This window comes from Balaenoptera musculus, chromosome 16 (assembly GCF_009873245.2).
Source record: "Balaenoptera musculus isolate JJ_BM4_2016_0621 chromosome 16, mBalMus1.pri.v3, whole genome shotgun sequence".
Lineage (NCBI taxonomy): Eukaryota > Metazoa > Chordata > Mammalia > Artiodactyla > Balaenopteridae > Balaenoptera > Balaenoptera musculus.
Genome location: NC_045800.1, coordinates 79,293,501 through 79,364,996, shown reverse-complemented (window position 1 = coordinate 79,364,996; position 71,496 = coordinate 79,293,501). Strand labels below are relative to the sequence as shown.

Sequence of the window (71,496 nt, the reverse complement as noted above, 5' to 3'; positions counted from 1 at the left end):
GCTGCACGTGGGCTTTCTCTAGTTGTGGCGAGCGGGGGCTACTCTTCGTTGCGGTGCGCGGGCTTCTCATTGCAGTGGCTTCTCTTGTTACGGAGCACAGGCTCTAGGTGCACAGGCTTCAGTAGTTGTGGCTTACAGGTTCAGTAGTTGTGGCACACGGGCTTAGTTGCTCTGTGGCATGTGGGATCTTCCCGGACCAGGAATCGAACCCGTGTCCCCTGCACTGGCAGGCGGATTCTTAACCACTGGGCCACCAGGGAAGTCCCTAGCTATTTATCTTATAGAATCCTAAATGTGGGTTTGAAAGGGGCCTTGGAGAGCATTATAGATGAGGAAATTGAGGTTCAGGGAGATGGACTGGTGGGACTTCCTTCTCTAAACTGGACATTTTTTTCCTTCCTCTCTTTCCAAATGTGTCTGCAGAGCTTTTGATTTTTAGTCTAAACACATATGCTCTGTAATTAGATTCTCATCTTTAATTATCTTTCTGACTTTTTGATGTATCTACTTACTCTAGCATGGTAGTTTTTCTTTGACTTGTTTCCTTTTTTTTCTTTTTTTAATGTTCAACTGACTGCTTGGTTCCTTTGACTTTTCTCTTTGAAAGACGCCTGAGGTAAATAAGCATTTTAGCCCCATCAGTGGTCTCTTTAATTATATTCTTCTCACATTTGCCTTTTGGTCTCTACCAACTAATTTCCTCAGAAATTTCCAAGGGTGAATCATAATTCCTCAAAGACATCATTCCTGGAGTCAGAACATTTTTTTTTTAAAATCTGATGTAGATTGAAGTAAGAGTCTTTCAGACAGAGTGTACAGTATTCTTTAACACAAAGGCTTTTGCCTTCTGGGCCTCAGTGTTTCCATCTGCCAAATGGATGTTTTCCCACCTCACTTGATGACTATTACTTGTGGGAAACATCTTGGAAAATCTGAAGCCCCTCCAGCCTCAGCAGACTTGACTCCTTAGGTTGCATGTGAGTGAATGGATCTGGGGCCAGAGATTGTGATAGAAGCCAGAGCATCAGAGCCGCCCCCCACAAGACGTGGAGCTTTGGACTGTACAAGGGGAAAGCCCAGCAGGGCAGAGCCAAACGTTAGATCAAGTGAATTTGACTCTTTTTTTTTTTTAATTGAAGTACAGTTGATGTACAATATCGTATAAGTTACAGGTGTACCATATAGTGATTCAGAATTTTAAAAGGTTATACTCCATTTATAGTTATTATAAAATATTGGCTCTATTCCCCGTGTTGTATAATATATCCTTGCAGCCTATTTTGTACCTAACAGTTTGTACTTCCTACTCCCCTACCTCTATATTACCCCTCCCCGCTCCCCACTGATCACCACTAGTTTGCTCTCTATATCTGTGAGTCTTCTGCTTTTTTGTTACATTCACTAGTATGTTGTATTTTTTAGACTCCACATGTAAGTGATGTCATACAGTATTTGTCTTTCTATGATTTATTTCAGTTACCATAATACCCTTCAAGTTCATCCATGTTGATGCAAATGGCAAAATTTCATTATTTTTTTATGGCTGAGTAGTATTAATTTAACTCTTTTTCTAAATGAAGTCCTTTCTGTGACTGATGTCCTACACTCAATTATCCTGCTCAGGACACCTATGGCTACAGTTTGATTGGCCCCTTATCTGTGGCCCCTTAGAGCAGTGCCAATCATGAGGCTTATAACACACACACACACACACACACACACACACACACACACACACACACACACACACACACACACACACACACACACACACACACACACACACACACACACACACACACACACACACACACACACACACACACTGAATTCACATAAGTTTCCACGTTCTCTGAGAGTCCAGAGTAGGCAGTCCAGTAGAAATATAATTCAAGCTGCAAAGTTTCACCCCATATGTAATTTAAAGTTTTTCTGAGCAGCTTCATTTTTAAAAAAGTAAAAAAGAAATGTGGCAATAATTTTAATAATATAGTTTATTTAACCCAATATATCCTAAATACTATCATTTCCATATGTAATCCATAGTCCAACTTACTACTGAGATATTTTACATAAACAAAATTTGCACAGAATGCTATAGTTTTCTGTAAACTGTTTTTTTTAACCTTTTAAAAAATTGTAGTAAAATATACATAACATAAGCTTTACCATTTTAACCATTTTTGGTTTAGTGGCATTCAGTACATTCACATTGTTACGCAACCATCACCACCATCCATCTCCAGAAAGCTTTCATCACCTCCTCTGAAAGCTGGTGAATCCACAGTCTCATAACACATGTTATTACTGGTCAGGTAAGGAAACCAAGGCTTGCTTCCTCTCTCCTCATCTCCCTTCCCTTTTTCTCCGTCACACTTGCAGCCTAGCTTCTGCCCACAACTGCCCTAGAACTGGTCCCATTAGGCTGTCAGCCCTTCCTGGTGGCCGAATCTCACGGGCTGCCTCCTGATCCTGTCTGGCTTCTGCTCTGCATCACTGGGCAATCCTGTTTTCCAGTCCGTCCTGCACATTTCCTCCTCCGGCTATTTCTTTTCTTTTTTCTTTTTTTTTTTTTTTTAGGGAGTATTATTATTATTATTTTATTTATTTATTTATTTATTTATTTGGCTGTGCTTGGTCTTCGTTTCTGTGCGAGGGTTTTCTCTAGTTGTGGCAAGCGGGCGCCACTCTTCATCGCGGTGCGCTGGCCTCTCACTATCGTGGCCTCTCTTGTTGCGGAGCATAGGCTCCAGACGCGCAGGCTCAGTAATCGTGGCTCACGGGCCCAGTTGCTCCGCGGCATGTGGGATGTTCCCAGACCAGGGCTCGAACCCGTGTCCCCTGCATTGGCAGGCAGATTCTCAACCACTGTGCCACCAGGGAAGCCCCCGGCTATTTCTATAACACCCTCTCCCTGGGGTTTCCTCTCACCTTTTGGGTCTTCTGACATCTCCTCCTCCTGGCTCAGGAACTCATCCCTACTCCCTAGGTCATTGCAAGAACAGCCTGGCTGGTTTTGCTGCCTCTGGGCTTGCTGGAGGGGCTCCTCTCCTGCCCCCTGCTGAGTGTCCCAGAGGAGAAGCAGGCGGGGAGGGAGCGGGGGTGTGTCGCTCTGTCCTCCCCAGGCCGAGGGGCTCTGTCCACCTCCTGATGGATCTCAGCCCACAAGAGTTTGCTAATTCATAGCTCACACAAGAAAGGCAGAGCAGCGGAGCTGAAAGAGATCTTGTCTACATCAGGATACTTAGTTCTGTGTTTTTTCTAGATCTGCCACTAACTGGCCATGTGACTCTGTAAGGCCCAGGAGCCTTATTCATGTGTAAAACGAAGGGTATTTAGATCTCTTTCAACTCAAAAATTCAGAAAGAGGAAACATTGCGTTTAAAGGCTGTTCCAGGCTTTTAAGGGTAAGTGGATCCACATTTTCCAAGGTATCAAAGCGATGGCTGAATCCTCTCACTGGGCTAGTAATCACAGCCTCCCTGCACTCACCCGTGACCGTGACCGTGACCTGCCGCCAGATGACTGCTGCTTATATAAATGCCCAAGTCATTTGAGGAGCTTCCCTGGAAGAAAGAACTGTAGTTGAACTCTTGTTTGTCACTATTTTCATGTGTTATGAGTTGAAGTAAATGATATATTTGATTAATCTGTGTGAAAGAGATCTTGCTCAGAGTTCTCTGAAAGATGGCTGTACTGAAGGAGCTACTGCCCAGGAGGAAAGGAGGATGGGGGAAGGGGGGAGAGAGGGAGAGAAGGGGGGAGGAAGAAGATGAAGAGAAGGAGGAAGAGAAAGGAGGGGGAGGGGGAAGAAGGGGAGGGGAAGGGAGGGGGATGGAGGGGGAGAAAGAGAGAGAGAGAGACTGATTTCCCTTTACAAACCCAGATCATGGTTTCCACAAACCCCACCTATCATTGACTCAAGACGGTTAATCAGGGGACACAGATCTGGACTGATGCCTATAGCTCCCAAGCTGATTCTTCACCAGGAGGTTGAGCTGGCGGCTGCAGCAGACAATGGAAATTCACCAAATGCTGCCCGTGGAGAAGGTCCACCTCCAGGTCCTAGATGACTATGAGTCAAGGGCGTTTCACTCTCCAAAGTCCTGCATATATCTTACTTCATTTACAGTACAACCACATAAGGGGTAAAAACCATAAGATTTAGTTTCCAGATTAGGAAACTGAGGGTCAGAGAGAAAAACTAACTTTCCGACGTCACTCAGCTGGCGCATGGAGGATCCGGGATTCAAAGTCTCTCCTGACCCCGGGACCTCATCCTGCCTCTCTGCATAACCAGATCTGCCGCACCTCAATTCCCCACCCCTCAGGCCTTCCCCATGTCTCCATGCACTGAACAAATCACACCCAGTGTGATTTGCTAATTCCCTCATTCTTCCTTCCCCAGTCCTCCCACTCTCTAAACCTCTCTGATTGTTTCACAGATTACTTTCACCTCTGCAGCCAGGTGGTAAGGTTCTTGAGGTCTAGGAGCATGTTTCCTACTTCGTTTTTCCTCCCAAATTACCCGGTGCCAAGCTGAGCACAGTACTACATGTGGGGTAGGTGATGGGCCAGCAGAGCACCCACCAAAGACATTCTGTTCCCTGGCCACCCAGACTCAAGTGTCAGCCCTGGTTATTCTCTCTCTCTCTCTCTCTCTCTCTCTCTTCATTTCTCTATAAATTTATTGTTTTTTGTTGAAGGTGTTATATAAACCAGAGTTCTAAGCCACCTCTTTTTGAGTTATTTTTTCCCATTTACATATATGAGACAAACATGTTAATAAACATGATTTTTTAACTCTATGCACATTTACTATTTTTAATTAATTTTTATTGGAGTATAGTTGATTTACAATGTTGTGTTAGTTTCTGCTGTACAGAAAAGTGAATCAGTTATACATATACAGATATCCACTCTTTTTTAGATTCTTTTCCCATATAGGTCATTACAGACTATTGAGTAGAGTTCCCTGTGCTATACAGCAGGTCCTTGTTATTCATCTATTTTATATACAGTAGTGTGTATATGTCAATCCCAATCTCACAATTTATCCCTCCCCACCAACCCCTTTCCCCCCTGGTAACCATAAGTCTAATAAGCTTGTTTTGCTTTGTCTTGTTAATCTGTGTTTGTATTACACGGCATCATCTGAGGACCTATGAAGGGTAGAAGAAAGGTTTTTTTCCTGCCCTATGGTATGTCCTGATTGTTTTTTCCCTTTGGCTGTTTACCTGACAAGCTCCTGGTTGTCCCAAGTGGCTCATGGGGTCCCCCTGTCGACCTCAGAGGGGCTGGGATCTGTGTCCAGGCGTCAATGGGGGTGACATCCCGTCAGTGACAATCTGGTTTTAAGGAAGGGGCTTTTAGTGTGTCAGTAGACAGTGACACTTAATACACCCGAACACGTTTACTGGGAGAATTTCTTTTCCAGGCAGAAAAAGTCAGTTTTATTTTGTACTTATTAGTAATTTATGAATATTTAACACAGTAGCATTGGACATAGGTATACTCTGTTGTTTTCTTATGGCATTTCTTTACTCTCTTTTAAAAACTTACTATGATGTGTAATTATATGCTCATTTGAGTATCTACTTGTTTTCCACTAGAATGTAAGCCCCCAAAAGTCAGGGACCATGTGCATTTAATTCACCAGAGACTCAAAAACATATTTGTTGAATGATTGATAATAGTAATGTCCACTGTCCTCATTTTCTAAGGACCAACCATGTGTGTAGTGAAGAGGGTCCTAAATTAGGAATCAGAGAACTAGGCCCTGGTTTAGGCTCAGTGACCCTCTGGCTGAGTGGTCATGTCCACACCCTCTCCTGGCCTCATTGGTTTACTTGCAAAACAAGGATAACAAGGTCTAGTCCTACTTATTCTCAGAGGCTGTTCAGTGAAGACAGTGGGATAATTTTAGACTTACTGTGTTGTTAAAGTTAAAGCCTGTGTTGTCAAAGTTAAAGCCTGATTTTTTTTTTTTTTTTTTGGTCACACTCTGCCTGGCTTGTGGGATCTTAGTTCCCTGACCAGGAATTGAACCCAGGCCCCCAGCAGTGAAAGCACTGGACTACCAGGGAATTCCCCGGGCTCATGTTTCACTCTGTCTTTTTTTTTTAAACTTCATTTTTGTGAATAGGCCATACAGATACATGGTTCAAAAAATATCAAAATATACAAAAAGGTATAAAGTGACAATCCGCCTTCACTCCTCTGTCCCCACCCGCCCAGTTCCCCGACTGCTAACACTACCATGCGTCTCTTTTGTCACGTTCCAGAGCTTCTTTATCCACATATGAGTAAACACGGAAAGATTTTCCCCACAGTAACAAGTCTTATACCTACAAATTTCCCAACTACCTTGCTCTGGACCCAATACGGAGTGAATCTGCAATCAATATCTGCTGATGAATTTGACTAACGGGTATCGTAACAAAAAATTGGACAAGAAGGAACGTGACTTCACGATATGCATTAAAGATGGATGGACACACGTGCTGACCCGGACTGTTCCAGGTCACTGCCTGCATCTTTCCTGCTCCTATTCAATACCGACCCTGACATCTGGGCCTTGGTTTTGTTCAGCTTTTTTTGTGTGTGTGTGTGTGTGTAATGGAGGTAAGCAGTTTATTGGGACATCTCAACTCATGGGTTGTTACAAGGACAAAATGTGTGACGTCACGAAAAGGTCTTAGAGTCTAGCACAAAGACAAAACCCAGGGACCACTAGAAATTATTATCACTCTTACCTCCTATCCACAACTCACCTCAGATGACCGGTTAGTTCTGCGTCATCGGCTGAATTCGTCCCCCTGAAATTCAGATGTTGAGGCCCTAACCACCCCCAGTACTTCAGAAAGTGACTAATTTGGTTATATGGTCTTTAGACAGGTAATTATGATAAAGGAAGGTCATTAAATTATCCAGTCTGACTGGTGTCCCTATAAGAAGAGGAGGTTAGGACACCGACACCCAGAGGGAGGACCATGTGAAGACACAGGGAGAAGACGGCCGTCGAAATGCCAGGTAGAGAGGCCTCAGAAGAAACCAACCCCGCCAATACCTTGATCTGGGACTTTCAGCCTCCAGAACTGTGGGACAACGGATTTCTATTGTTTAAGCCACCAACTCTGCGGGACTTTGTGAGGTAGCCTGTGCAAATGAAGACACCTTGTTTAGCCCTTCATTTCCTGAACATATTAAAGTAGAGAAGACTTGTGTTTGGTTTTTAGAGCCAGGCCTCTGCCATCATGAGGACACAAAGGTGCACCAGCCACCTGTGAAGGCGTTTCCACCCGCAAGTGGGGCAGAAGGAGTACGCACCCTGGGGCAGGCCGCTCAGCACCTGCTCCAGGAGCTCTGAGCCATGCCTGGGGGTGGAAGCGCCCTCCTGGCCAGCTCCTTGAAGGGCTATGTACAGAGCTGCATGACAGCCATGGCCTTGCCTGAGAAGCCGAGACCCTGCAGGAGGAGAGACAGAGCAGATGCCTGTCTGGAGTCCTGCCTTCACCCCAGCCCCTCTGAGGCCAGCCCCACCGCTGCCTGCCCTGAGCTTTGACTCCTTGAGCTCACCTCCTTGTGCTTACGTTAACTGAGATGTGTGCAAAGTTTACAGCTCAGAGGGTGCTGGCAAACACAGTCTCTAAAGAATAAGATCCTCGGGACTTTCCCTGGCAGTCCAGGGGTTGACTCCACGCTTCCACTACAGAGGCATGGGTTCGATCCCTAGTTGGGGAACTAAGATCCCACGTGCTGCCTGGCCAGTGGCTGCTGGCCGGGCTCCAGCCTCCCTCTCCCTGCAGCCCTGGTGGTGCAGGGATGCTCCAGGGGCCCCAGACAGGCTTCCCACCAGAACAGCCGCCCTCACTGCGCAGTGCCTGCCGACAGCCAACAAGCCTCCCGCTCCAGTGACACAGCTCAGATTCTCCACCAGAAGCTAAGCCTGCCTCTGCTGGACTCCCAGTGTCACATGGGTGTGCAAGTGTGTCTGTCTTGGGTTCCTCGAGACCTACGCCTGTGTCGTGTTGCATCAGCATCCGTGGGGATGTCTGCGTGCTCTCTTCTGTCCCTGGTGGTTTGTCTCTCACTCCCTGGAGTCCGGTCAAGCTTACAGACAGCAACCCCGGGCCAGCATCGGGTCTCTGTGCAATGGCAGAGTCAGGTGGAATCCAGACCCGGACCAAGCCCGTAAAGAAGCTCGTGGTTACGATGCCTTTGCAGAACAGTCACTGGGCAGCTCGTACTGAAGCGGAACCGAGCTGGCTGCCCGCTGACCTGGGCTCGCTGCCCTTGCTGGGCTGACCAGAGTCCAGCTCCTGGCTGAACATTAAAGAACAGGGGACGTTACAGTTCATAAAATCACCAGCTCCAAAGGTCACTGCCGTGGCCACACATCCTGTGGAATCGGCTGTGGTCTCACCCTGGGTTGGCGGGGGTGAGTCATCTCTGTGCTCTCTGGGCAGCCCTTATGCGGTGGCTCAGAGCTAGACCCGGGGCTTCCCGGGCCGGCTTTGCCCTCTGTGTGCTGTGTGCCTTTAAGGAAGCCCCCTAACCTCTCTGAGCCTTTCATCACTCATTAGCCAGAGAGAACCATGTTATAAATTAATAGGGGCATGCTTAGGAATGCATGAAATACTAGGCGTGAAAGTGTTTCATTCGAACACCTTGAAAGTGTTTGTGCGCATGGACACCGAGGGGGGAGGGGCGGTGGTGGTGGTATGATGAATTGGGAGATTGGGATTGACATATATACACTAATATGTATAAAATAGAGAACTAATAAGAACCTGCTGGATAAAAAAATAAATAAATAAAATTTAGGGAGTAAAAAACCCAAAAGTGTTTGTGGTTGTTTGGTTGGTTTGGTTTTCCTCGAGCCTATTTAATTCCATCCCTAGCCCTCCCCACCCCACCTCCTCATGTTCTGACCTCCTCAGGATAATCCCAGAGCTGCCTGCTGTCCCCTGTCACAGCCATCACGACCTGTGATTACTGACCCCTCTACTCTGCTGTCTACCAAATCTGTCTTTTTCTGTTCACACTCCTAGTTCCCACTTGTTTCCTGAGCTAACTCTAGACACTTCCTTCTTCTTCCATCCTGACCTCGTGACTCTCAGTCCTGGAGCAGGGAGATGACACATCTCCTAAGTGCCTACTCATCTCAGGGCCACCTGCTGCTGAGCCACTTTTGCTACAATGGGGAACCAGACAAGAGGAGGCGGACGGGCCAGCGAACCCCCCCTCACTGCCAAGGTGAAGATGGCTCCCGGTCTACCACCACCATCACTAAACGGTCAGCATCAGCACCTCTCACCACTCCCAATGGGTGGGCTCTTCCAGATCCAGGTCTAAGTGCTCCTATGCGTTATTTTATTTCGTGTTCACAACAGCCCTATGAGGTTGATCACTTAGTCTGGATGGGAAGAGCCATGGTTATCAGCAAGGCTGTGTTTAAATCAATGAGGCACAGCACGTGGCCATCCCAGGCAGAGCCCAGAGTGACCCATTTCTTGCCCCAGCAGCTTGGCACCGGGTGTGCCAGTGGCCTGCCTCCTGCTCAAGGGCCCTACGTCTCCAGCTTGGGCAACTACTCAGCTCACTGTGTGCCCTGGGCTGGTGGGGCCCTCCTGATGGGATTAGTGCCCTTATCAGAAGAGACAGCTGTCTCTCTACCGTGTGAGGACACAGAGAAGACGACCACGTACAAACCAGAAGGAGAGCCTCTCCAGAACCTCACCACACTGGCACCCTGACCTTGGACTTTCCAGCCTCCAGAACTGAGCAATAAATTTCTGTCATTTAAGCCTCCTGTCTGTGGTACCTTGTTATGACAGCCCTCACAAACTAATACCGTTAGTTTCCTTATTCTCAGTCCAAGATGAGATATCAAACGTGACTACTGTTGCAGTTATTATCCCAGGTGCTGTTTTCACATTTGGAGAGCACTATTAGCAAGCACTTTGTGAAGGATTTGCTTCTGGATGCTCTGGGACCAAGTTTAAATTCTCTGTCTACTCTGGAAAGGTTGGCTGAAATGGAGCAGGACATTATGGTCCTTCCCCCCCCGCCCCGTGTTCCCCACCTGCCTTTTGTGTGTGGAAAAACTTCAGCCAAAGAATAAGTTTAATCAGAGAAGTGAGAAAATGCAAAAGCAAAGAAAAGCAGTCAGACAGGACAAAATAAAAATAGTTCAGTCAGTAAGCGAAGTCAAGGACTTTTAGTCCCTCCTCAAGGGCTATAGATAATATTCTGAGCCGTATCCTGTGAGCTGTCTTATAGATACTGAAACCGCCACCAGGTGGAAGAAGTTAACTACATGATGACCAGACTGTAGCCATGACATAAGCTGCCACAATTCCAAGAATTGGCCTCAAGGAAATGGGAACAAACCGACCCTGGAACTGAAGATTAACTGTACCTGAAGCAGCCAAGATGGTGCTGAGCAGACCACCGCAGGACCAATTTCAAGATGACCGTCAGAGCTGACTGTGCCGTTCTGCGTGGAGCCCCTCCCTCTGTCTATACAAGCTCTTGCCCCCCGATTGGCGGGGGTGGGAAGTCGGCCTTCGGGACAAGCGTCCCCCTCCCCCACCCCTCCCCCTGCCAGTTGCCGGCATCCAAAATAAAGCAAACTTTCCTTTCCACCACCCTTGCCTCTTTATTGGCTTTTGACCGGCAAGCAGCCAGACCCAGGACCCCGCTTTCGCCTACAGGTCCATTCCCAGGGATCTCTGAGATCCTACCCGTCCAGACCACCAGGACCCCCAGAGCCTGGCCCTCCCACCTGGTCTGCTTTCCCTGCGTCCTCTTCCTCCCCTTTCCCTGGCCTCCAGACAGAGGACCAGAGGAGGCAGGAGGCTGCTCCCTGGCACCGTGGGCAGGGAACTCATTCTTCCCTTTAGAGAAACACAAAGCAATCTCTATGCACTGCCTCACAGAGGAAAACTGCAAATGAAGCTCTGGGTGTGGCGAGTCCAGGAGGAGCTGGTAGGCATTTTTTCTTAGGGAGGCCTTTGTCTTCCCTTTCAGCAGACTGGCCTGAAATACGGAGGCACCTCAAAACTCTTAATATACCACGACCCGGAATTCACAATAAACTGAGTAAGGAGTGTCACCAACTCAAAGACTCCTTAAGATGAATCACCCCACAAGAAAACTTGAGATACCCTGAAAGCTATGGATCATAAGTGAAAAAAGCTCACTGAGGTTTTCCCAAGCTGACAACAATCCTAAAAATCCCCATGACTAACAATAACGAGTTCTGAGCCTGAAACTCTCCTGAACTTCAATAATAAGTGGGGGTTTTTTTAAAAAAATTATTTATTTATTTGTTTATTTATTTTTGGCTGTGTTGGGTCTTCATTTCTGTGCGAGGGCTTTCTCTAGTTGCGGCAAGCGGGGGCCACTCTTCATCGCGGTGCGCGGGCCTCTCACTATCGCGGTCTCTCTTGTTGCAGAGCACAGACTCCAGACACGCAGGCTCAGTTGTGGCTCACGGGCCTAGTTGCTCCGTGGCATGTGGGATCTTCCCAGACCAGGGCTCGAACCCGTGTCCCCTGCATTGGCAGGCGGATTCTCAACCACTGCGCCACCAGGGAAGCCCCAATAATAAGTGTTTGATCAATCGTGCCGGAGAAAAGATTTCTCTGTCTATTCTCTCTACAGAAAATTAATTGCAGAATCACTCTTACACGAAGAGGAGTATGAAGACCAAAGAAGTGTAGGGAAAAAGGAATTTAGAGATGCCTCAGACAATGAATAAGTAAAAATATTGCACGACTCTTCTGGATTTTGTGGTGTTTGTAGGACTGGCCAGCTTCTTTAAATGTGTGATGTGTTATTCTAAAGAAATGATTCATTTTGGTACCTAGTTTTGCATTTGTAGTTCTGTTTTTCTTTTCCTAAAGAGGATCTCTAACAATGAAGAAGAAGCTTCAGGACTCACAAAATTGGATGTGGTGCGGCCTCTTGAACTGCTTTCTCAGAAGGATTTTCAACACACCTCTCACCTTCATTCTTTTGGTCCTGCTCTGGGGGGTATCAGTCAGCCTACCTTCATAGTTCACTGGACCTGGAAGTTCCGACCACTCTCAGTGGCTGACCACGTGTGTGCCAGTGAGACCAACGGTGCCATCATAATGGCTCATGTCCCTGTGGTGCACACACCCCTGAAAATAAGATGTGGTCATTCTCAGACCTTGAGACACAATGAAGTTCCACGGCTAGAATCAGTGTGCTCTTGGGCTCTAGCTACTTGAAGTACTATTTCTGGAGATGAAAATGGGAACCTATAAGAAGAACACGGAGCAATAGCCAGCAGCTTAAATGCCTTTTCAAGAATTCCTGGAAAGGACTCCCCTGGCAGTCCAGTGGTTAAGACTCCACTCTTGCAATGCAGGGGACACAGGTTCGATCCCTGGTCGGGGAACTAAGATCCCACATGCTTCGTGGCCAAAATGAAACAAACAAACAAACAAAAAACTCCTGGAAAGAACTGGATCTAGTTTCCTGCCCAGAAACTCGAGCAAACCACTGACAATACTTTCCCTGGAGCAGAGTATGAGGTGAATGCGCTTTGGGGGATTTGTTGGTAGGAAACATTCCATTCTGCTTTCGGGTAAATAGGTAATATTCCATGCTCTTGACCACTGCAGGCTTCAATTTACACTAAGTTCCCTTTTTACCCCAGATCCACTTAATACCAAAATTTTAATGAGGTTATTGAATCATTAAAAGAGCACATCTGAGCAACCCTAAGAGGGCTGCACCACCATCTGCCTGTTTGCTTAGACAGCATTAAGGATAGTCGTAGATTTATAGTTTGCTGTAAATAATCCCACACCTGACCGAATTGAAATCTGATATGCTTATTATGAGGGGGGGGATGAAATCTGTGTTGAAATCCAACACAGATTTATGGTGATAGTTGCCCCACGAGGTGAAGTTACTAAAAATCACTGAATTGTACACTTGAAATGGGTGAATTTTATGATCCAACAAAGTTGTTTTAAAACTCTGATATGCTTCATGGTCTACATTTAGGAATTACAAAAATGAGATCAATGAAAATAGATATGTAAGATGTATTTGTTGAAACAGGAACTTTCCCACAAGAATCATCTTAGCTTGCAAAACCCTTATCACTTATGCTATCTCACCCCTTGAATCTCTTAGCATTCCTGAAACCTTTGACACCCTTAGCTTTCAAAGTTTAAGACTGCAATTTAGACCAAAAAAAAAAACAACCCACAAGCGATGTTGACTTTGTCCTGAATCGCTGAGAACAAAAACTATAGCCAGCGAATCAGTTGCTCATTCGATAATGAACCAAACACACCTAAATATGTGTTGATCACGGAAATGAAGAGATTGTCATGTTTTTCTGTCACTTTACATTTGGCAAAGCAGGACACATCACTTAGAGCTAAAACCAAACCAAACCAATAAAACCAGTCTTGTTAGGAGCGGAATCTGGAGGCTGAAAGCCACATGACACAAAGTTTTCAGGGGTTGAATATAGAAAATGTAAAAAAGCAATAATTCTGTGGCTACTGTAACAGCTGAACAGTTTCATCTCACAACGTACATCCATTAATGCAAATAAGCAGAGTTTCTGTTGTCTGGGAGCTTGCCCTCTTTAGTTGACTGAGACTCCTGGTTTGTGTGTCCCTTTTAGGGGCCTTTCTTAACAACCTAGATTGAGTAGGCTGTGGTTAGTTCTGTTGTTTCTAAATATCCTACATTTCCCTAGCTGGAATCAGCAGTACCCAGGAGTGCTCTTTTCCAGGAAAATACCAGCAAGGATTTGTTTATCGAAATGAGCTACTTACCACCTTGGAAATTCTAGTTCTCTGAAGTGGAACACAGACAGACACGTTTAACCTGGCGTGGAGCCTGGGTGGAGGTGTGGTAAAGGTCTGGAGGCTGGGCATGCTGGGGTCAGTAGGCTCTGGGCAACCACACAGCTGGGGGTTCCTGGCTACCTGAGCGCTCAGTCAGGACAGGAAATTCAGAGCTGGGAGAGATGCCTAGTGATAGTTGGATCTCAGTGACCAGCCAAGGGGCAAAACAGAAATTCCTTCTTTGGCTTGCCTTCTTCTCATCCCTTAAATATTTGAAAGAATTTCTGAGGGTAGCTGGCAGATAACTTGAAAAAAGATAAATTTCTTGCAAATGTTATATCCCTTTTCCAAAAATTTACCTCTAAACTTTTAACTATATGCATATAATCATCTGGGGAAATCTATAACAGTATGGGAAGCTATTTGTCACCATTTTGTGTCCCCAGCATCTGAACTCCCTTCCCACATTGGGGAATTTCCTACTCTAGGAAGTAGAAGCACCCACCATGGAAGCTGAAGATGCTAGATTCTCACGTTCTCAGCCGCTATTGCTGCTGGGATGTGGGCACATGGTCTAGTCTCAGCCAATTAGATGGCTCTGCCCCAGACTTTGAATTGGAAGCTCTTGATTCAAAGCAGCATGAACTACAGACTCTATTCCAGAGAGGGATTCACTCACCCAACACCCTTTACCACCCTTTACCTTTTCCTAGCCTGCCCCTACCATCCAGGCTGGTCATGCATTCCTAACTTCTTTTGTATCTCTAGATGGTTATATGGCACACTTCTGGCTGGGAAGATACAGATGGAGGTTTGTCTTGAGATTTCTGGAAAACCTTTGCCTTCTTGATACAGGAATCACCTTTTCTGTCTTCTCTCAATTTCTGCCTTGAATGTATGTGCAGCATCCAGGGCTGCAGCAGCCATTTTGCAACCACAAGGGAACAGCTCTGGAGATTGAAGCCAGTACGCTAAGCGTGGTGAAGCAGACCGAAAGAGCCAGGATGGATCCCTGGCAGATTTTTTAGATAGTTGAATCCATGTTTGCAACTACTAATTCCTAGATAAATGAGAAAAATAAGCACTTATGTTTAACCTATTATTAGCCAGGATTTCCATTGTTTGCAACTGTCTTCGCTCCTAACTGATACAGGCAATTTCCAGTGTCCAGCACTGGGGAGGTCTGTGGTGCAAAACTACCACATCCGAGCCCGGGGTGGCAGCAGTAGTGTTGTTACAGAACCAGTTCTGCAGCACTATTTTGGGTGTCATTCTTCTTTCTTAGCCTCCAAACTCCTCCAGAACGCCTGAGGATTTCGTGAGCTACATGGAGTACCTTTTAATACATTCTTTTTCTGCTTAAATTTACCAAAGTTTAATAATAATAGTAAAAGATGAGGTCATTAGGGGGGGTCCTAATCCAATACGACTGGAGTCTGTATCAAAAGAGGAAATTTGGACACGGAGAGAACACCGTGTGAAGACGAAGGCAGAGACTGGGGTAAAAGAAATTAAACAAAATTTATTTCCTTTGCTTGCAATCAAGAATCCTGAGAAATACAGAAACTGACAATCAGGAGAGGTGGCAGCAAAATACCCTCAGGGAATAGGGGAGGATTTGAGATTGATTGTCTGGTCTGGTTGGATCTAAGGACAGTGAAAATTCAAGTAGTATTAAGACAGTTCACGGCACACTGTCACTTGTAGTGGCTTGCATGAAGGGTCACCCAGCACAGTGAAGGTCCCACTGAAGTTAAGGCATTGAGAAACCAAGTGGTTACTGCCAGAGAACAGCATGAAAGGCACAACGTATTCAAAAACTGTGGGGTGGAGTGGTTGATGCTAAGGCAGGAAAGCTTAAGAAGCGATTGGCAGAGTCTTAAATTGTAGTTCAAGGCAGTCTGAGAACCAGGGACTTTCACTGACTATGCTGAAAGCATATCTTATCTTTTGCAACCGCAACTAAACCAAAAGGGAGATTCTCTGGGTTCCTGATTTACCATATCTGTTAAAGTCACGACCTCCTCTTTTCTCCCACGGATAGTTAGGGGACCGACTGGAAAGAGTGAGGACTGGGAGATTCTGAATGGGGACAGGTGGCCTGAGGACTAAGAACACACAGCTTCCGCAGTAACCCCTCCTTCTGTATAAAGGAGCTCTTCCTCACTTCCTTGATGACCTAGTGTAATCTTGCCTGAGGAAGTCATTTTGCAAACGGAATTCTAGGCCCTTTGGACCTCCCCTCTTCTCAGTGTCTTCAGACCAAAACCAGAGCTAGGTACCAACATACCCCTCATGTTGTAAAGCCAGACCTGGCTGGAGGAGATCGATACACCAAAGTAATTGCACAGTTTTGCTCTTTTTATCGGTAAAACACATGGGAATTAATTCTGAGGGTGCTAAACCAGGGAGGGAAGAACAGGATGTTTCCTTTCCAAGAGATACCAGCTCAATGTGCTTCCTGGAGCGGGAGGAGTGGTTCTAACCATTTGCTTCTTGCTATGAAACCTGGTAATCCATATACCAAGAGAAGTTGAGATGCCTGCATTTCTTTGGCATCATGTAAGAGAAGGGATCCAAGAAAGTGGGAAGGTTGGTGTGAATATATTGTGTATGACCCACCCACCAATCCCCTAACTCTGTCGCCTGAAAGGGACCGGAAGATACTCCCTTCATCAAGGCATTGAGAAATACATTTGGTGAGGGAAAGGCCACCACCTCTCAAAAGCACTGTCATGGTTATTTTATGTACATCAGGAATGCTGTTGAGAGCTGCTGGAGTTAAACAGACTCTGTCACGTTTGCCAGGATCCCAGGCGCCAGAGGCCAGCAGTGGCACAATCAACAGAAGAGGCAAGGTCATCTTGGTAGAAGACATGGTGACCATGACCATTCGCAGGGTCAGCCTGGGGCTCAGAACGGTCTGCGCATCAGATGTCTTTGGCAGAAACAAATTGATCATGGGCCCCTGGAACCAAAATAGATGAGCAACCCTCTATGGCCCTATATGATTCATATGACAGAAGCAAACCAAAACTCTCTGGGTCTGACTTAAGTCATCAACAGACAACATTATACCCATATCCAATGCTTAGACCTGAACTTGAATGCTACGGAAGTGGCAAATTCCTGCAACATCCCAATTGTACTGTCCTACTGATGTAGAAGATGGACAGGTCCGGGATAGTGATGATGGCTTATCATAAACTTCATAAGGTGGTGACTTCAATACAGCAAACCACACAGCCCCTGGAGGAAAGTGCTTTTTTCTCATTCCCAATGAGCAAAAAACTCCAAACGCTGCTTTGTCTCATCTGGCAAGGATGACTACCCATCTTGCTTTCGACGGCAACTTGATTATGCCAATGTGATCTTCAGAAATCTTCATCACCTCCATCATCTTTAGGACACGGTGACACGGTGACTACTACACTGATGACCACGGTGACTACTACACTGATGATATGTTCTGAAGATCTGAAGAGCAGGAATAGTAACTATTCTGATAACATTAGTAAGAAACATGCAAATTGTTGTGTGGGAAATATCTCTCACTCATCTACAGAGGCTTGTGACCTTAGGGAAGCTTTTTAGAAGGTCCAGTGGTCTAGGTTGAGATGTCTCCTCCAAAGTGAAGGATGAACTGTTGCACCTTATGCCACTTCCTACAGGAAAGAGAGATACAATGCTTGATGGCCCTCTTTATGGAAGCAACATTTGTCCCATTCGCCTGTGCTTCTCAGACTGGGTGACTCAGTGGGTGCTAATTTTGAGGAGAGGCCCAGAGGCAGAAGAGACTTTCCATGTGGCTCAGGCTGTGGTGCAATCTGTCCTGCCACCTGCGACTCCGTGGATCCAATTGGTGCTCCAACGGCAGATTGGAGAGAGGTATGGTGCTTGTGACAAGCCGTGTTAGGAGAATCACAGTGTCAGCTATTAGTGTTTGGAGCAAACACACACCTTCTTTGTCAAACAGCTATTTTCTTTGGCTCGCTACTGCACCGTAGAAGAGATTGAATGCATGACCCATGCAGTCTGAGCTGTCCGTCTTGAGCTGGATGTTATTTTGATCCATTAAGCCACCAAGTCAGGTTCAGCAAAAGACCCAACTACACTGGAGAGTCTCAATACTCAGGAGGACAGGTTAACATGCCCCATGGATGTAAGTCAACTTCTCTCCCCAGCTGGCCCACTGCTTATTCAATGGATTTATGGACACAGTGACCGTGCAGGCAGAGACTGAGACCACCCATGTTTTTAACAATCTAGACTTCCCCTCTCAAGGCTAACCTGACTCCTTACCAGCATTTACTAACCAACTGTGAGTTCTTCCTAAAGGTACCAGATTCAGCCACCTGGAAGCAGATTATATAGATTGGACTTCTTTATTCATGGAGGGGATCAGCAATTTGTCCACACTGGAATAGACAATGCTTCTGAACTTGGATTTACTTTTTTTGCCCAGCTATCATTCTTGGGCTTTTCAAATGCCTTGTTCATCATCATGGTATCCTATACAGTATCACTTCTGACCAAGGTCTCACTTTACACCAGAAAAAGAAATGCAGTGGGTTAATTTCTGTCCCTCAGTAGCAGCTGGCCTTATAGAATAGTGGAACGACTAATTGTTGACTTAGTTATAGCGCCTGCTGAAAGACACATCTGTAAAGACAGTATGACTGTCCTATAGCACATAGAATATCTTCTGAACTCAAGGCCAGTGTATGGTGTTACTTCTCCTGCAGCCAGGATACATGGCTATAGATCCAAGAGGATGGCATCTCTCATGAATACACCCAATGACCCACTTGCAAATTTTTTTGTTTCTGTTCCCTTTACCTCTGGGCTCTGCTAGTTTGAAGGTCTTAGCAATTAGCAAGGAATTCTTCCACCAGGGGAAATCAAGCATAGTTCCCTTAAGATTGAAATTGAGACCCTGGCTATTTCAGACTCCCTGTGCCAGTGGGTAAGAGTGCAAAAAGAGCATGATGGTCGTGACAATCAGGGGATGCAGGGTAGCTGTCATATGATGGGCAAAAGAGGCCAATATGGGACTTCCCTGGTGGCGCAGTGGTTAAGAATCCTCCTGCCAATGCAGGGGACATGGGTTCAAGCCCTGGTCCAGGAAGATCCCACATGCCACGGAGCAACTAAGCCCGTGCGCCACAACTACTGAGCCCAAGTGCCACAACTACTGAAGCCCTTGCACCTAGAGCCCACACTCCGCAACAAGAGAAGCCACCGAAATGAGAAGCCTGTGCACCACATCGAAGAGTAGCCCCCGCTCACTGCAACTAGAGAAAGCCCGCGCGCAGCAACGAAGACCCAACACAGCCAAAAATAAATAAATAAATAAATTTATTTTAAAAAATAAGAGGCCAATAGATAGAATCCAGCCATGGTGGTGCCTCATGTTACTGGCATGTCCAGTGAAAAACAATTTTTTGTTAAAAAATTAACATACTCAGACCCCTCAGACCTAAGGGTCATCCCCTGATTAGCTAAGATTCTTGATAAAGGGAAAGGGGGATTTGTAATGTGCATTAAAGAGTGGAGTCATAAACTGATATAATGATATATCAATTAAAGCCTTGCGACCAACTGCAAAAATAAGAACTCTAACGTCTACTTATATTTTCTTCCTTGCTGTGTTATATGTATATTTATATCTATTTTAACTAATTATCCTTTACTTTTAACTTTCTTCTATTTTATGTAGGATAAATTAGTGAAAGATAGCATAACAATTTAATCTTTGTGATCAGAATATTGAGATGGGACTGTGGCAGAATTAAAGGAGGAATTACTATCACCCAGAGATCCTGGACTTCAAGCTGGACACAGAAAATGATCCTTCAGTGTGACCCCCTTTGGGGGAAGGAGTGAAGGTATTTTTCAATTCTATAAGGAATATTGCATTATATTAAGTGGGAGCATTTTTATCTTATATAGTTTTTATTTTCAGAATTGTAAGAATAGTGAGAAGCACATTTGATGCTGGGTGGTCAAGGGACAGACTATTGTCGACATTTGACATTTTGGGGGGCTGCTTTGGAAGTATGGTGAAGACTGCTAGTTCCTCCCCAAATCCATCTCCCCTTCATCCATAATAACAGAACCTTGACTTTTAGCTATGCATATTGACATATGGAATAAAATTACATTTCCCAGTCTCTCTTGTAGGTAACTAAGTTCTACCAATGAGTAGCAGACGCATTGTGTGCTATTTCTGGGAAGGCTCCTTGAACTAGAGAGAACAAGTGCCCTTTAGTCCTTCCCTGTTCCTCCTAATGCCATCCTGGCATTAGGTGGATGCAATGGTTGCAGAGCCAACAGCCATCCAAGATCATAAGGTTGTCTTGTGACTAGAGGTCTTGCATGGTGGAGGAGAAATATCAGAGCACGGGCCTTTGATGACACTGTATTCTTTCAGTAAAATAAAATATAAACAGATATTTTTTTGATTGTCCAGGCAAGCACAGGGAAGACCAATATAAGCAAGGCATGTTTCCATACTAAGGAAACTTATAAACAAGTGGGGTGAGTGACAATTATGCAAGGAGGCTCTGTAAGCACACAGGTGGTGCACCTAACCTAATACTGAGTGGACGATGGTGTGGTCTGGGAAGTCTTTCTGGAGGAAGTAACCCCCTTACAAATGAATGGGATTTGGCCAATTGTTGGAAGAAGGGGTTGAAAGAGTTTCCTTGGCAACGGGAGTTAAGCGGTGTTAACACTCATTAACACCTCAAGAGACAAGTCTGGGAGGTCAGCCAGGGTAGGAGTTTGGACTTTCCTCAGAACAATGAGGGGCAAGTGAGAGAGGGAAAGGATTGAGGAACAAGAAAGGAGCGTGACACCAAAGGCACACCTGGCCCTGATGAAGCACCTGTATTAGGTGGTATTAGGAGGGTGTAAGCACTAAATAATTTGTTGGAAAAGCAGCGCTGGTCCAGGCTCCACCGTGGGGGAGGACGGATTCGTTTAAGGAAAGAGAACACACAATTAGGCACGAAGTTGACTATTAACTTCAGGTGAAAAAATAAATCACAAGATACTACTGGAGTCTTGGAGATTTCGGGTCCCTTTCTTTTGTTTACCCGAACTGCTTGCCTAGAAGTGCTCCCAGACGGCAGCTTGGCCAGCCCTCTCTGCCCACAGCACTCTACAATCCCGCCCACCCCTCCCCCACCCTCTCCCCCTCCCCCACCCCACCCCACCCCCCGCCAAGGTGATGCTAGAGAAGCTCCCTGGGGCGTAAACTCAGTCAAAGCCTCGGAAGAGCGACCCCTCAGCCACAGCAGACGAGAGAGCTTGTCTGTCTGATGGGCAGGCCGTCCTGCTGGATGGGCCGGATTGGAACGGGAGGCAGCACGCCGAGAGCGGCCACCCGCTCTCTGAGGTCCTGCGGGCTCCCTCCGCTGCCCCGCCCCCGCGCTGCCCGCCGCACCAGCTGCTTTCCTGGGAGGTGAGGGGCGAGCATCCCCCAGCCCACCGAGGGAACACCGTGTGGGGCGCACTATGAGGATTTCCGGGAGAAAACAGCCCCGCTTACCACCGAGACCAGGCGGCAGCCATAGGGACCATTCTTTTCCTCACTCTGCGTACACACACTTAACCTCAAAAACACAAACCCTGTCTTTGGCATTTCTGGATTTAGAAATAAACATCACCCCAGCATGACATTTTCAAGGAAAAACGCCAATTAGTTCATAGCCACAGAGTCGTAAAGTTTATTTTTAATGTTTAAAAAGATTGCAACGTTTGTCGCTGTTGAAATAAAATAGCTAACTAACTTCTGCAAAACAACAAGTAATCATCCGCAGAGAGCGCGAGGCGTGCGGCTCCGTCCCAGGAGAAGGGGGAGACGCAGCACCCGTCGGGCGGCTCGGGGGGCGTCGGGGGGCCGAGGGGCGCGGGGGCGCAAGACAGGGGGCGGGGCTCCGGGGGGCGTGCGGCGCGGGGCAGGGGGCGGGGTGGGGACGTGCGGCGCAGGGGCCGCGCAGGGCAGGGGGCGGGGCGGGGCGGGGGCGCGCGGCAGGGGCGGGGCTCCGGGGGGCGTGCGGCGCGGGGCAGTGGGAGACGTGGGGGCGCGCGGCGCGGCGCGGGGGGCGGGACTCCTAGGGTTGCGCGGTGCACAGCCCGGGCGCGCGGGGCTGGCGGGCGCGCGGGGGCGGCGGGCGCGGCGCTGCCAATCGCAGACAAAAGGCCGCCCCAGTGAATCATGTGGTGCCGGGGGAGGAAGTGCGGCTTATTTTCTTTCCTCCAGTCGCCGGGCTCTGGGTGGAGCGCGATGCTCGGAGACCCCCGCGGGGGCGGCGGCGGCCGCGAGCCCCGATGAAGCCCGAGCGCCCCGGCCGTGCCGTAGCGCCCCCGGCCCGATGGAGGCCCCGCCGTGGGACCCCCTACGCAACGACTCGCTGCCGCCCACGCTGACCCCGGCCGTACCCCCCTACGTGAAGCTCGGCCTCACTATCGTCTACACCGTGTTCTATTCGCTGCTCTTCTTGTTCATCTACGTGCAGCTCTGGCTGGTGCTGCGCTACCGCCACAAGCGGCTCAGCTACCAGAGCGTCTTCCTCTTCCTCTGCCTCTTCTGGGCCTCCCTGCGGACGGTTCTCTTCTCCTTCTACTTCAAAGACTTCGTGGCGGCCAATGCGCTCAGCCCCTTCGTCTTCTGGCTGCTCTACTGCTTCCCCGTGTGCCTCCAGTTCTTCACCCTCACGCTGATGAACTTGTATTTCACGCAGGTGAGTCTCGGGAGGCCGCCCCCGCAGGCGGGAGGCACCTGGAGGGCGCTCACCTGGAGGGGGCGATGGCAGCCGCCGGGGCGGGTCACAGAGCCACCGGCCTGAGAGGGTCCGGGGAAGAAGCATTGGTTCTGGGGTGGTCCGAGCCCTGGCCTACCTGCAGGCCTTTGTCCCAGGTAACGCCCTCCCATTCCCAAGGGAGGCGAAGGAGCAGGGACAGGAAAGGGCTGGAGGCCACCCGCAGCCTCTGCCCTCAGCTCAGCGTCAGCCAGTGGGTATGGTCCTCCGTGCGCGGGGAGCAGCATCTCCGTGCACGCAGGAGAATCGAACTGATGGGAGGTGTGCCCCCCAGGGACACTCGAACCCTGGAGTTTTCCCTCTATCCCCTCATCCCAAAGGATGTAACCCCCAGCCCGGAAAGATCACCTGCACGTTGGCCTCCAGGTTGGGGCCAGACACTGGCTTTGCGAGGCAGGGTGGGACTGCTCTGGTTTGGATGGGATGTTCTGAGCCTCCAGAGTGGGAGCCCTGCTGAAGTGCAGCTTGCTAACTCATTCTACAGGATTGCTAAACATTAGTCGCGGCAACACTCAGCTCCTGAGCTGATGCGGCGGGAGGTCAGGGTTGCCGAGAAAAAGCCGTAAAAGTTTGCTGGGGCCCTTTTACAGGCACACGGGAGTCGTTTTATGAGGCAGATTGTTAATAAGCTAATGGGAGAACGTGCGAATTGACTTGGCTGCTGTGACGGTTGGCTTAATGAAGTACAGTAATTGGAAAGTACTTTGCAAATACTGTGTAAAGCATTGCATAAAGGTGTAATAGCACAATACCATCGTCATCATCATCGTCATCTCTGCTTCTCATTAGCTTTCCAAGCACTAAAATGTCCATTTTCACTAGGACCCTGCCCAGGGGGAAGGCACCAACCACGTCACCTGGTAAGGGGAATTTAAGAGCTGTAGCTTAGGTAGAGGCTTTGTGCCAGCAAGCATTCCATTCCTTTTAATAGTGTCTTTATTTATTAAAAGAAAATGCTGTTGATTTAAAAAAAAAAAAAAAAAGGAAGAAAAGAAAATTTAGAAAACGGATTGCCCTGGTGTAGTGGGAGCCCCTGACTGAAAATTTGGAGGAAATACCTTTGGCTAAAAACTAACATATGTACTCTTTAGTAGCTATTATAACCTTATCAAACGGGATCTATACTCAAAGCCTTCTCCTCAGTCCAGTGTATCAGCATATTTTCCAGTCCACAAGTAATGTGTATCATCTGTCCAAATACAACTTTTAAACCCGAAAACCAGTTCAGGCAGTCAGCTACATTGCAGACACTCCGGCTTGTTCATTGGATGGAAAGGGCTGATTGCAGCAAGATACGTAAGTCAGGTAGGTTGATGTTCGTTCAAGAACTGTGACGATGATCTGATTGCATATTGAGATCTTTATTCTGGTCCCTTTCTGAGAAAAAAAGGACAGCGTAGAGCACTGCCATGGCTCTCTGGCACTCGCGTGCAAATTCTGCACTCAGAGCTGGATGAGGGGCAGGGCTTCACATTTTCTGCACCATCTGCTGGCTGGGGAGTAAATGCTGAGCGAGGGAAAGAGTGACCAGGCCGACAGCCTTGCAAGCCAAGAGGCCGCAAGCCACCACTCTAGCTTCTTTGTAACTGTCAGGACTTGTTTTCTTTATATCTCCAGGGTGGCTGGCAGGGGAAAGTGGTACTAACTGGTGGCATCTCAGACCCTGGCAGAGAAGCCATTCTCTGGCTTCCTGGCAAATACTCTGATACTTCTGGGGTGTTATAAAGGGGTCGCCCTTTGACTCCCCGCTCAGACGCCCCTCTCCCCTCTCCTCTCCCCCCTCCCACATGCCTTCTCTTAGGCAGGGTTCTCAACCACTGGAATGGCCGGGGGACCTTTAAGGATTACTGCGGCCTGGGCCCCCTCTTAGAACACATAAATCCGATTTCGGAGGGTGGCGGGTAGTGGCTAACAATGAAGAAGCATGTGCTATGTGCTAGGCACGGTTCTAAGCGGTTTGTCTTATTTATTCTTCCCAACAACCCTCTGAAGGAAGTACGGATGGTGTCCCCATTTTTCGGAGGGGGGTCAGGGAGGTTGTATGACTCACTCAAGGTCACACGACCAATGAGCCCTGGAGCCAGGAGTCCCCCCGCCCCCCTCCCGCCGCGTCCAGACCAGGCTGTACAGCAGAGGCTCCGAGGCCAAGGCTGCCAGCTTCTGGGCCAGGGCAGCCCTGCACGAGGCAGGTCTGTCTGCAGAGCTGGGGTGGAGGGTCTGGGCGGGGTGGGGGGGGGGAGGCGGTGGGGGGGAGTTGGGGAAAGGGCCGGGGGGGGGTGAGTTCAGCGGCGCCTGGGCAGCTGTCTCCCCCAGCTGTTCTCTCTCCTAATTTGGGGTCTGGCCCTCAGACTCCTGGGGTTCCTGGGTGTGACCGAATGCGGCGGGCTCAGCTGCCCCCTGGTTCAGCCTTGTCTTGAGCCCCGGGACAGATTCCTGCCACTACAGGCTGGTTTGAGGAAGGAAAAGGAGAAGTGAGGCCTCTTGGTGGGGAAGAGGTGGTGTGATTAATGGACACTGACGCAGGAGCCAGCACCTACCGCGCCTTAGAGCGCGGCAGGGAAGCTGCAGGGGGGTTACTGTGGGCGCCTGGGGCTCGTGGTGGGCCGGCAAAGGCCTGTGAACCCGGGCAGCGCTGGGAGTGGAAGGAGCAGGGACCCTGTGGGCAGAGCTGGGTCGGCCCCTCACATGTCTCCCAGGGCCAGTTACCCACCTGCTGCAGGACAAGGGCAGCCCTAGTGCTCTCCCCAGGGTTGGAGCAGGTTAAAGGAGGTGCTGTCTGTGCTGCGTCCTTCGGCCCCTCCTCTCCCTCAGTTAAGGTGCTCTTTCTGCATCATCTCCTAATCGTCGGAGCCCAGGCTCTGGCCAAACCACAGTCCTGAACGTCAGGCCCCAGCACTGGCTCGGCCCGTTATCAGCCCACTGTGTCACTGAAATAATTTTTCCCACCAACCTGCAACTTTTATGTTTGTCAAATGGCAGTGGCCCTGGGCCTCCCGTTGCGGGGAGGATGGAGGTCACCAGTTCCTCACAGCTGTAGCTCCCCACGCTGAGAGTTGAAGGGACTGGGGGGTCCGCCCTTCATTCTGCAGATGAGGCAGCCGAGGCCTCGAAGATTCTGGTGACTTGTGCTGGGTCCCCCAGCCAGGCACGCAGAGCCAGGAAGAGTGCTTGCTGCACACAACACCCCGCAACTCAGAACGCAGCCTGGTCCTCGTCTCTGCTGACCGGGAACGAGGAGGCAGCTGAAGAGCTAATCCAGGGACCCTGTCTCCACCCCACCAGGAAAAGGGAGGTGGTGACCTCAGGCATAAGTGGATCTCGCTGTGGCTCTTGGCAGTCAATTTAATCAAGAAATGTTTACCGAATCTGTTGTGTGCCAGGCCCTAATCTAGGAGTTGTGAAGAGGGAAGCTTCTAGGCCTCTTGATGATTATGAAGAAGTAAGAAGCTTAGGAACACACAAGGCAAGCCTTTGCTGGTCCCCAAGTACCTTATTTCAAAGCTAGGAGCACACAGTCGCACAGGGGCCGGGAATCCTCACCTCTGCACCATACCGTGGCTGCCCGGCCCCTGGCAATGGCTCCTTGTGGTCACTCAGTGGACTCCCAGCCGCCAGAGCTCTGTGTGTGTGTGTGTGTGTGTGTGTGTGTGCACACGCAGGACCAGGAGAAGTTTCTTTGTTAGCGTTCAGTCTACCATCTACCACCAGCACTCCCCAGGGAGTCACTTCCTAATTTTACTTCTAAAAACTGCCCCCCAAGAAGAAGCTTTCCAATTTTACAGCCCGATTTCCCAAGATCGGTCCTCGAAGCACTACTTCTTTGTTCTCTCTGTCCTCCACTCTTGTGGCTTCAGTGCCAAAGGGCTCGCCTGCCAACATCAGGGGAACCAAATTTCCTTCACGGCCTCCACACTCGTGGGAACAGCCTCTTCTCAGCATATCTGAGCTCCAGCCCATTGCCCAGGAAGCCGCGAATTCTCAACAGCAGAGGCTGAGCTGAGAACGGTCAGCGTTGTCCCTGTGTTGTCCCTGTGCCGTGAACCCAGACCTGTGGCTCCCATTCCCACTGGAGCCTGGGTCTGGTCCCACACACCCTCATGCCTATAGGTTTTTGCTGCATCCTTTTGCTCCCTGGCTTTCCCTGGGTCAGACGAGCGGGGACTCGCAGGGAGGCAGAAAGAGAGCGTCATCCTAAGGCCCTTTTCATTGCTCGGGTGGGTCGTGTGCGGCAGTGCCCTTCCCGCCAGAGGGCTGTGATGTGCCCCCATCTGCCAGCCCCCAGAGACGTCAGCTCGGAGGTGCCGGCTGGAGCAGTGAGGGGTGGGCTGATTGGAGAAGAGCACTGATGAAATTGATGCCACTCATCCGAATGACATCCCTAAGAGTGTCAGGTTTTTGGAAACATCGTAGTGTGTGATCCCAGGATCTGTTTTCATCCACTGATTCCTGATCGCCTTGCAGTTCCAGGGAGAGGAGAGAAGCCTCTTCCCTGTTATGGGTCTGGCAGGTCGGTTATCTCAGGATGGAAATGGCCTCAGCACACAGGTGACCATACCTGGCACGTAGGCACCCCCGGAGGTCCGCAGAGGCTTGTAAATATTTTACTTTTGATTCATCCTGTGGCTAAAGTTTAGAGCCTGTTAACCTCTGAGGACAGAGGAGGTCCGAGTGGTTTTACTCTGAGTGGGTTATTTCCTCAAACTTGGGCGTGGAGGACGCAGGAAAGGAAGTCCAGACGGTGCCCGAGTCAGTATTTTAAGCCTTGTGCGTCGCGTATGGTCTCTGTTGCATATTGTTTTTTCTTTTTTAGACATCTCTTTAAAAAGATAAAAACGATTCTTAGCTCACAGGCCATACGGTTACAGGCTACAGGATGAACTTGGTCCTCGGCACAAGGTTAGGACAAAGCCGGCGTGTGTCACCAAGCTCCCATCCCACCTTGCTGTTATTTTTACTGTGACAGGTCCTTCGGGCACATTGGAAACAGGCCGTGGCTTCTCAGCTTGTGGTTAAAGAGTGTCGTTCACTCAGTGAACAGATCTCATCAATCACCTGCACACAGGTGTCTGGGCTCAGAGACAGTAAGCTGAAATTTGTGCCCTGAGGGGCAACAGACTATAGGGAAAGACAGACAGATGGAGGCGGCAGTGCCGGGAGCCACATGCCACCCACAGCACCCGGGGGAGGGGGGACCTGTCCCGGCCTGCGGGGCGCGGGGGAGCTGGGGAGACACAGACGAGGGGCCTTGGGCTGGACGTCTTGTGATGTCACCCGCTTCCCCCCTTTAAGACACACCTGTCAGGCTACATAGTGTGTAAAGCACAGGGTAAATGTCTGCACACGCTGCTCTCCTCGCTCCCCAGACCTAAGAGCCGTCAGAGGTCACGTTGCCCATCAGGCCATGTGACAGTCTGTTGGTTGTGTGTGACTGGGGGCAGACAGGGAGGGACGTGGGCCAAATGTGAGCCCGGCTGGCTCCTGCGGGCCCAGCCCCGGCGGGACCACAGCCCTGTCCTGATGAGACGGCATCAACGTCCACACAGAGGTCCTGGTCCTCCCAGCTTTCAGTCGCACAGTCTACGGACGTGAACTTGGAGACACATTTCACTCACTTGACAAGTCTGTTCTTAAAATTGGGGTGAAATTCACATCCCGTAAAATTAACCATTTTAATATGTATGACTTAGTGGCATTTAGTACATTCACATTATTATGCAACGATCACCTCTGTTCAGTTCCAGAACATTTTCATCACTCCAAAAAGACCCTCCACGCCCATTAAGCAGTCAGTCCCTTTTCCCCCCCTCACCCCAGTCCCTGGTGAACACCGATCTGCTTTCTGTGGATTGGCCTGTTCTGGATACTTCACATCAAAGGAATCATACACTAAGTGGCCTTTCGTGTCTGGCTTCTTTCACTTAGCATGATGTTTTCGAGGCTCATCCGTGTCGTAGAGTGTGTCACTAGCTCATTCCTTTTTAAGGCTGGCTGATGTTCCATCACAAGTGTGTTCCACAGTTCGCTTACCCACTCATCTGCAGAGGGACACTAAGGTTGCTTCAGCACGTGCTTCTGAGTGCCTGTTATTCCCTGGAGGCTGTGCAGATAGGGTGAAGGTCACACGTAGTTCCTGCTTTCAGGGAACTTGGCGTTGAACAGGGAGAAGAAGAGACCACGTAAATTCCGTCTCCATGGTGCCAGTGGCCCATGTGACTTAGTGACAGTCCTTACTGTGGTGACACCAGGTGCGAGATGTTTCTGATAGAAGATTGGGGGCTTAATTCACTCCGTCATCTCTGTAATTCTCCCTCTAGGACACACGCTTTAAACAGAACCAATGGCTTTGCTACTATTTAAGTGTAAGTCAAATCCTTTCGCCCTGCTTTGTTCACGGCAGCCTCTTGGGGTCCAGGCCACCACCAGGATGGAAAAGTGAAGCTGGGGCAGGGCTGGCCCCGACCCTTGGGGCCATGCGGAGCGGTGTCATCCCTCCCACGACAGACTTGGTGGCATATGTTGCTTCCTCTTGGGTCCTCCCTGCTCTGGGTGGGACATTCTCAGTTCCCTTCATTGCTTCTGATGGGATGTGGGTTTGTCCCTCACCGTCCTGGTCATTATCCCAGGTGTCTCCATCCAGTGTCCTTCAGTGAGTTGGGGGCAGCGCAGCAGCAGACCCGCGTCTCGCTCCCCGAGAGCAGTTTCTGTCACCACGTTCCTTCCCCTGGAGGAGGTACCGCCGGCAGTCCTCTTGGACAGGATACAGGAGCATTCTCTGACCTTGTCTGAGTCTGTTTGGCTGCTACAATGAAACACGACAGACTGGACAGCTTCAACACCAGGAGTTTCTTTTTCCTTTTCTTTTCTTTCTTTCTTTCTTTTTTTTTTTTTTTAACAATCCATTGCTTTCTTTTCTTTCTTTAAAAAATTTTTATTTTATATTGGAGTAGAGTTGATTTACAGTGTTGTTAGTTTCAGGTGTGCAGCAGAGTGATTCAGTTACACATATACATTTATCTGTTCTTTTTCAAATTCTTTTCACATTTAAGATTATTACAGGATATTGAGTCCCCTGTGCTATACGGTAGGTCCTTGTTGGTTATCTGTTTTATCTATAGTGGTGTGTATATGTCAGTCCCAAACTCCTAATTTATCCCCGCCTCCACCTCTCCCCTTTGGTAACCATAAGTTTGTTTTCTATGCCTGTGAGTCTGTTTCTGTTTTGTAAATAAGTTCTTCTGTATCATTTTTTTTAGATTTCACATATGAGTGATATCATATTTGTCTTTCTCTGTCTGACTTACTTTCCTTAGTATGATAATCTCTGGGTCCATCCATGTTGCTGCAAATGGCATTATTTCATTCTTTTTTATGGCTGAGTACTATTCCATTGTATATATGTACTACATCTTCTTTATCCATTCACCTGTTGATGGACATTTAGGTTGCTTCCATGTCTTGGCTATTGTAAATAGTGCTGCTATGAACATTGGGGTGTGTGTATGTTTTCAAATTATAGTTTTCTCTGGATATATGCCCAGGAGTGGGATTGCTGGATTGTGTGGTAGCTCTATTTTGAGTTTTTTAAGGAACCTCCATACTGTTCTCCATAGTGGCTGTACCAGTTTACATTCCCACCAACAGTGCAGGAGGGTTCCCTTTTCTCCACACCCTCTCCAGCATTTATTGTTTGTAGACTTTTTGATGATGGCCGTTCTGACTAACACTAGACACTTCGCTCTCTCAGGAGGCTGGTCGCCTGAGGGCAGGGTGTCTGTAGGGTCGGGCTCTGGCGAGGGCCTCTTCCTGCCTGCAGACAGCCGGCTTCCCTTCGCGTCCTCACGTGGTAGGGAACAGAGGGAGGCTCCTTGGGGTCCCTTTGATAAGAGCACCAATCCCACCCACGAGGACTCCACCCTCTTGACCCTAAGTGCTCAGAGGCCTGACCTCCTAACACCATCACAGTGGGGGTTAGGATTTCAACATGTGAATTTGGGGCGGACACAAACATGTAGCTCATAAAAAATACCACACTGCTCCCAGCAAGGGCAGGAGTTCCAGGAAACCTCAGAATTGTCCTTCCTTCCGAGGCAGAAAGTTATTTTCTGGAGGGAAAAAAAACCCTGAGGCATCTTCACTACCTATTCTGTAGTACGTACATCATTTGCCCAGAGGATTGGGGTCCAGTGGCGAGCCGTGGCCCGATGCTGCAGCCACACGAAAGCCTGAAGCCTTGGGGCCCGGCTGGCTGGCAACCCAGCTAAGCTTCCTAGGTGGAGAAATGTATCTTCCGTGCTATGGTGTGTTACCTTATTTAAGCCCGTTTAGAACAATTATGGGCAGGACCCTGGCAGGTAAACTGTGAACTGCCATCATGGCAGGAGCAGTTCAGAAACATCATACCGATCATGGTACCTTGTGTGGCCACAGCCCTTCCCATTCATGAGCCGGCAGAGGGAGACGCCTGCCAGGGAGGCTGATGGGCGTTGTTCACCTCCAGCTGTACCAGTGAGGTGACCCAGGCTGCCCTGGGGGCGGCTGGGCCCACGTCCCTCCCCTCCTCCCCTACAAGTCAGGCCCACCCCCACTTAGAAGCAAGGCTTTAGCGATCGATCGCTGTGGCGCTGGGATCCCTCTAGGAACTTTGTGTCATAGTTTTGAAAGCAGAAGTCACCGTGATAAACATTTGTATTGACCCTCTTATCTTACAGGGGGACCCTGAGGCACAGGAGTGTAAAGAGAGTTTATCAGGGGTGAGCAAAAAAGCAGGTTCAGGGGATTCCCTGTTGGTCCAGTGGTTAGGGCTTGGCGCTTTCACTGCCGTGGGCCTGGATTCAATCCCTGGTCGGGGAACTAAGATCCCATCAGCCGAGCGCGGCCAAAAAAAAAAAAAAAAAAAAAGGCAGGTTCATGGCAGTCTGGCCAGCTGCGCGCCCCTGAACCCAGACGCTCGGGTAGCAAGAGGTGACACAGGAAAAATCAGGGCGCCTGAAGGCCAGCGTTCAGTGTGTCGTCAGGTGACCTTGAGGGCCTTTGGACAGGCACGCCCTCCAGGGTGCTGCTGCCCGTCGTGGGTGGTACCTGTGGGCCTGACTTGACCAGTGTGGAGCCGAGAGCCTGCGGGGTGGCCGGGCGGGTGTTGGTGATGTTGGATGGAGCTGCAGTTCAGTTGATAGGGACACGGAGGCTCTGGTGAACCGCTGGGGGGTGGAGGAGAGAGGGGCTTGGCTGGACCCCTGGGAACTGGAGCAGGAGAGGAGCCTTCAGGAAGGGACGGGGCAGGTGGAGACGCCTGTATCCCGCGAGACCTCATCCCTTCATCATTTGCGAAGGGGTCCTGAGACTACAAGGCAGAGAAGTGTGAGGCTGAGCTCCTGCCTTTGTGGGGCTCCCAGGCTGACTGTGGGGATAGGACACAGACACACACACACACACACACACAAGCCTGAGGAGGGCTCTCCGGTGCTGGCTCAGCTGGACAGGACAGGACAGGGCAGCAGAGCGCTCAGGAGAGCGGGAGAAGGTTGAGGATGCTTCCAGGGAGTTCTGGGCTTTACAGGAGTTCAGAGGAGAGGCAGAGTCATTGTTGGTCCCGAGATCACATACGAAAGCAGCTCGTCTAAGTGCTGGGGGTCCTCTGTCCCAACGGTCAGCGTGAGGCCAGGCAGTGAGTAGGACTCGCTCCTTGAACCACGCACTTGCCAAGTTCAAAGACAGGAGATGACAAGCTGAAGACCTGACCTTGGGAGCCGGTCACCTCCCTGGGGGCCTGTCACACCTGCCCAGGTGGGGACACAGAGCATGCCTGGGCTCCAGGCTGCTGCCCCCAGAATGACTTGGCATGGACAGCGTACTCCTTTTTCTTTCATGGGGTTCCGTGGCTTTTTTTTGAGGAAATTTTATTTTTCACTGAAGCACAGTTGATTCACAGTGTTGTGTTAGTTTCAGGTGTCCAGCCAAGTGATTCAGTTATACATATCCATAAATCTGTTATCTTTCAGCTTCCTTTCCCTTATAGGGAGTAGAGTTCCCTGAGCTGTACAGTAGGTCCTTGTTGGTTATCTATTTTATGTATTCTGTGGCTTTAAAAACAGGGCCAGTGTCTGCAGACATAGAGACATCGCCCCGCCCTTGCTGTCTTAGAGAGTTGACCTTGCTCTTCTTCAGGGATTGCTATGCAAAGGGAGACATCCTGCATTTGAATTCAGCGGGCTCCAAAAATTAAAAAACTGCAGGTCGAGTCACCCTGCTCTGGTGAATGAGGATGCTTAGCATGTGGAAACACAGACTAATGACTGCCACCCAGGGAGACCAGGGCCTCAGGGTTTGCATAATTTCCCCAATATATCAGGAAGTGGCCAACACAGAGGGATCACAAACGCAAATCGTGAATGTGTCAGTGGTTCCTAACCTTCTTGAGTACGAAAGTTCCTTTTATGGTCAAGAGAGCATTTATGATCACAGTTTAGTAGCTGTGCATTTAGAATCGTGGTTTGAGAGCATTTGCAGGGACTGGTAGTAATAATATAGCAGCAGCGGGGGCAGCAAACACATAAACGCTGAGATAGTGTCTGGTAGGTGGCAGGCATTTGGCTGAGTGCTCTATCTGTGGTAATTCACCTAATCTTCACAAAAACTGATGGGATGGGCACTGTTATTAGTCTCATTTTACAGATGAGGTACTTGAAGCACAGAGAGGTTAGGTAACTTTTCTAAAGTCACACAGCTGATTATTGGTGGAGCCAAGATTCAAGCCCAGGGGAGCCAGCTCCGGAGTCCACACTCTTTTTTTTTTTCAAGTTTTTATCATATATGCATATACATACATACATACATTTATTTATTTATTTATGCCTGCATGCATGCACGCATAACCCGCCCAGCACGGGTTGCAGGATCTTAGTTTCCCGACCAGGGATCGAACCAGGGCCATGGCAGTGAGCTGAGTCCTAACCACTGGACCGCCAGGGAATTCCCCAGAGTCCACACTCTTAACCATCTTTAGGCGTCTCTCTGCTGGAGATGGACACACAGCTGTGACCTGCAGACGGTGGAATACCCAGCCTTAGTGAGAACGCATGAATGAGAGCCAAGTGTCTCAGCATCGATACATTGCAAATACCTCGTGACAGGTGAACAGACAAGTTGCAGAAGGGTATGGAAGGCATTGACTCAAACAAAGTGAGAAACCATGCAAGATGGGACTATATATTGTTTATCCTCGTAAAAGTAGAAGCCTGCTGGCTATCAGAACACCAAAGTCAGGTGGCCATTCCCTCTGCGGAGGAAGGAGGGATCAGAACCAAGGAGAGAGACGCTGGGGGCTTCAATGGTGTCTTTTTATTTATTAGAAATAAAATGAACTGGAGCAAACAGGGCAGTGTCAAAGGTGACTGAACTGCATGGTGGGTAGTGAATTTTGGTTACTTTATTTCTTTGTGTATAGGTGACATAGTTTATAGTAAAGTTTAAACCTACTATAAAAGTGTAACATTTTCAAACGAATTTGCATACATACATTTAAAAATAGTATGTGAGAGAGAGAGGGGGAGGAGGCAGAGATTGGTTTAGACATGGGTCTGTGCTTGGTGCACACAGAGTTACAGACCCTCTTGGTTACTGTGAGGGTCTCCAGGGGCGTCAGCCCCCGGGCAGGACCACAGACACAGGACCAGGTGTGCAGCCTGGGCCTGGGGTCTGGAGCCTGTTCAGGATGGGAGGGTTGTGAAGTGTCCACCTGCCTGTTCGCTTCTAAGGGGGCAGCACTTCAGGAAGAGGTGGCACCAAAGCAGAGACTCGGCGACACGGGTCGTGCTCTGGGGCGGGTGGGGGTGGGGGTGGAATTTATAAAGCAAAATGGCCACATAGAGAAATTGTGAATAAAGTGCAGGTCTGGAGGCATAGCGCTGCATTGAGCTGTCACGGACGCTGCTCCTGGGGACAGAAGAGGTTACTTTTGTTTAGTTTCGCCGAATGCACAGGGGTCACCGTCATCCCCACACGGAAGAGCCTGGGCCGTTTCTGCCAGAAGCAGCTAGCATGCTTCATTAGGAGAAGTGACTGTAAAGCAGCAAAAGCCAGCTGGGGTTGGTAGGAGGAAAAAACAGGCAGGCAGGACTTCAAAGGGTGGGAACAGAATGGGTGAGCCGTTCAGGGGCTGTGATTTATGAGGGGAGGGAGGCCGAGGGCAGCAGCTGCTTCTAGAACCTTTGTACTTCTGTCACGCGTGTACGTCATAGGCGGCTCTCTGGGCCCTCCTGCGTCATCCGGGAGGTGGCGGGAAGGGCCTGGGGTTGCCCAGAGGGCACAGAGCCCCACGGGTGGGGAGTGTGGGCGAGGTGGGAGGGGGGCTGGGAACAGAGGAGGGCTCTCCCCACCCCAGCCTCCCTCCCTGGGGCCAGCTTGGGGGTGGGGACGTCCTCCCACTTCCCCAAACCGGAATTAAACCTTCAGAAAGTCACCTGGCTTTCCTGTCCTGGGCGTCAGTTCTAGGTAGGACTCTGCAAGGCCGTGGAAGTGATGCTGAGACCAGACAGGAATGGGTGAGGGGAAGATGCTTTAGTCCCACAACAGGATGGGAGTTTCCATGGAAACTGCTGCTCTGCTCCTCTCTCTTGGCCGCACCCCTGCCTCCCGCCTCTCCCTCCCTCTGCTCTGCCATCCCGGTGGGTCCCGGGGGCCCAAGCTCCTGATCTTAAACCAGGTCCTAGTGCCCTTGAATAATCTCTCTCTCATTTCACAAACACATTTTTAAAGAGTAGCTGATGCTCTAGAATAGACGCCCCTGCTCCCACTTCCTCCTGCCTCCCCCCACTTCCCCTCCAGGCCCCTCCCCATCTGCCCAGCTCCCCACGGTTATCCTGTCCTACTTCTGAGCAGCATCTGGCACCCTGATGGTCCCTCACCCAGGCCTCTCTCTCCCCCTTTGCCCGCCTACGTGCCACCCGCACCCCCGGGCCAGCTCCTTGCCTGCTGTTCTGCTCCTTTATGTTGATTGAGACCAGTTCACACTCTGTACGGTTCTCCATTTAAAGCTCTACATCCACAGACTTGCCCAACCATCACCACCATCAATTTCAGAGCATTTTTTTTTTGAAGTATAATTGATTTATACGGTTGTGTTCATTTCTGCCATACAGCACAGTGATTCAGTTATACATATATACACATTCTTTTTCATATTCTTTTCCATTATGGTTTATCACAGGATATTGAATATAGTTCCCTGTGCTGTACAGTAAGACCTTGTTGTTTATCCATCCTATAGATAATAGTTTGCATCTGCTAACCCCAAACTCCCACTCCATCCCTCCCTCACCCTCACCCCCCCTTGGCAACCACAGGTCTGTTCTCTATGTCTGTGAGTCTGTTTCTGGGTTATAAAAGTTGGGAACATTTTTTTGTCACCCCCAGAAGAAACCCTGGAGCCCTTAGCAGTCACCCACACTTCTCCCCAACCCCCCAGACCCAGGCAACTGCTAAGCTACATTCTGTCTTTGATTTGCCTGTAAACATACACCTCTGTTTTCACCTTCTTTCTGAACCCCTAGTCCAAGCCCTTTGTCTCTGGTCCCCACCCCTGTCCCCCTCTAAAAGCACAGCTCTGATTTCAGATTGTGTGGATTGTCCTGAAAGCCTTCTGATTCTCTTACAGGGAAGTGCATGTGCCTTACCTGACTTCAGGCTGCTGCCTGGACTTGTACCCCAGCCTAGCCTGCTGCCCACCTGGCCCACCCCAGGGGGTCCAGGTTCCCCTCAGACTGTCTCACCTCCTCACACCTCACACCCCCCTCACACCATGTCTGTATCTGGTTGTAGTTTCTGGAAGTCAGGGACCAGCGTTTCCTTATTTTCACAATTCTCGATTCCAGGTCTGGTGCTCAGTGTCATTTGACCCATCACAAATACCACCAGTCTGAATGTGGGGAGAATTTGAATTTTTGTCTGGCCTCACTTGTTCCCCAGCCGCTCACAGGTCCCTCCCATCTGGTAGGTCTGGTTCTGCAGGGAGCAGGCGGAGCCCGCACCGTCAATAGCGGTGGCTGTAAAATATGAAGGAGTAATTCATGCTTGTCTGCCTCCCCCTCAGGAGCCCTGCCCTCCTCCCAGCCGGTCCGTGGGAGCCAGCGCAGACTCCAGGAGATGGGCAGCGCGATAAGAGAGCAGGAGTCAGCCCCGGAGGGTTAGCTCCACTTCTGGGCACTAATCAGTCTTTAATGAATTTCCTTGGAACACAGACAGGAGTGGGGGAGGGGTGAGTAGGAGAGTTTAGAATTTTTTTTTTTGAAAACTTGGTCCAGACATTTATGTACTTTCTTTAATGAGGGCAAAAATGACGCTGCAATTAAATGTATACTGTGTCAGTTTAAAATCCCAGGAATTTAAATACAACTTTAAGCAACTTAGGTTTAAGGATTAACTTGAAGGACAGGGCAGAGTTTCTAAGCACAACTTGCAAAGGCCCAGGTGAATTCAAGACATGAGCAGTTGACCCTTGAACAACATGGGTCCACTTAGATGTGGATTTTTTTTCCACAGTGGATACTACAGAACTACATGATCTGCGGTTGGTTGAATCTGTGGATACAGGGAAGCCGCCTTTATGCGGAAGGCCCATGATAAATTCTGCTTGGATTTTCACCTGCATGGAGGGTCAGGGAGGAGCCCCTGACCCCCTCGTCGTTCAGGGGTCAACCGTAATTGCCACAAATTGTAAAGAGTGGACAGAGCTTTTACAAATCATGGTTGAGGCTTTTATTTTGATGTCATTTTCTGTCACCCTGGCTTTCAGCTTAGAGAAATGGTTTATTTCACGTCAGACTGTCCCCTTACCTGATGATGACTTTTCTCCTCCAGGCTACGATGTGGACTTAATGAGGATCTAAGTTTTGTGGGGTTTCCCCATCTTTTACAGGATGGGGCTTTGGGTTCCTTTTGGGGTAGAATGCTTGACCTGGGGAACCCCTCGTGCTCAATGCCTTGCTTGATTGGTGTTCATGGGGGTGAAGGCTGAGTATGATTTTAAAGTTGTCATTTTTTCTTGTTGTTGTGATTATTATTATTGCTATTATTAAGGCTGCAGTGAACATTCCACCTGTGCTTAGCACCTTAAGGGCAGTATCTCCCAAACTCTGTTCCCTGGAACACTCATTAGGAAAACCTTCAGTGGCCAAATAAGTTTGGAAAATTGCTGCATACCTTGCATTTCCCTTGAAGATTTACAACATAGAATAATTAGCCTTTTAAAGGCTCTGGGAATTTTTGCAGGGAAAAGCTGGGTAGCCTAGCAGTTTCTAAATTTGTTTGCTGACCTAACACCTATTTCCAGTCACCTTTATGAATTCCCAGTTCTGTGGGCGCACCTTGAGAAACCCAGCCTCAGAGTCAGTTCTTACAAGGAGAATTATGGGGGCAAAGCATGTGATTGTTTATAAAGCTCGAGTCCTGGACCAGATATTTGATAGTCATGGCTGGGAACACTGACCTTCGCTGTGTTCCAGGAAGGGGCTTCTGGGGTCCAGGCTGGCCTCCCACCCCTGCCTCCTTGCAGTTCATCGTCCATCTGGCATGTGCATTCGGGGCTGCAGGGACCGTGGGAAGTAAAGAAACGTCTCTTATTTCATTTATGGAGGAGGATGGTGCCACAGTTGGGCTATGCTTCCACTTGGGAGGGTTCACTGCTTCTGCAGCTCTTGGCTGGGGGTGTGGATCTGCAGGTCCCGGGCCCTGAGGACCCAGCGCTGGCCGAGTGGTGGCAGTGAGCTGGTTGCCCCGTGGGCCACGGGTCGACCCTGATCCGTGCCTGTGCTCTCGTGCCGTCCTGGTGGGACCAGGAGCCGCCTGGGTGAGACGAGGCAGGATGTGGCCGAGGAGCAGGAAGAGTTGATGTGCCCGTCACGCGGCCGAGCCCCCGACCTGCAGATCAGCCCCCGGTGCCCAGACCACCTGAGCCCATGGCCTTTCTGGGTTGCATCTCCTCTTGTCATTTTCCCAGTCCAGGTTTTCCCTCACCAGTAGGGACCATAACCCTGTTGAAGGCAGAACGGGTCAAATTTTTCTTGCATCCGTGACAGCACTTTGCACCGAGCTGAGTCCATAGCACGGGACCACCTGTGGGTGGTTTCTGGGAGCCCAGCGATGGCCCTGGCGTATGAGAGTCAACTGAGTTACCTGCCACTGAGTAAGCCCCACAAGGGTGGCGAAATATTAAAACGATATTTGTATATTTCGTCGACAAGTTCAAACACTTTTTAAAAAATACTGTAGTTTCAGTATCATATGATATCACTTATGTGTGGAATCTAAAAAAATGGTACAATTTAACTTATTTACAAAACAGAAATAGACCACAGACATAGAAAACAAACTTATGGTTACTGAAGGGGAAAGGGGGGGATCAGTTAGGAGTTTGGGATTAACACATACAAGCTACTATATGTAAAATAGATAAACAACAAGGACCTACTGTATAGCACAGGGAACTATATTCACATCTTGTAATAACCTATAATGGAAAAGAATCTGAAAAAGAATATATATATGCATGTATATATATATATATACACACGTGTGTGTATGTATAACTTAATCCCTTTGCTGTACACCTGAAACTAACACAACATTGTAAATTAGCTATACTTCAATTTAAACATGGTTAAAAAATACTGTAGTTTCATCTCCTCACTTTGATATCTGTGAAGAATTCTCTCTTTTTTTTTGATATTTATTTTTGGCTGCGCTGGGTCTTCGTTGCTGTGCGCGGGCTTCTCATTGCGGTGACTTCTCTTGTTGCGGAGCACGGGCTTCAGTAGTTGCGGCACGCAGGCTCAGTAGTTGTGGCACACGGGCTTAGTTGCTCTGCGGCATGTGGGATCTTCCCGGACCAGGGCTCGAACCCGTGTCCCTGCATTGGCAGGCGGATTCTTAACCACTGTGCCACCAGGGAAGCCCCAAGGATTCTCTTGATTATTTAAAAGCAAGATCCTCAAGTACTGTGTGTCATAAGAGCATTTTTCTGAGAGCGTTGTCATAGGTTGCATGAATCAGTATTATTCAGTATTATCAGTAACAGAACTTTGGAGTGATGTATTAATCTATGTCTTATTCCTAAGGGAGGTCGTTTTATAACTTTTCTCCTTCTCATGGACTGCAGAGAAATACCAAAGGTGATGTGACTTGCCTAAAATCCCACGGGAGCTTGTCAGAGAAAGCTGAGCTCGGGGCCCCTTTGACGTAAGGGCAGTGTACTCACGCCATCTCTTTGTGTTTTTACCAGGTACTTTATTTGTGGTGTGAACCCCTACTTCCTACCTCCTTCCCAAAAGGATTTAGGACAGAGACAAAACTCATGTCACAAACAAAATAATTCCTCCGTAAGTTTGGAATGCTCCCCTGTAAAGCTCTGAAAATGTGTTTTTAAAAAGCGGGGCGTGGGTTTGCTCGTTGTAAAGTCTGTAGGAATGTCTGCGGTTCCCCTCTCGCCCAGATGTTGATTCTGAGGATTAGAGTCCTCAGTTGGTGGCACGTTGTTGTAAGTTTGAGGCAGGCGTGAGCGTGAACGTCGTGGGGTGCTGTCCGTGGACTTGGAGCGTCCCCTGATATCTGTTCTTGGCACTGTACCTGGATTCTTGTGGTGTCATCTCATTGCTGTGAACAAGTGTTTCAGTGTGTTTGAAATGAATGATTGCAAAGCTACTCAAGAATATTAGGTCAGGCAGTTTCATCTCTTTCGTATTTCCTACGAGGCGGTCTTTGTTCTAGCCAAACCCGAATCCGAATCACTCGCTCGGGGTGGGCAGTCTATTAAAATGCAGATCCCTGGGCCCCAGCCCAGACCCATCAGCTTGGCACCTCGGAGGGTGGGGCTCTGGGATTTGCATCTTTAGCAGGTTCCCTGGGTGATTCCTATGCACGGATAAGTCTGAGAATTACTACTGAGGGTCCTCAGAAGAGTGTCTTTGAAAAGGTTCCCGGGGGAATGACTGCTTCTATTGCATGTGTTTTGTGGGAATCGGCCCCTAGGGTCACTTGGAGGCTCGCTGCCCCTCGTGACATCTGTCTGCATCTGCAGACACGGCAGGGCACTTGGATCCACTGAAGGCTTTCCCAGCATTATGTTCGCATAACCCTCCAGCAGACTGATTTCTCACTGCTCGCTCCTCAGACAGGAGGGCGACAGTATGGACCCCCCCGTGAGCCCCCGTGGGTTCCAGGGCTGCCTGTCCCCTCCTCCCATGTCGCCAGGACCGTGCCCTTACTCCCCACCCTGTTTTCCCCTTGTCCTTCTCTCCTTACCGCTCAGGCAGGGTTTCTCCCCCTTAGACAGGCGTTTGGGGGCTGAGTAAATCCCAAGGGAAGTACCAAGGGCCCGGAGGGCTGAGGAGAGGGGAACGGCGCATGGCGGAGGACGGTGGGTTCCCAGAGGGACGTCGCAGCCCTCAGGGCCAGCAGGAGGAAAGGCGGGGTGCCCAGGGCATGTTTGGGAGCTCCGTGCAGAGGGAGAGCCGGATGCAGGGAGTGCAGGTCGTCTGACCCTCGCCATCCACAGCAGGAGCATCTCTGAAAAACTGTCCTCACTCCTCTCCCCTTCCACACCCTTCCTTTCCTTCTCCCCGTGCTGCCGCCACCGCGCGCGAACACCGGGGGTCACCGCGCGCGAACACCGGGGGCCGGGAGAGCAAGGGTACGGGCCCCTGCCCTGCTGCTCCACTGCGCCCCGAGCCAGAGCCTGACCGGTGAGCGCCCTCGGGGCTCCCGCGAGCACACACCCGCACCGTGGGAAGAGCCGCGGGTCTCGTGGGGCTGGAGCCTGAGCTGACACTGCTTTCCGTCTCCCCTTCGCCTTCTCACAGGCTCTGCCAGGCCAGCCTCTGCCCCCCGCGTGGGCCTGTTAACAGACTGTGCAGGCTGCGAAACTCTGGGGAAATTCCAACAGGCAGCATGTCATCGAGGCTGACACTCCTGTAGTCCAATGGGCTGCAGAGTTTGAGGCCTGAGTCAATGGACACACGTACATTCAAACCACATTCTTTTGGTGCCAGTGAAAGTCCTAATAAAGTGTGAGAGTGAACTGTTTATCTCTGGGGGAAGTATGGGCTCAAATACAAATTTTTTTTTTTTTTGGCCACACTGTGCAGCATGTGGGATCTTAGTTCCCCTACCAGGGATTGAACCCACGCCCCCTGCATTGGAAGCACGGAGTCTTAACCACTGGACCGCCAGGGAAGTCCCTCAAATGTGAATCTTAAAATAAGGGACGTACCGGCTAGTGGTAGACCAGTAATACCTTAAAAAAACAAAACATTTTAACCATTTGTAAGTACCTTTCCTTTTAAATTTCAAATTAAATTTAAATTGTATGCACAGCCTAAACAATGTTTAGCTTCACAAACTTTCTCACAAAGCAGATGTCTCAATCTCAGAGGCCGTGCCTCAGCGCCCAGGCACCAAGGGAATGGGGAGTTCTAAGCAATGATATCAGTTTGTCAGTGTCAGCAGACTGTGTACCCAACTTGCCGTGTTTTTTTGTCATTGCAGGTGATTTTTAAAGCCAAGTCAAAATATTCTCCAGAATTACTCAAATACCGGTAAGTTCACCCTCCCCCCCTCCCCTGGGACATATCTCTGTGTGACAGCAGGTGACCTCGAGGTTTGCACACATCACTCCTCTGTGAGCTGCCCGAAACCGGCCTGCTTGCTGGGTGTCGCGTTCACTGCTCACTGAATCACCGCTTAGCAGGCCTTGCAGCATATTGGCCTTGATTAGAAGAAACAAGAGTCCGGTAGGGACTTCCCTGGCAACCCAGTGGTTAAGACTCCCAGCTTCCACTGCAGGGGGCGTGGGTTTGATCCGTGGTCGGGGAACTAAGATCCCACATGCTGTGTGGCATGGCCAAAAAAAAAAAAAAAAAGAAACAAGAGTCTGTTACCTTTCCTAACCAGGGAGAACGGAGAGGGGAATTAAGTCTAAGTCGCGCACGCTGCGTCTAAACCTTTCCGAGGCACTTGCGAGGTCAAGGGCCTCAGCAGAAGGAAGGCAAGCTCCCTAAAGATGCCCGCGTGGCCAGACATCCCCCTCCCTACCCTCTGGGTGCAGGTGCAGCTCTGGTAGAGCCTTGTCCCCGAGGCCCTGCCCCCTCCCCCTGGTGGCCTGACCCCCAGTCCCTGCTGCCGACTGCTGGCAGGCTCTGTTTCTGGAACTCACCAGCGAGGCCCATGCAGGGCTGAGCAGGAAAGACTCGTAATCTGGAAGGGGAGGCTTTCAATCACATGCCGAATTGATGGCAGGAGGTAGATATACATGTTTTTCCTGGGGGGGCGGGGTGGGTCCATCGCTTTCCCCAAGCTTTCAAAGAGGCCTGTTGACTTCCCAGCAGCAAAGAACCCCAGTGGCTTCAAGAATGGTCAGCCTTGGGGGACTTCCCTGGTGGTCTAGTAGTTAGGACTTCGCCTTCCAATGCAGGGGGTGTGGGTTCGCTCCCTGGTTGGGGAGCTGGGATCCCACATGCCTCATGTCAAAAGACCAAAACATAAAACAGGAGCAATATTGTAACAAATTCAATAAAGACTTAAAAAAAAAAAAAAGAATGGTCAGCCTTGAGATGTAGAGAACAAATGTATAGATACCAAGGTGGGAAAGCAGGGGGTGGGGTGGTGGTGGTGGGATGAATTGGGAGATTGGGATTGACATGTATACACTAATGAGTATAAAATAGAGAACTAATAAGAACCTGCTATATAGAAAAAAACATAAAACAAAATTCAAGAATGGTCAGCCTTGGGCAGAGGGGGAAGGGAGACAAGGTGTTCAGAAGGTGTGAGATGGGCACCGCATGAGTCAAGGTGTCCTGATGTCCCTGCCTGGGAGAGCTCGGCTGCCTGGGTAAACATTTCTGGAAAGGTGGCTTTGGCCACTTACCTTCTAGAGTCAAAATGAAATTTTAGTTATTTTGTTACTTTACAAACATGTAAAAATGTATACATATTTTATTTAAACATATATCATCTTAAATTTACAAAGACTTTTATTTAAAATTCTGAAAGTGTATGTTTTGATCCTCCTTTTTTATCCCAGGAAGCTGAAGTTCAGAAAGTTAGGCGATAGTACATGGGCCAAGATACAAGTGATGAGACTTGTGTGCTGTGTGTTTGTTTTTGTTTTTCATCTGATCTTGCTGTTTCCCTTCAATGCTTTTTAAAAAAATTTTACTTATTTATTTTTGGCTGCGTTGGGTTCTCATTGCTGCACGCGGGCTTTCTCTAGTTGCGGCGAGCAGGGGCTACTCTTCATTGCGGTGCGCGGGCTTCTCATTGCGGTGGCTTCTCTTGTTGCGGAGCACGGGCTCTAGGCGTGCGGGCTTCAGCAGTTGTGGCACGTGGACTCAGTAGTTGTAGCTTGTGGGCTCTAGAGCACAGGCTCAGTAGTTGTGGCGCACGGGCTTAGTTGCTCCGCGGCATGTGGGATCTTCCCAGACCAGGGCTCGAACCTGCGTCCCCTGCGTTGGCAGGCGGATTCTTAACCACTGTGCCACCAGGGAAGCCCTTCACTGCTTTCTAAAAAAAATTTTATTGAGGTATATTTGATTTACGATGTGTTAATTTCTGCTGTACAGCAAAGTGACTCCGTTATACATATACACATTCTTTTTCATATTCATCTCCATTATGGTTTATCACAGGATATTGAAAATAGTTCCTTGTGCTGTACAGTAGGACCTTGTTGTTTATCTGTTCTGTATATAATAGCTCGCATCTGCTAGTCCCAAACTCCCAACCCATCCCTCCCCCACCCCACCTTGACAATCACAAGTCTGTTCTCTGTGTCTGTCCCTTCACTACTTCTGAGGAGTTCAGTTCATGTTTCTGGCAGACTATTTGGGACTTCAGAGTCTACCATGGAATGATGTTGCTTCTAAGAAGGACAGTTTAAAGTAGCAATAGTTTACAGTCAGCCCTCCGTATCCACAGATTTCCGCACCTGCAGATCTGGAGGGTGGGAGGGGGCTGACAGTCCCTTATGTGACATGTACTACACTATTCTCTGTAATGGACTTGAGCATCCTTGGATTTTGGTATTGGCTGGTGATCCTGGAAGCTGTCCCTTGCAGATACCGAGGGACAGCTGTATTAGGAAAACTTGGGAACGTGCAGGAGGAGGAACATTAGAAGTTAAGCTTGCACGTGGGCCTCAATGGAGGCTGTTTGGAACGTGAGTCGACTTGGACAGAGGCAGTGGCTCGAGACAAGCGCTTTTTTTAAAAAAAATATTTCAAGGATTATTTTCACAGATGATTATCATACAGTATTACAATGTATTATGTGCAAAATTCCATTCAAAAAATCATTTACAAAAGGAAGTACACAGTATGTGTTGAGGGTTCTAGATGTACAGCAAAAGCTTAAAAAGGGACAAGGTACAAAGCCAACCAAATTAGATGACTATGCATCTTTACACAGTACAATAACATGTTTTTGTAACTACCTGTGTTACGTTGATATGAGACCCTCATCCTCTGTGCAAACTGCCCCCCGCCCAAGGAGGTTTCGTAAAACAGAAATTTAACTTCACCACACATTCTACAACACAGGTGGGCTTTTTGGTGCATTTGCAAACTCCTTTCCAAATGGCATTTATTTAACTCAATGAAACTCACATTACGTGGTTTCTGCCCAAAATAATTTGATGCTGTTAGTTTTGATTTATGCGGAAAAGGAAAAAAAAAAAAGCATTGTTCTTATGTTTTTTTCCTCGTGGGGTTTTCAAAATTGCTTCCGAAAGCAAATAACATGGGACAGATTCTGCAAATCTCACTGCATGTTCACAGTATTTTCAGCATAGGTGGTTCCTTCTATCTCCTTTTCCCATCTTCCTTCAAGGAGCCTGAAGCAGCAGACTCCACCCCTTAGTCCTCTGTTGGAGTCTGTATCTCCCTCTCGACCTCTCTCTACATTCATTTCTTTCCTGATCCTCAGCATCACGTGGTGAAAACACAAAACAACACGATACCACTGAGCGTGAATAAGGTAATAACAGTACGTCGGATTTCCAAAGGCATTCTGTGGCCAGTGTCAGTAATACATGGCTGTAAGAAACCCAGCAGTCTCTCCCCACAAAGTTGCCCAAACATCCGGTTACAGAAGAGAGACTTTTAAAACGCAGTACTCTCAAATCCAGCAAGAGATTTCTTTTTGCATATTAAATGTTAAAATCACATGCATAATTATAGAACACCTTAAAGTTCCAAAAATATTTTAAAAACCAATCCTGACAGTTTACCTGCAACTGCTATAAAAATTTCTATGAAATATATAAAAACACAAAGGCTCTTCATTAAGAAAAGAAGGAAGGAAGGAAGGGAGGGAGGAATGGATGGAGACACTCACTGAACTGAGAGGTCCTTCATGCACCGCATCGGACAGTCTTCTCAAAAGCCTGCTGTTGAACTCAGGAGCTTGTACCTTAAATGTTTATTTAGTACATATACATACACGTGAGCCAACCCAGAACCTGGCTGGGGGTAGGCAGCAAACGATCTCGGGACACCTGAACCATCAGATGCAATTCTCCAGCTCCGAAGGATGGATCCTACTGTTTCATGAACCTCAGCTACCCTGCTTGGGCGTCGTGGCTACAGGTGCCCTTGGCCACGTCGGCCTGTGGATGGCTCCGTCACTGAACCGAGCGGTCCCCAAGGAGGTGACTGCTTTTCAAGCACAGGCACGTGGAAGCCAGAGGCCAGGTTCCTAACTCCCCTCTTCGGATGCACCACTGGGAAGCCTCGCGTGTCTCCTGGGAGGCGGTGAGCTCTTCTTCCCCGTACTCCTCGGGGTCGGCCCCCTGGAACTTCTCGGCACAGAGCTGACACACGTCCTCCGTGGTGACATCAGGCCTCAGGAGGAGGGTCTTTCCCGCGCGGCCACTGTTGACATCTTGGAATGCAGGCCGGAGGTAATTCTGAGCGTCGTCCACTAAGGGGATGGTCCGGTTGGTGAGACAGGCGCTTTTGAACGTGGTCGTACGGGAGCTGTAACTGAGGCCGGAGGAGGGAACGTATTTCCCGAGGAAGAGGGTGCAGGGCAGGAGCCATAGATGCTGTCACCCGGGGGAAGACGAGGGGGAGGAGGGACCAGGGGCCTCCAGGGACAGGCTCAGGCGGGGGAAGGATGGGGCGAGGGTCACGCCTTTGAGGTCAGTGAGTAGGTGGTGGGAGGACTCGAGGCCGCAGGGGCACCTGCAGAGGAGGTGATGGGGCAGGAGGTGACGCCTTTTTCTAGAAGTTGCTCTTGACGAGGGTGAGGCCTCGCTGCTCCCTGGGTGATGTCAGAGGAGAAGCTCAGGGTCCCTTGAATTCTCACGGCGGCTCTGAGTCAGGAAGGAAGGGTCAGCTCCATTTTACGGAGGAGGACACGGCAGCCCCGAGTGGCCGAGGACCTGCCTGGTGTCGTGGCTCTGTGACCCAAGCGCTCTGGGTCACGCCCAGCAGATGAGAGCAGAGCTGGGGAGGGTATAGGGGGGACGGAGGCTCGGAGGCTGTCGTGTGACCATTCAAGACAGAGAGGGTGGCCGGGGGCACACACCAGCAGTGTGTCTGGGTGGGGAGCTGGGCCTGGTTGGCTTTTGCTTTCCCTGTCCCCAGTGTCCTCTAGGGCTCCTGTATTATTTATTGTAGTAAAGAAAGAGTAGTAAGAATTTATATCCACCATAGTATTTAAAACAATACCCAGGAGGAGTCCTCTGGAAAAGCTGAATGTCCAGATTGTGCTTTTTCCGGAGGCTTATCGCCGTCACGTGGATACAAAGTGTGCACACACACCACCAAGGGGCCAGGAACAGTAGGGCTGATTCCAGAGGGTTCTGGATGTTTCCAAATTGTGTTCTTCACAAAAGCACAGCAGATAATAATCAAACAATAAAAAAAATAGGGCTTTCGAGGAACCAGAATGCAGATTTTTGGTGACTCCCAATTGGTCCTGCCTTTGTCTCTCTCTCTGTGCCCCTGATTTCCCCCATCACCGTGAGAACGTGGTACAGAGCAGATGAGGTGGATTGCAAGGGGCTGGACCAGTGATCACGTCCTATAAAAGAACCTGTCCTTGGCAACTAATTCCCGTGCATCCCCCCCGCCCCAAACCTGTTTCTGCGTGAAGAGCTTTGAACGCGTGACTACACGTGAAGACGGATCTCTGAGCCTTGACAGAGCTGCCCCCCGCCAGCCTCACGCGGCACAACTCCAGGGGCGAGGGTCACGCTGGACCTTGCCCTGGGCCGGTGGGTGGCAGCTCTCACCACCCCTGTGCACATCTCATCTCCTTTAATGGCATCGCCCTGTGTCCATCCCCACGGCCCGCCGTCCCCCTGCCTCTGGCATGCCTCCCTGCTCAGCTCCCCAGGGCCGTTGTCTCTGCTGACTGCAGGCGCTTCACCCCTTCCCTGCTCTGCCAGCCCGTCTTTCTCAAAGACAAAGATGGCCACGTCGGTCACTCCTTTGCTTATCAACCTCGAGTGTTCCCCGGCTCTCCTGCCCACCCCTCCGGTCTCTCTCCCACCCCCGTCTGTGTCCCCTGCAGGGCTGGTGCTCAGTCCTACAAACACTCTTCAGCCCAAACCAAGCATACTCTTTCCTGCATTTCTGACTTTGTACCGATCATACTCTCTCTTCCATGTGCTTTGTCCATCCCTCCAGTATCTTCCCAGCCACCCTGAGCAGGGGACCCGGGCCACCTCTTCTCCATCTTGTTACCTCGGCCCCCAGCCCAAGGCTCGGGTGGGAAGAACCCACAGTTCTTTCTCTCTAACTTTGAAAGAGACAATCCCTCAAGTTTAGATTGTTTCCACAAGAAGGGGGAGGATCTAGTATCTGCTGCAGTAGTGTGTTTAGGAAAGAAAGGGCAGCCCTCGTTTAGTTAGCCAACTGATGCTTTTTGGATTCAGAGTGCACCTCTTCATCTGGCTGACTCCTTCTTCCCTCTCTTCCTCTTTGACGTGTTTATTGAGCTCCTCCGGTATACAGTGTGGATAGAGGAGGTGAAGGAAAGAGCCGAAATCTCGACCCTCATGGAGCGCACTGCCCGGGTAGAAGCAGCAGGTGGTCAGACCACTGTCCATATGCTTCATTATAAACCGGTGATAAGTCTGCGAAGTTCAAGTGCAGGGGACCGGGAAGCAGACCTCAGGGAGACCTGATCGCGTGCGTCTGGTGAGGGCTGGGTGTGCAGGAGGTGTCAGGAAAAGCTTCTTGGAAGCACTGATGTTTGAGCTAAGATCTGAAGGCTGCGGAGGACTGGGGTAGGCCAAGTTCCTTTGGCAGAATGTGGGTTCTGAAAATTACGTGAGAGCCTTTGCCAGTGGATAGTAAATCATTCACTGCAAGACATAAAATCCCGTTCAGATTAGCTTGGCTAAGTGGGGGGTTTATTCCATCACCCTGACATCTGACGGCAGGAAAGCAAACTGCAGCTGCCCCATCGCTGTGCTGCCCCTGCCACCAGTTGCTGCACCGGCTCCTGTCAGTGGCGTGATGTCTGGAGCTGGGACCAGGATCCAGGTTTCTGTGCCCCAGTCTGTGGCGGCTTTGGAGGACCCCAACACTACCTTCTAGCTTCAAGCCCGCTTTTAGTTGCTGGTTTTCTGCTTTGGGACTTGCGGACATATTCAACTTAAATGGTCTGTTTTTGAGCCAAACCAGTCTGTTCCTTATTTGCCTCTTGAGTGATATTTACCTGAAGTAAACACGATATGGACAGTCCAAGAGAGAAACTTGAACTGATTTCGGTTTTGGTAAATCTGAGAAGCCTCTCTCTAGACGTTGCACAGGTCACGTAGGCGGCGCGTAGCTCTGAGAAACCACAAGTTAAAAACGGCCAGTGGCATAGCCTGTCCCCTTCCGCCCCAGGGAAAGTGCTGAGGCTGAGGCTTACTCCCTGCAGACTGTCCGCTAGTGAGTGTTCCCATGCGAAAGGGGGTGCTGCCCGGACTCGATGACTTTGGGGGTGGCGGTAAAACCCCCTTTCTTTTTCGGCTGCGCCGCTTGCAGGATCTTACTTCCCCGACCAGGGATGGCAATGAAAGCGCAGAGCCCTAACCACTGGACCGCCAGGGAATTCCCTAAAATCCTTTTTAAGCATGATCTCACTTGATCTGCAAAAACAGCCAGCAAGGTGGGTATTATTTAGTCTGCTTTTGGATGGTGACGCTAAGGCTCACCCAGGGCGATCTTGCCCAGGTTCTCAGAGCGCAGGGTGCTTCCCGCTCTCCCCGAAACCCGGCCCTGCCTCTGAGCCCGGCTCTGCTCTCTGCATCCTTGTGAGTAGCGGGTGCATCAGCCCGTGTACATACAGCTCCTCTGATCCTCACAGCCTCCCAGGGACAGGGGAAGCGGGGCTCAGGTAAAGGACCTTCCTGAGAGCACAGTTTGTAGTTGATTCGTCTTTTAGATCCGGGAACCCTCCAAAGACCGAGCTCTTTTTTTTTTTTTTTTTTTTTGATTTTTTTAATTGAAATATAGTTGATGTACAATGTTGCGCCGATCTCAGCTGTACAGCAAAGTGACTCAGTTATACACATACAGACATTCTTTTTATATTCTTTCCCATTATGGTTTATCACAGGATATTGAATATAGTTCCCTGTGCTCTACAGTAGGACTTTGTTGTTTATCCATTCTAAATGTAATAGTTTGCATCTACCAGACCCAAACTCTGAGCTCTTAAGTGTTAACTTTGGCATGTTCTGCTTCTAGCATTTAACCAAAAAAAAAAAAAAAAAAAAAAAAATCAATCACAGTTTCCTTGTGGATTGATCCAGAATGTACAGGCAGCATGCGTGGAAGGGTGCCTTCAGTCTCTCTCTGGTCCTTCCCAGGTTACCCCTCTACCTGGCCTCACTCTTCATCAGCCTCGTTTTCCTGCTGGTGAATTTAACCTGTGCAGTGCTGGTGAAGACGGGCACCTGGGAGAGGAAAGGGATCGTCTCCGTGCGTGTGGCCATCAACGACTCGCTCTTCGTGCTGTGTGCCGTCTCCCTGTCCATCTGTCTCTACAAAATCTCCAAGATGTCCTTAGCCAACATTTACTTGGAGTCTAAGGTAAGGTGGACATGTGGCCGAGATCCCGCTGCTAAACTGGTTCTCAGAAGAGTTCCCTGGTTTGCAAACGGAACTCACCCAGTGCCTCTCACACCTGACCTCCTGCAAATGATGAGCCTGGTTGTGGTTGCCAGAAGAGGGAGCCGTGTAGTTCCTTGAATTTTGTATGTGAGGAGAGTCGGCTCTGGGTGGCTCGCCGTGTACGGGGGTGTGCAGAGTTACTGGCAGAGAGCCAAGACTCTGGTTTATGGATACAGCGGTTCAAGTGACATTTTAAAGGACCAGTGGCATTGATTGTGCCACTAATATTAATAGAAACACACACCTAGTGTTCCCTGCGTTCCCGGCACTTTTATAAGCACGCTGCATGTGGAAACGACTGTAACCCTCACAACTCTATGGGAGCAGGTATCACTCACTTGATAGATAGGGAAACTGAGGCGAAAAGAGGTCAGAGGCTCGCCCCGGGTTACACAGCCAGGAGGCGCAGAGCCAAGACTCGGTCTCCGCAGCCTGGCTCCGGGGTCTGGGGTCTGTCCTCTCCACCACCCCGTCGTAGTGCAGGGAGACTCGGATCCAGGCTCACCCCTGCCTTGGCTGTGCCCGTGAGAGCGTCCCCCTTAAGAGTGGGAACTGCTCCCGGGGTTCAGGACATCAGGCCTCTCATGGTGACAGTGCAGAGACGGAGCCGGACAGGCTGTGTGTTGGGCTGCGGCCCACAGACCTGCAATCCCTGGGCATAACCAGCTTCAAGACCAAAGAAAGAGCCCGGAGTCAGCAACAGAGATGTCACTGGTTTAATAGATGGGGGAGCTTACACGTGTGAAGCACGGTCCTGGAGAAACACCCCACCGTGTGCGGTGGACGGCAGGCGGGACTTGGTGGCAGTCTTCGCTCCCGGGGCGGGGTAAGGGGAGATTACCAGTTAAGGGGGGGGATTGACATCCGGTGGGCTCCTTAGTACCAGGGAAACCAGCAGAGGGGCCCGCCCTTCACCGCCCCCTTGATAAGAACAGTCACCAGCTGGGCCCTGGGGCAAGTATGTAGGCAGGTCGGTCCTATGAGTAGGTGTAGGTGAAGCGGGCCCTGGTCAGGCAGGGGATGGACAGAGGGCAAGAGAACAGCCACCCTGAGTGGCCTGACCGTACACTGGGAGAGGGCAGCTCCTGCCCGTCCTCTTGTTTAGCTGCTGTGCCCCCCACCCTAGGGTTCCTGTCTTCTCCTTTTCTTCCCCCAGAGTTACAAAGAGGGGCAGGTCCACTGCCTGGAACAGGGGTTCTGAGGTGCCCCTCACCAGGCTGGTCCCCAACCCTCCCCCCCGAGAAGCCTGGTGGCGTGTGGAGGTCGGGAGAGACGCCCTGGGCTCCGGCTGGCCGCGCGACCCCAGGCCCACCAGCCTGTCGCCCCACGGAGCCTGGGCTTTCTCATGTGTACAGCAGTTGAGTGATTTCACAGCTCCTCTGCTTTGGAAATTCAGTCATGCTGTGCCCCGGCACCCCCTCTGCCTTCCTTGCCTCGTGGCCCGTGTGGCTGTAACATCTTTGGTCTGAAGACTTGAGCAGCCGTGCCTTCCACGATCCTGTGTCTTCAGGAGTGATCAGTAGATTAAAGTCTGCGCCTCCAACTTCAAAAATACAGAGCCTTCATCAGGGCGTCCTGTGATGTGACTGAACTCTTGCAGAATCCCAGAAGTTACTGTGGCAGCGTCGTTTTTTGATTGAGAAATGTCGGCAAATTTTAGACGTAACTTTGCCTTGACTTTATTATTCATAGTGTCTCCTGTATAAGGGCTAGCGAAGGCTTTTTAAAAACAGGATTGTGATTTTTATAGGAGGGGTCACATTTTAGATGGTCAAAGTACCGTTTAGATGACCCCTATGGCAAACAAGCTAATAAACTACCACTGGCAGAATAAAATACTAGCTTAGATTCAGTTAATGACTTTCAAACACAAAACTCAAAAATCGATGTCAGGTTTTTAGTTAACCGTTTCTAGCCAGGGGTCATTTAACTGACTTTGGAAATTGATAGCTTCGTGAATGGGGGCACAGATGACCCATTTGCACAGAATTGCAAGCCCTGAGTCACATGGGGACTCCAGCACTCCCGCCTAGAAGATGCTGGGTCTTGAGGAAGTGCTCACCGCCCAGACCCACTGCCCACAGCAGCGCTGTCTGCCAGCCGCCATCCCCCTGAGGTGGTTTTGTTGTCTTCAAGCCAGGGGCCGGGCGCTGGGCTCATAAGCTGACAGGGTCCTTGGAGCTGAGCAGCGGCGTTCAGAGATTTAACCAAATAAGCCATCTGACTTTCTTGTTCTTCCAAACCTAGGCCTTAGGCAAATGGCTCATATTTTCAGGCATCCCCAGATCAAGTCCCAGGTTTGGAAGCACCTCTATGAAGATAATTTGAAGTTTGGGATGGGTGTGGCGTGAGGTGAGGTTTGCAGTTGGGTTTAAGGTCTGAGGGTGGAGGAGAAGCTCGGAGGAGACGGCAGTGCCTCTGAGCTCGAAGCTTCAGCAGGTGTGAACACAGCCCGTGTTCTGGGAGGGGGCTGGGGTCCTGGGCCCGGAACGGGTGCCCCCCTCACGGCTCCTGCTCTTCCAGGGCTCCTCCGTGTGTCAGGTGACTGCCGTCGGTGTGACCGTCATCCTGCTCTACGCCTCCCGAGCCTGCTACAACCTGTTCATCCTGTCGTTCTCTCAGAGCAAGAATGTCCATTCCTTTGATTACGACTGGTACAATGTGTCAGACCAGGTGAGTGGGCGCCGACGGGGGCCACCTGATCGGCGGCTCTGCTTTGCAGCATCCCACGTGGCAGAGAGCTGTAAGCTCCTTGATTCTGCTGCCAAATAGCTGGGTGACCTTGAGAGTCACTTACCTGGGTGGTGTCTGCACCCTCACCTGTAAAGTGGGATCATAGTTCCTGCCTTGTTCCAGCTCACATGTCTTCTGAGAAAACTAGGAAACACACACACACACACACACACACACACTTCCTTCTTTCTACTTTCTGGGGCTTTTGTCAAGCGGTACTTAAATTTTTTAAGTGCTTTCATATAAATGTAATATGATGTTATTAAAGGGTGAAGTTTGCAAAGGTAAAAACAAAGTGTATCCAGGTTTCAGAAAATACATAAAATTATGAAGTTTTTTTTAATGGAGCGTGTAAACTAACAGCATTTGAGGAAATCTAGACAAAAGTGACAAAGAATATTAATGTGTTAGTAAGAGCCCATTTTATATCTCAATAGGAAACTCTGTTTTATAATGTATTCTAGAAATTCATAAATTATAAAACAAATGAACAAAGGTAGTGAAATATAATCTGGCATCCATGTTCACAAAAGCTCAAAATAAAAAAGAATGAGAATTAGTGTTCTCTCATTTGAGAAATATCGATTCTTTGTCTCCAGCCCTGGGCAAAGTGCTGGGGACACAAAAAAGAACAGACCTAAGCCTCCCAGTAGGAGTTTGTGTCTGCTGAGGAAAAGAGCCACACAGATAAGCCATTACAATAAAGAAATAGAAACATCTATAGTAGGAGTCTATTGGATTGAATGGCAAACGCTCCTGAGATTTTCCTGGAAAAACACTGAATACCCAACTCTAGACAAATCCACTTCTAAAATCCCAGCAGTGCTCAAACCTTGCAGTGAATTGCACTGAATTAAGACTGGAGGAAAGAATAAAATGACCATGATAAGTTAAAACTGTGAGGACAGGATGAAATCCAGAAGAGGCACATGCAAGATGTTATAATTAGAAAGGATAAAAACCACCACAGTAACCACCGCCGCCCGTCACCCAAACGAACAGCACAAATATAGGATGGGGGGACGGTGGGCAAAGCACTGCTGAAGCTGTGTCCTGTTGTGAGAAATCAAATACATAAAGATCTAAACGTTCAACAATGATAAATTAGAAACTTATTCATAACATATAGAGGATTTTTATTGTGGTAAAATATACAATACAGTCGACCGTTTTAATCATTTGTAAGTGTCCAGTTCAGAGGCATTCAGTACATTGACACTGTTGTGCAGCCATCACCACCATCCATCTCCAGAACTTCTTCATCTTCCCAAACTGAGACTCTGTCCCCATTAAACAACAGAGATCTGGTTTTAAAACAAAATAATTATTTCAACGTTTCTTTCAATTAAGAGCTTATAATTATAATGAACTTAAAATATCACAATTAAAAAAATTCTGTTGTTTTGGGTATATCTATTTATTTATACATATCTAGGTCTATGTGTTGCAACCAAAATAATCTAGGAGCAAGCAAAACAGACGGCCCCAAGTTGCGGGTTATTTATGTAGAACGGAAGAAGCACACACAACACACTTTTGAGACATGTAAGTAGAATTTGAGATGCAGAGTGTGAGAGTAATCTTTCCGAAGCAGAGCATGATTGGTTTCGGTTACTGTACTTTACACACGATGTAGTAGAGAAGGCAAAAGGATTCCGTTCAGGGGATCGGCCCTTTATGGTTTGATGTTGGCGCAGTCTTCCTTTGAAATGACGGCCTTTCTGATCGACTTGCCCAGAAACAACCTCACACACCTTCCGTCTGCCCTACAGAGAGGAGAGCTCTGCTACACCACATCCGCTCAGCCGTCTCACTGGTCCGGCAGGTAAACATCCTGGACTCAGAGAATTTTTTTCTAGGCAATCTAGCCTGCAGTAAAGCTTTAAAGGGCAAATCATAGGATGTGGTTAATGTGAAGAGAAGTTTAAAAGCTGACACATTTATCCCAAGGAAGAGCCCAAGGGTAACACATATTCCACTGCTCTCGAGAATCGGGAGAAGGCAACACAACATTCTCATTACTCAGTTGTTGAAGAAAAGGAAATCAGCTTAGAGACTTAATTTGGATGTAAGGGAGATTCTTGGAGGGTGAAGGAATAAAACATCAGAGGTTGGCAGTGTCTGTCTTTGAATATTTTGAAGAAGATAATTATCTATCCTGTCTGGTTTAAATAACTCCCCACCTGAGGCCTGGACCATTAGTAGTATCTGATTTCAACATGCACATTTTTTGGGGAAAGAATTACACTGTATTAGATTTAGTCTCTGTCATGTTAGAAAGAATCGAATCAAACTTATTTCCTCTGCCCTCAACCTAGTGACTCTCTTATTTTCTTCTCTTTTCAACAGGCAGATTTGAAGAATCAGCTGGGAGATGCCGGATACATAGTATTCGGAGTGGTCCTCTTTGTGTGGGAACTCTTACCTACCACCTTAGTAGTCTACTTCTTTCGAGTTAGAAATTCTGCGAAGGACCTTGTAAGTAAATCACTTTGTATTTGCAGAAAACATCTCCTAATTCTAATCACAAAGCGTACAGTTGGAATTTTTTCTTAGATTTTTCAATAGAGAGCCTCTTCGATCCTATTCTGATATGAAAAGTTCCTTGTCTATTTAATTGAGACTTTCTTTTCCCTTAAGTATCTTTTGAGGGCAATTTGTTTTTCAGTTTAGCTTTATTTTACCAAAAAAAAAAAAAAAAAAATTTAAGTTGCATCTTGAGGCCTGGAGACAGTGATGAACTTTGTTTTCTAATGAAACAGCCAACTCACTAGTATTTGAGCCTTGACTTGCTGTGAACCGAAGATAGAAGCTTTATTTTAGCAAAGGGAAATAGAGAATGGTAATTCAGCTCTTCACCCCTGTGTTGTGCTGGATGGTGATTAGGGGGGTGGAGTGATAGGGAGACACAACCTTATTGTGAAGAATGCTAAAGTCACTCGCCCAGTTTGGTCATGTTTCTGCTCAACCAGCTTCATATAAATGTCTTTATGGGGGCGGGACAGAAAATGCCAAACCCGGTAGAGTGAAGAGGCTCCTGGAAGCTTTGCTCCCTGAATTATTCCATCCATAGCTAGTGGTAGGATTTTGAATCAGTCATCTGTGAAGCCCACAGAAAAGTATAGTGAATGGATTTTGGCCAATGTAAGCAAAGTATGGGTGGCAGGGAAAGCATAGATACAGTAACCAACCTGTTTTGTGTTTTATCTTGTTTTTTGTTTTGTTTTGTTTTCTTATTCATCTCTGGATAGTCACTAGTGAGCCAGGAATAGGAAAAAAAAAAAAACCCAAAAAGTAATACTGGAGCAGGGTGGGTAGTGGAGAAGCACAGCCTGACCAATGGGCCCTTGAAGACAGACTGGGTGGGCACTGTTTTCTAGATCTGAGAGTCAGTTTCCTCGCCTTTTATTGTTTTTAGCTTCAGGACAGCAGTTCTGTGCTCTGTCTGACCTTTACTGGCATTGGGAACACCTGGAGGCTTCTGTAAAGTCAGACCCAAATGCTTCCCCATCAGTGGCAGAGAAACATGGGGAAAAGGTGGGCAGGGGACTCCAGGCCAGAGTCTAGTGCCTTGTTTTCTTTCCTTCTGTGAAGACAGACAGTTGAAGCTTTCTGGAAAGAGCCTCTTAACAAGTATCCCTGAGCTCACTGTGCTTCTCCTCGGCTCCATGGGCCTTCTCACCACTTCCTAGTGTGACAGAGGCTTAGGAACTACACTCCCTAAACCCAAGGCAGCCTGAAGGAGAGAGTGCACATCTGAGTCCTAAGGGGTGAAAGACCGTTGTTCAAAGTACTGTTTTTTTTTCTCTTGATATTTAATGTTCTTTCCATCACATCTCTGTTGATTAAAATGAAAGAAAGAAAAAAAAAAGAAATAGTATAAAGAATCATCCTGGTTGAGTTTCAAAGTACTATTTTATTAAGTGAATACAGAATAATAGGGATGGTCTCATTTGTACTTTTAGATCTCATTGTCCAGGGAAACATGTCAGCCTTAACACACTCTCTGTGTATGTATACAGAGTTACTTGGCTATTGTGTTTGAATATATTTACTGTTTAGGGTATTATCTAGAGCAGTGGTTCCCAGACTTTTTGGCGTCAGGACACTTTACACTGATACATTATTATTTGTTGTTTTGTTTGTTTTTATTGAGGTATAATTGATATAACATTATATTCGTTTTAGGTTTACAGTGTAACGATTTGATATTTATATACATTGCAAAATGATCACCACAATACGTCCAACTAATGTGTCACCACACATAGCTTATCAGTTTTTTTTCTTGCGGTAGGAACTTTCAAGATCCAGTCTTATAACTAATTTCAAATATGCAATACAGTATTAACTATAGTCACCATGTTGTACATGAATCCCCATGACTTATTCATTTTATAACTGGAAGTTTGTATCTTTCGACTTTCTTCACCCATTTCACCCACCTCCCACCTCCCACCTCAGGCAACCACCAGTCTGTTCTCTATATTTGTGAGCTTGGGATTTGTTTGATTTTAGATTCCACATATAAGTGAGATCATATGGTATTTACCTTTTTCTTTTTGTCTTTTTCTAATTGACTTATTTCACAACATAATGCCCTCAAGGTCCAACCATATTTTTGCAAATGGCGAGATTTCATTCTTTTTTTTTTTTTAATTTTCTTGAAGTATAGTTGATTTACAATGTTAATTTCTGCTGTACAGCAGTGACTCAGTTATACATATATGTATTCTTTTTCGTATTCTTTTCCATTATGGTTTATCAGGAGATTTCATTCTTTTTATGGCTGAATATTTCTAGTGTGTGTGTATCACATTTTCTTTATCCATTCATGCATTGGTGGACACTTGGGTTGTTCCCACATCTTGGCTATTGTAAATAATGCTGCAGTGAACGTGGGGGTATATATATCTTTTTGAATTAGTGTTTTCGTTTTCTGCAGATAAATATGCAGAAGAGAAATTGCTGGATCGTGGTAGTTTTTAATTTTTTGAGGAACCTCCATAGTGGCTGCACCAATTTACATTCCCACCAGCAGTGCACATGGATTCAAGGATTCCCTTTCCTCCGCATCCTCGCCAACACTTTTTTTTTTTTTTTTGATTATAGCCATTCTGACAGGTATGCAGTGATACTGATTGTGGTTTTGATTTTTATTTCCCTGATCATTAATGACATTGAGCATCTTTTCATGTAACCAGTTGGCCATCTTCTTTGGAAAAATGTTCAGATCCTCTGCCCATTTTAAAATCAGATTGTGGTGTTTTTTTTTGTTTTTGTTTTCTGTTTTGCTATTGAGTTGTATGAGTTCTTTATATATTTTGTATATCAACCCCTTACCAGATCTAGGATTTGCCAATATTTTCTACCATTCAGTAGGTTGCCTTTTCATTTTGTTGATGGTTTCCTCTGGTGTGCCGAAGCTTTTTAGTTTGATGTAGTCCCACTTGTATATTTTTGCTTTTGTTTCCTTTGCTTTTGGAGTCAGATCCAAAAATTGTCAAGACTGATGTCAAGGAGGTTATTGCGTATGTTTTTTCTAGTTTTATGGTTTCAAGTCTTTCATCCCTTTTTTAAAAAAAATTTATTTATTTATTTTTGGCTGTGTTGGGTCTTCATTGCTGCGCATGGGCTTTCTCTAGTTGCGCTGAGCGGGGGGCTCCTCTTCGTTGCGGTGTACGGGCTTCTCATTGCAGTGGCTTCTCTTGTTGTGGAGCACGGGCTGTAGGCGCATGGGCTTCAGTAGTTGTGGCTCGCAGGCTCTAGAGCGCAGGCTCAGTAGTTGCGGCACGTGGGCTTAGTTGCTCCACGGCATGTGGGATCTTCCCGGACCAGGGCTCAAACCCCTGTCCCCTGCATTGGCAGGCGGATTCTTAACCACTGCGCCACCAGGGAAGTCCCTTTCATCCCTTTTGAGTTAATTTTGGTGCGTGGTGTAAGATAGTGGTCCAGTTTTCCCAGCACCATTTATTTAAGAGACTGTCCTTTCCCCATTGTATGTTCTTGGCTGCTTTGTTGTAAATTAATTGACCATATATTCTTAGGTTTCTTTCTGGGCTCTCTATACTGTTCTATTGATCTGTTTCTATGCCAATATCTTACTGTTTTGATATACCTTCATAATATAGTTTGAAATCAGGGGACATGATGCTGCCGGCTTTGTTCTTTTTGCTCAAGTTTGCTTTGGCTATTTGGGGTTACACTGATAAATTATTGAGGACTGCAAAAAGTTTGTTTGGAGGTGTGTATGTGTGTGAGAAAAATTTTAAATGCTCATTTATTAATTCATTGTAAATAATAAACCCATAGCATGTTACCATAAAATTTTTTTATGAAAAAGAACTATATTTTCCAAAACAAATTAGTGAGAAGAGTAGCATTGTTTTAAAATTCTGTGACTCTTTTTAATGTCTGGGTTAATAGAAGACAGCTGGATTCTCATATCTGCTTCTGCATTCAGTCTGTAGTGATATGTTGTTTTGGTCGAAGTATATGAAGAAGATCCAGCTTCGCAGAGATACACAGTTGCAAAAATGAGTATTTTAATAGCTTTTTTATTAGCATAATTGTGAATATTCTTTAATATACACTCAAACTCAACAAGTTGTGATTTCTTAAAAGTGAGCTGCAATATGGAATCTAAAACCATATCACTGAACTTTTCAGGTTGTGTTATTAACATCCATTGGTTTACCTTGCACTTTGAATGGATCTTTTACCCATGCATGGTTTTGTATTTAATACCATGCATTGGTCATTTGGAAAATTCTGGTTTATTGAGTTATACAGATCTTCCAAAAGTTAAGTTTTTATTATACAATATCAAAAAATATATCTCTCATTCATTAATATTACCACTGATCATCAGAAAAATCTTTAAATATTGGGAAGCTGCCAAGCTCATGGTGGGGAATACAAGTTTTCCAAAGCTTTAATTTTTGCTTCAATGCTCAAATTTGATCAGTGACAACAAATACTGTCATATGTTTTCCTTGAATTGACAGCTTAGTTCATTCACTTTTGAGACAATGTCTGCCAGATGCCCACATCTGAAAAATCATGGTTGTCATGAGTTTTCAAGTTGCATGAAAAAAGTAGCTACAGCTCAGAGTTGTACAGGTTCTTTTCCTTACAATAAAATTGGTCAGTTTTTCCTGCTTCGTTTAGACCTTCTTAAGTGAACCTTTTTCTAACTGTGATTGTGTAGTGGGGGAAGAACCTGGTAACTACTAGCGCAGTTGGTGCCACTGCTTTGAAATCTGCTAAAGCACAAGCACTTTTACTGCTTTTGCGCCATTGGTGCCAATGTGAACACAATGGAAAAGGCAAATAGAATCTTAATATGCTAATTATGTAAATAGGTATGACCTTGTCAATCCTTGAAAGCATGGGGGGGGGGCCTCCAGCAGTCCGTGGACCACACTGATAACTGCTCATCTACAGTAGCATGTTAGTGAATTAAAATGATTCTTTATGCCTTAAAGGACATTATCTCCTAATTCATCCTGAGGGAGTGAATTCATGATACAAAATCATAAATAGAAAACCCTTTCCCATTTTTATATCATGCTCAGGAAGTTAAGTCTCATTAGCAGGTAATCTGAGTGTCAGATCTGGCTTGGTGAAGCACCAGTGTTCATAAAATACCCTTGGGCAAGACAACCAGGGTTAATGCCATTATTACGCACAGAACTTGCTAAAAATAGCTAACAGTTATATAGCATTTATAGATGCTAGGCACTGTTCTAAGCACTTTAAATATATTAAATTCTTTAATCCTCACAATAGCTCTGTAAGGTAAAATCTAGTATTATACTCATTTTGAGATGAGGAAACTCAGGCTTAAGATCCCCACGGCTAGTAGGAGGCAGAGCCTGGATTCAAACCAAGGCAGCCTGGCTCCTAAGTCCATGATTTTATTTTATTTATTTTTCTTTTGTTTCTTTTTGTGACTTGTTTATTTCACTTAGCATACGAAGTCCATGATTTTAATTCTGTGCTGCACTGTGGCTTTACTTGGCATAATAACGTTTGGAGAAGAAATTAAATTCCTAATGACTCAATAATTATCCTATTACTATCTGTAACTTCTGTAATTGCTTGGAGAAAAAGGTCAAATATTCTTTTGGGGGGAGATTTATAATTTAACTCATACTCATTGACTTTAAAAGGGCACATACTGTAGGTGGGGCATTTTAAAAAAACGTTAACTACCATTTGTATCCAAAATACAGTTGGTATAAACAAGCCTCCACACTTGGCGTCACTAGAGCTGGTGTTACAGGATACTCGAGGTGTGGCTCTTTGCCATCCACGTCAGAATCCCGAGGGGTGCTTGGTGTAAGTACTGATGCTTGGGCCGTGTTCTGGACCCAGTTCAGAATCTCTGGGATAGGTTCTGGGAATCCACAGTTTAAATAATTTAATAAGTACCCAAGTGATTTGAATGCACTGTAAAGTTTGAGAATCTCTCTCCATTTCATATATATATATATTTTTTAATAGCTTTATTGAGATATAATTCCCATACCAAACAATTCACCCATTTCACTTGTATAATTCAGTGGGTTTTGGTATATTCAGGTATGTGTAATCACCACCACAGTTTTTAGAACATTTTTATCACCTCAGAAGGAAACTCTGTACTCTTTATCTATCACTCCCCATCCCCCTGCCCCCAAGCGACTACTAATCTACTTTCTGTGAATATAGATTTCCCTATTCTGGACTTTGATATGAATGGGATCATACAGTATGCCATTTTCTGTCACCGGCTTCTTCTACTTAGCATAATGTTTTCAAGGTTCATCCAAATTGTAGTATGTATTAGTACTTCGTTCCTTTTTATGGCCAATTAATATTTCTTTGTATGGATGTGCCACATCTTATTTATCCATCCACTGATGGATATTCGGGTTGTTTCTGTCTTTTGGCTACTTACGAATAATGCTGCTATGAACATTCATGTACAAGTTTCTGTACATATGTCTTCATGTCTCTTGGGTATACATCTAGGAGTGCAGTTGCTGGGTCATTTGGTCACTCTAGGTTTAACTTTTTGAGAAACTGCCAGACCGCTTCCCACGGCGAGTGCACCGCTTCGCATTCCCAGCAGCCATCCTCCCCAGCACTTGCTGTTATCCAACTTTCTGAGTCAAGATGCCCTGATAGAGATCTCATTGTGGCTTCTTTTTTTTTCATTGTGGCTTTTGATTTGTATTTCTGTGATGACTAATGATGTCAAGCATTTTTTATGTACTTACTGGCCATTTGTATATCTTCCTTGGAAAAATGTCTATTCAGATCTTTTGCCCACTTTAAAAAAATTTTTTAATTATTTTTCATTGGCTGCACTGCGTGGCTGGCGGGATCTTAGCTCCCCAACCAGGGATTGAACCTGGGTGCTTTGCTTAGCAGTGAGCGCAGAGTCCTAACCACTGGACCACCAGGGAATTCCCTGCCCACTTTTAAATTGAGTTGTCTATTTACTATTGAGTTGTAGGAGTCCTTTATATATTTTAGATAGAAGTCCCTTGTAAAGATATATGATTTGCAAATATTTTCTCATTCTGTGGCTGTCTTTTCACTTGATGGTATCTTTTGACCGAAAAACGTTTTTAATTTTGAAGTCCAGTTTATCTGTTTTTTTGGTTTGTCGCTCATGTTTTTGGTGTCATATCTAAGAATCCTTTGCTAAATTGTAGGTCATGAAGATTTGCCCCTATATTTTCTTCTAAGAGTTTTATAATTTTTACTTTTTCGTTTAGGTCTTTGATCCATTTTGAGTTACTTTTTGTATATGTGTGAGGTAAGGGTCCAACTTCATTCTTTGTATAGACATTCTTGAACTGCTATAAATAGTAAATTTGAAGGTGTCCCACCTTATATAAGTTCTGCTTTGCTTCCTATGTTTGGCAAGATGAGTCTTAGAAAAGCAGAAATTCACATATAGATAGATACCCATCCTATAATAAGCTTTTTTCATACTCCATTGGTTAACTTTTAAATAGACCACTAGGGACTTCCGTGGTGGTCCAGTGGTTAAGACTCCGTGCTTCCACTGAAGGGAGTGCGGGTTCAGTTCCTGATCGGGGAACTAAGATCCCACATGATGCACCGTGTGGCCAAAAAAAAAAAAAAAAAGACCACTAATGATATGTACAAAGATGTCAAACAAATGTGGGATTTTATTTTATGCCAGGTTGAATCCACAAACGCGGAATCCGCATATACAGAGGACTGACTGTACTATATCATTTTATATAAGGGACTTGAGCATCCTCGGATTTTGGTATCTGTTGGGGGGGGGGTCCTAGAACCAATCCCCTGTGGACAACTGTAATTTTTTTTGAGAGGTGAACTCAGCTTGGGGACAGAAACAGGAGCAGCAGATTATAGAAACTGGATAAGAAACTCTCTCAAAATTTCATCATTTCATTCTTTTAATTTGTTGTGAATGCCCACATCATTATACAGGTTTATATCTAATTTGGGACTGTCTAGTTTGGCTGATTTGGGTATTGTCTGGTTTTTCTATAAGAGATTAAAACGGTGATAATTCACTGCTGCAAGCAGAACTCTGAAAGAAGATTTTTGTCCGTACTGATAAGAGAAAAAGTTAATACCGCTTAAATTAAAAAGTAACTGAAATGAACACTCCAGCTGAACAAGTGCCTCCATCCAGGTGAATAGAGCATCTTTAGTCTCCTGCAAGAAAGAGATGTTATTTCTCTTTGCCTCGTGCAAGGCACAGTGTCTGAAAATACACTGAACCATTACACTGTCTTTCTAGACCAACCCTGGAATGGTCCCCAGCCATGGATTTGGTCCCAGATCTTATTTCTTTGACAACCCTCGAAGATATGACAGTGACGATGACCTTGCCTGGAACATTGCCCCTCAGGGACTTCAGGGAAGGTAAGACCCTAGTTCATGCTGGAGGGGCGTGGTTAGGAGGCTGAGGGCCAAGCCAATGAAATGGATTCAGACTAAACGGAAATGCCTACATAAAACCCCAGAGCTGGAGGTAGGGTGAGGCCAACAGAAAAAGGAGGGGAAGCATCTGAGTAGTAAGACTAACTGCAGCCAGAGTCGAGACCCACCTCCTGAGATCGTGCGCTTCGCGACCTCTGCCAAGGCCACGGTCGTGGTCTGCAAACAGGAGGTGGGGTAGCTACTGGATTCCCTTCCCACTCCTCAGCCCAGGGACGCTTCAGCCACACTCCACTGCTCAGCGATCAGCCTGTCCCCTCTTTCAGCCTGTGAATCTGGGACTTCAAGGCCAGCAGGGGCGAGGGGAGCAGAAAGGGCTGACCTAGTGCTTGCCTAGCTCCTCTCTTCACTCTGCTGTCCTCCCAGGACCCCGGGACTGTTCCTATGAAAGGGTAGCTTCAGGCTGAGTGGGTTTTAGACGTGAAAGCTTATCTTATGTAATCCTTTGTGAATTTAAAGACCCACCGTTAACATATTAAGGTAAATTCTTTTTCCCCCTGGGGCAAAATGATAAAGATATGCTTGCTTTTCTGCTCTTTATTACTACAGTAAAATTCTTAGAAAACCTTAAAAGAGGTCTGAAAGGAGTCCTTGTTATAGGGACAGGAAAAGCTGGGAGAATACCTTGCTTTCTCAGTGGATCAGCGAGCAGAGAAATCCTGGTCAGATGATAGAATAAAAGATCGTGCTGGGGAGGAACAGAGAGCAGAGCAGCCCACCCCGCCAGCAGGTGTAAAGAACACAGATAGATCATTGGGAAAGGAGTCAGTGAACTCCAGGACTCTGAGGTCAAAAGGTGTCCCATCTCTCTTCCCTAAAACTGTTCTCTTACCCAGTCCCCCACGGCATTGCCTGTCCGCTAGGTGTGTCCCTCTGTAACCTGCTGAAGCAGCCCTAACCTCTCACGTGCCGGAAGAGACACAGCTGAGGGCGCCCTCACTACCTCTGTGGAAGAAGAAAAGATCCCCTTTCCATTACACAGAGGAAAATGATGATGATAAAACAACAATAATGTACATTATGGAGAGCTAACTGTATAGTAAGATTCTGTTATAAACATTTTACAGGTATTAACTCACAAAAGCCCAACAAGGTAGTTACCAATATTACTCCCATTCTAACAGATAGTAAAATTGAGGCACAGAAAAAAAATGTTTTAAATCGAGGCACAGAAGTTATTTGTCCAAAGACACACAGGTAGTGAGCTATATACTCTCCATTAGGATTCAGATACAATTTGTTGCTAAAGCGTTTTGTTATACATAGTGATTGGCTGCAGTATTACTACACTTCTGGGCTCTATAGAGTTCAGGTGACTTTTGTGGGTGGTCTTCTAGCCACTGCGTATAGCACTTGTTAGTGGGAAAATGGGCTTCAAGAAGCTACTTTGAACAGCTTTGGGATTGTCTAGTTTATACAAATCCCCAGTTCTGTCTACCTAAAATTGGCATGTCATCAACAGTCAGCATAATGTTTCACGTCACTGAAATCTCTCTTTTTCTTTTCAAGTTTCGCTCCAGACTGCTATGATTGGGGACAACAAACTAACAGCTTCCTGGCTCAAGTAGGAACTTTACAACCAGACTCAATTTTGGATCCTGACAAACCAAGCCATGGGTAGCATCAGTTAACAAGTTATATGGACGATGCCTCAGTTGAAAATCTTCAGAAAGACTAATTTAATGACAGCTGAATTTTTAGGGCACGTTTCCTTAAGAAATAGGACTCGATTTTTCTTTGTTACAGGTTTCTGATGGCTCCATAGGACTAAGCAATAATTTAGATTGATAAAAACCTTATTTTAGTACTAAAAAGTGAGCCTGGCTGCCTGTTTCAGTGAGTATAATTTAAACTTCAAAAAAATTCTGTACTTTTATAAAGATGTATTTTATATAACTTAATAATGCTAAAATATACTAGGATTTTTTGAGAATGTTACTGCAATATATGTTGTAGTTTGCACAGACTTTTATGCATAATTCACTTTAAAAGTATACAGTACATGGTCTGATGGTTTTTTTTTTTTGTTTTTTGTTTTTTGTTTTAAAGGCTTTTGGACTAAAGCATTCCTCAAATCCTTACCTCTTCAGATCGCTCAGATTCTGGTAGACTCTAAGTACAGTTGACAGCTAGAAAGCCGATTGCAGCGCCAGTGTTGAAAGTTACAATGTAGCAGAATGTCAGCGGACTACACAGTAGGTAAATCGGCTCCTTAGAGTTGTGGAGGCACAGACGGTTGGTTCCTCAGAGAATCTCCTAAATTTTGCCAAAATTTACTACTCCTTTAAACAGGGCACTAATGTATACCTTCAGTGATAAGTTGATGTTAATAAAAACATTGATAGAATTGACTTACACTATTAAACTTCCTCTGCTGTATTCAGAGATTTTTGCACAGTTTGTTAGCCCAGTGAATCTAATACCCATCGCCTCAGGACTTCAGCAAGACTGCACCTTTCCCAGCTCACTGAACATTCATTACTGAACAACGAAGAGGTTCTCAAAAGGGGTTTAATAACAGGTAACCCTGAGTCCTTGAGCCAAAAGACGATGTGGAATCCTAACAGTTTTCTTATAGTCTCCAACCATATTTAAAATAATACTTTTTATTTTTAAGTAGCTCCGAAAGCAGCCCACTGGAAGCTGCATGTTTAAAATGGTAGTAGCACTGCAGTATCCTATAGCATGAGTCCTGCCTCTCAGCCATGTAAAAGGGTATTCCAGACAGTTGCTTATAAGTTGTCTTTCATTTAAGTGAAACACGTCATGAAATACTAGTTCCCCAACCATAAATGCCATTCTAAAATCTCCAAGTCTATATATATATGTGGCCTGCAGTTATAAAACTGCCTATAATAGGAGACTGTACGTGGCTCTGTCAGGGAGGCTAGGGTACTAGAGAAAGTATTGTTACCAGAGAGAAAGTATCTTTCTGCTCTGCCTAGGAAATCTTACATCTCGGGACAGAGGGAGGGGCAGGTGAAAAGGAACTTATATTAGTAAGTTCTGCCCACGTAATGAAACCCATTTCTGATGTCTTCCTTCCCAGTTTGGCCTTCAGGAATAACTTGTCTCCGGGCACTGATTTCACAGCGATCAAGTCTGCTTCTCTTATCTTGATGGTATTTAAAAATCAGGATCTCAAGTTTTCAGTGGGTCATGATTGGGTTCTTCATGTGTACCAACACCTTCACCCTGCATAATCACACACAACAACATTCTTGCTTTTCAGTATATGGAAGAATTTGGGTCACGTATTTAAAACAGTTACTGCCAGGGAAAATTCTACACTGAAGCAAAATTTGCACTGATTATTCAGGTTACCTTAAAATATTATAAGTTGTTATTCTAAATGGCTTTAAGAACACCCTACTTGTCATACTATCTTTGTTAGTGATACTTAGAAGAATTTAAAGGCAGACTCAGCAAATGCTTAAAAATCCTTTAAATCATGCTTTCAGGAAGTACTGCAGTTCTTCAATATTAGGTCAAAACATCATGCAATTATTATACTCATCCTATGACATACAAATATCTTATTATTCTTTTATTATTGGCAAGAAAATTGAAATACTCAGCATTAACTGATAAAAGCCGTAATCTATTTTTATGATTAAGCTGCTAGTAGTATTTGAACTATTATTTTTTTATCAGAAAGGATAAAAATGTTCTAAGTGCCTATTTTTCTCTTCTTCCCTTTTTGAAAAGTAATGCCTTAAAGTACAAGTAATGTAAACACATCTAGAATATGAAAAACTATGATTGTAACAAACTCTCTCTCATAGTAAATGATCACGTATACTCTGAAATGTTGCGTGTATGGTGTGGAAAGGAAAATTAAAATTTCCTTTAACTTCCTAATTTACTTGTGTTGCCAAGTACACTAACAAAGCTACTCCTAGGTGAAATACTAAAGGCCAAGAGAAGGCAAGGAATGGTGATTACTGGTTCTAAAATACCCAACTGTCCTCTTGTTTTAAGGCAACATGATGAAATTAAAACTCCCATAATTCGAATGTTAAAAAAGTATGGGGAAGTATGGCAATATCACTGAAAATTTTGTACCATCATTTAGCTAAGGCTGATTCAACACTAAAAGGCTGCATGTAAATGTTCCTGTGTATCCACTGGAAATATGCATAACAGTTAATTATGGAGTTAGTTAATTGTCTAAAGAATTCCAACTGGTTTGTGTACAGGCAGACCTTGGAGATAACTGCAGTTTGGTTCCAGATCACTTCAATAAAGCAAAACATTGCAATAAAGTGAATCACATGAATTTTTTTGGTTTCCCAGTGCATATAAAAGTTATGTTTACAATACACTGTAGTCTGTTAAGTGTGCAGTAGCATTATATCTTAAAAAGCAATGTACGTACCTTAATTAAAAAATATTGCTAAAAAATGTCAACCATTATCTGAGCCTTCAGCAAGTCAGAGTAGTAACATCAAAGATCATGGATCACCTTAACAAATATAGTAATAATGAAAAAAGTTTGAAATATTGGGAGAATTACCAAAATGTGACACAGAGTCACAAAGTGAGCAAATGCTGTTGAAAAAATGGCGCCGACAGACTTGTGCAATGCAGGGTTGCCTCAGACCTTCAATTTGTAGAAAATGCAGCATCTGAAGTGCAATAAAGTGAAGCACAGTAAAATGAGGTCTGCCTGTAAGATATCCTTCAGGGGCTCCTTTTCCTTTCTACAATTAACCCATCTAATTGAGCTGATGATTAAAACATCCGGAGTGTAACACACAGAGCTGTGGACTCGAGGAGGTTTTGATTCTTACAGTATACACACCCCAGTCACATTGAGCTATGCCAGTTCCTTCCTGAATGTGTCGGGCACATTGCTAATGACGATGCTGGTTATTGTGTTTAGCTGCTTACATCAGGCGCACTTGCTAATGCATCCCCCAATTTTCTCCCTTACCAAAATCCAGAAGAACTGCTCTTTGTTGGCCTTGAACAATTAACCCCTATTAAGAGGAAAGGAATAAGCGTTAGTAAACCCTAGAGCGTGAGAAGTGCTTTGAGAAAAAGGTCCTCATTTACGTTTGCATAGTATTACAAGAATATTGCTTTTACTTTTTAACCATAAAGATGAACTTATATTAGAACTAAATGGGTCTAAATATTTGAAACTATCAAGATTTCCAAATAAAGAAACTTTGTTTTTTTTTTTTAAAAAAAACTTGCTCTCGTGTCTTTAGATTACTGCATGATGAAGTATAGGGCTGATCAAAGACACATCTAATATGCACTTCTAATTTTTATTCCATATAGGTGAGAATTCTTTTTAATTGGAAGCACTTCTAACTATGCATAATGCTACTTAAGACTTCATAGTCCAGATGGAGGAGCTTTTGGAAAGGATCAAGCTAAATAGTGGAATTCTTCTCAAAGACTATAAACAAACTGATTAAAGTGAGGAAACATTTTTTTAAAGGGACCATGAGGATAAGGAAGTGGAATTCAGTCAGTGTTTATTGAGCACCTACTATGTGCTAGACCCTGGGCTCAGTACTTGTGTCTGTGGACCCAGTCTGTGGACACAGCACCACCCTTACTATATTAACCCTACTCTTGGCACTTAGCAGGTATGTATTTATGAAGAGCCCTTGCACCAAAGGGTCAGAATACCTTAAAAGTCAGCTGATGTTCGTGTGCCTCCAACCTAGATCTCTGTGTTCATTCCCCGTACCTGTCACTCAGCTCCTCTGGGCCTGGGCACTGATGTGGGTTCATTCACTGTGGGGTTCTGAGACTGGCTGCCAGGTCATCAAGTAGGGGTTTCAAAGTCCTCAGGTCCAAACCCGTTGACTCAGCAGCTCCTAATGGTATCTACCTGGTTCCTCTAAAGCTGGATTCCGTACCTCTATCTCTATCCCTTGACCTGTCGCTGGGACCCACCCGCTATTTTCCTAGAGACTAATCATACCTTGCCAGCATTCATTCTTTAGCCTCCAAACCTTATCTGTCCTTTTGGAGCTTGGTGCCCTACCACTCAGAATATTAGAGTCTTTTATCTCCAGAATATGCTTTCTGTCTCTGAACTTTAAGAGCCTAGTCAGAACTAGAGATGAGCTGCCTGCTCTCCAGCTGGACCCATGACCTGTTTCTTCTCAGCCTGTGTGAGCTTCAGAATCCCTCTCTCTTCTCTGCTGAGCCCTGTCACTCTGACCTTTCTTGACTCTGACCCTCAATTTCCCAGGACCCTTGCTAACCTACAACAGTCCCTCCCATTTCTTTGCAGTCCCAAGTCATACGTGCTCCTTGAAGGCACTGATTGAGGTATAGAAAGGGTGAGTTCAGGATAACCAAATAATGCTTTACCAGCGCCATTCAACTTGTGCTACTGTATACCCTTGGTGTGCTATCCCCTTGGTGCATTCACTAGCCCAGAGTCTGGGCTTCGGGTCTGCAGCCTGAAAACCTGTTAAAGGACAGCAGAACACTTACCCGTTTGGAGATATATTCTGTGAAGGAACTCCGCACGAAAAGTTAAAGGATATCAGAGTGATGCGTGGTGAACGCAGACTCTGCCCTGACCAAGCGGTGGTAGGTAGATGATCTTAATTGATTTTAATCGGCCTGTGACAACTTCATGGCACTGTCAAGCAGACAGCTAAGACTCATTCACATCGAGGGGACCTTCTCCACTAGACAGGTTTCTGTGTTGCCTATTCCTCTTCGACTGACGCACAGTTGATTACTGAACATCGTGAAGGTTAGGGGGGCTGACCCCCAAGTAGTCAGAAATCCACGTATAACTTTATAATCAGCTCTCCGTATCTCCGGTTCTAAATCTGCAGATTCAACCAACCACGCATCACACAGTACTGTAATATGTATATATATATATTGAAGAAAATCTGCATGTTAAGTAGACCCGTGCAGTTCAAACCCATGTTGTTCAAGGGTCAACCG

General features: G+C 47.0%; 1 protein-coding gene across 2 annotated transcripts; it reads left to right on the top strand.

Annotated features, from left to right (window-relative positions):
- The first annotated feature begins 21,944 nt into the window (after nt 1–21,944).
- GPR137B (G protein-coupled receptor 137B) lies at nt 21,945–66,948 on the top strand. Of its 2 annotated transcripts, XR_005016831.1 has the most exons (8): nt 22,091–22,597; nt 42,209–42,258; nt 50,532–50,754; nt 53,359–53,508; nt 55,918–56,046; nt 64,364–64,488; nt 66,073–66,399; nt 66,613–66,942. XR_005016831.1 is itself a non-coding variant. In XM_036828854.1 (7 exons), exons 1-7 carry the CDS (start codon nt 22,229–22,231, stop codon nt 66,182–66,184), a joined length of 1,158 nt encoding a protein of 385 aa, XP_036684749.1. In that variant the 5' UTR covers nt 21,945–22,228; the 3' UTR covers nt 66,185–66,948. The 2 variants fall into 2 exon arrangements, 1 of the variants encoding a protein (XP_036684749.1); XM_036828854.1 differs by having other exon boundaries at nt 21,945–22,597; nt 66,073–66,948.
- The last annotated feature ends 4,548 nt before the right edge of the window (nt 66,949–71,496 follow it).

Excerpts from the sequence above, each read along its gene's own strand:
- GPR137B (XM_036828854.1), top strand. The coding sequence starts at position 22,229 with ATGGAGGCCCCGCCGTGGGACCCCCTACGCAACGACTCGCTGCCGCCC. Across the intron at positions 22,598-42,208 it reads TGAACTTGTATTTCACGCAG|GTGATTTTTAAAGCCAAGTC; the intron begins GTGAGTCTCGGG and ends TTGTCATTGCAG. Across the intron at positions 56,047-64,363 it reads GAAATTCTGCGAAGGACCTT|ACCAACCCTGGAATGGTCCC; the intron begins GTAAGTAAATCA and ends CTGTCTTTCTAG.